This window comes from Vidua macroura, chromosome 7, assembly GCF_024509145.1.
Source record: "Vidua macroura isolate BioBank_ID:100142 chromosome 7, ASM2450914v1, whole genome shotgun sequence".
Classification (NCBI taxonomy): domain Eukaryota; kingdom Metazoa; phylum Chordata; class Aves; order Passeriformes; family Viduidae; genus Vidua; species Vidua macroura.
The window spans coordinates 16,703,681-16,775,769 of NC_071577.1; the positions used below are offsets into that span (position 1 = coordinate 16,703,681).

A 72,089-nucleotide genomic window follows, 5' to 3' on the forward strand; every position below is an offset into this window, starting at 1 on the left:
TTGAAATGTCTTTATTTTAAATTATGGCAAAACCTCAGAAATCTGACTTCCATCAGTTGGATGAAAATTTGGCAGTACTTTTCATTTCTCAGGATATATTAAACACTAGGATTTGCACTGCTGAGATCAAATGTTCTTACAAGCTACAAGATGAAGTACCTCAGATACTCTGGGACATTACCAGCAAGTGACTTCTCTTGGTGGAGTATCAGAAAGTCAGACTGCTATCTCCATGGAAGATGCTGCTGGCAGCTCCTGTTCAACTGCCACCAGCTCCTGAAGTGCTTTCCTCCATCACTCCCTGAGAGCTGCAGCTGTCACCTTTCTTGGAAAGCTGCTTTGAGCAGCTCAAAGGCACAGGACCTATGTAAGTGGTCAAGTGTGCTAATTGATCTGGCTGGGGGACAAGGGGAGCAGGTTGAGTAGGTTTTGGGTTTCTGCATTTGCAAAGGAAGGTTGCGGACACGTGGGTCTGGCTGGCTGATCTCCTGTGGTGTTCTGGAATGGAGCTGCGTGCTTATGCAAGCTGTAAAGCAAGGCAGAAATCTACTGCAACTTACCACCTTGTATGGATTGCCACGTGTCAGAGTTTGTGTTTCAGCTTTTCAACGTGCAGAATAAGGTTTTCAAGAAAACCCTGCCTCTACTTACAGGGATGAACTCTGATGAGAGGTCACCTCATCAACTTCTTGGACCAGCAACAGAAGCCAATAACTTTAAGACAGCGGTTTTAAGTGCTAACACTGCTCTCACATTTCAGGGTCCCTGAGTATCTGAAAGCTTTTTCAAAAGCCAAGTCCCGAGCTTTCCTGCCATTCCCAATTCTGTGTACTGTTTGATCAAATCTATCTTATTTTGCTTAAGAGTAAACCATGCACAATACAAAACACTGACACAAATTATAGGCAAAATAAATATTTTATTGGTTTAATATACACTTTTTTAAAGAAATCAGCCCTTGTGTGTCTTCCTAACACAATTTAAAATTTTATAAACTTTTTCAAATAATATTGTAATATTTGAAACTAGTTTTGATTAAAGACCTTGACATAGTGTGAAGAGTTTTAGTAGATGGAAAAGGCAAAGGAGTAAAGAGAGTTCAAGCACAGCCAAAAGGGATATTACATATCCACTAAATGTCTATTTGACCACATAAAAACTCCAATGACTTCCAATTTTCTCCATTGGAACAATTGGATATTCACCAGGCTGACTGAAAATACACTTTGTGAAGGATGGAGAAGGAAAAGAGATTTTTTCCATTTTCCCCATAATATAAGCAAGGTCATTCATGCATTCCAAGTTGAAAATCCTAATTGCTTTCAGAAGACAGCATTTTTATTGCATTTTGGTTAATATGAAGCAGAACTTCTCTTGGTATGACTGTGAGTAGTCAACACCAAAAAAAAACATCCCAGTGCTTAAATAAGGCACTTTCCTATAAAGGGATAAGCAAACAGCAAGGAAGCAGATAAAATTAGTTAAAAGTTGTCTTCTACACAAAGATAAGGCTTTCAGTGTCAGAACTTTAAGTAGTTTTAAGAGTAACCTCATGTCATTCTAACCACTCTGCTAATAGTAACCGCCTCAAGAATTAACAGCAATTTGTGTAACAGGATTGTTTCTTTTGAAGTGGCACTAAGTAACAGCAGTGGAAACCATTATTGGTCATTTCAAGCTCTTAAAGTGGATCAGTTATTGCACAATAAATACCTCATAGAGGTCAGTGTTTTGGGAGGGGTTGTTGTGGGTTTTTTTCTATTTTTTTTTAAAAAAAAGCTAGGCTGAATGTGTATGTGTTATTTATAAATTGGTTACATCTGGAAATCTTCAAGTTTCATGATGCATCATTGGACAAAGAAATTAGCTACATAAAAATTTACATCAGGGACATACAAATAAATACAAAACCTTTCAGAGTGACATAATTTTGCTGATGCTTTAAGGAAAGTAATGTTAAAGTGTCTAAGTCCTTACAGATGAACTCAAGGAAAGGTCCACATCAGAGAACCAAGCGCCAAACACAGTAGCCCATCTCAGCAGCTTTAACACTTCCTGAAGCAAAACCAACTCGGCATTTTCACCAGTGGGTGCTGCCCAAAGCAGAATCCCATTGCACTTCCGACTACATCCAACCTTAGAGAAAAAAAAAGTAAGATGAAAACCTAAATTAGACTTTTGGAAGTCTGTTTTTTATGTTTAAGTATGTATTTTGATACTATTCATATCTAAGGCAGGCAAACTGCAGAAATCCTCTTGCATGATGCATTCACATCATCACAGAGCACACTGAAACTAAACATCAAGGATGACTCTATGAAAGCTGATAGTAGAATGGGCCAAACTACAAGCCAGCTACTTTCCAAATCTATCCAGGATTATCAGTGTTTTCTGTATTTAATAAACTTCAAATTTGATCACTTATGTTTCAAGGAGAAAATGCAAACAAAGCAAGGAATAAGTTAGCAACGATATTTAACACAATGAAAATAAAAATAAAATCTGGTTCTTGCAGATCCCCAAAGATTACCTGTAGTACCAGTTTCATGGCTGTGTATCTTGTTTTGCAGTTGCAGATCTGCTTTGGGGTGATACAGCTGCTAACAATCCACTTACTATTTCTCTTCTTATTTCACCAACAATAGATTCCTTGATCTGAAAGGGATTAGCCAAAGTTTAAAGGTCAGCAATTTATATAAACAATGGATAAAATGAAATGATATTGCAGATATGTTTGACACTACTAACATACACCACTAAAATTCAACTTTCAAAACTGTGACTGGAAAAAACATTAGAATGAAAAAATAACTGCAAGTAATTCTGAAGTTCTTGCTAATTTTATAAATGAAAACCAAACTAGTTCTGTATTTCCAGATGGTAAATATATTTATGTTTTACACTTAAGATACCTGGTTTTATGCTAAGAAAAGAATACATTTCAACTATGCAAAGTTCTGAAGAAAAACATTTTAGGATGTATATATCAAAAGCCTCCCAAATGCACCATTTTTTGACAAGCTGTTATTCTCTTGAAAAGGAAGGCAGGATTGATCTCCTCCACTAATGTATTACACAGTAGAACAGGTCCAAGTCCATGAACATAAGCTGTGGTTTTCAAATAATTCAAAAGGAGACAAATCTTAATTGCATACTTTCAGCAGGAAAGACAAAGAATTTCAGCAGTTGCTCACATCATCAATGGGCCACTGGGGTTTAATCTATGCCAGTGAAGGCTATTTTTCAGAGGATTGTGACAAAGCATTTACCCATTAAGTTTTATATAAAACACACCTAGGAGTTTCTAGTAGCAGGCATGTGAGTGTGGCTGAGGCTACAACAAAAAAAAGAACAGAGCACTGATTGCTACAGTAAAGAAAATGAAGAAGAAAAGGAGGCAAAACACAGATCTACAAGAGCATATTATGCTGGAAAAGAGCAGGGAATGACAAAGAACAGCAATATGGGCTTCTTGCAAGTACAAGAAATCTTTGGCACCAACTTATTTTTTTGATTGGTCTTCAGGAGGGACAAGTCAGATACAGTTCCAAAGACAGGAGGACAACTGTGAGAAGGTGCAGGGGGGTAAGAGCCAGAGCCTGGCCCAAGGTCACACAGAAGCACTCAGCATCCCAGTTAAGCAATACATTTTTCTTTTTCATGTTAGTCTCCCCTTTCCTGGTGCGTCAAAAGGATTAAGCAACAACGTCAGAAGGGTGGCAGCAGCATTAGCAGCAGGTTATTTATCCCTTGTTCTCTTTGGCAGGCAATTCAATCCCTAAACCATTACTGTGGCAAAGTTCCTCATTTCATTACTACTTTGCATCAAGCAGAAATTCAGAGACTATAATATTATTGGGAAACAGGTTTCCAGTTGGGTTGTTTGCTGATTAACAGACAAAAGAAAAGCCATTGTGTAACAGAGCCTGTTTCACCAACAGCTGAAAGCCCAGAGATGTCTGTGCTGATGCACACACTGATGTACAAAGCTTTAGAACCACTGTCAGCATAGTAAGGGCTTTGGGATTTAGAAATGTAGGCCCAGGGAAACCTGCACACAGCACTCCAACTGTCCAGCAGGCATAAGAGAGCCCCCAGTGCTCTCTCCACCTTTCTTCTTCAGTATCTCATGGGGTGGATCTGTGAGCATGCTATAGAACAGTCATTTTGTACCCTTCTCTCAACAGACGGACAAAAATAAAGTTCACTTTCCAAAAAAAAAGCTCATAAAAGCTTCCCAAATTAGCAAGTAAATGATCTAGTATGACAGACAGTCTTGTAACAAAGTAGAGACTGGAAGCAAAGCAGCTCCTGTTCTATTCTCAGCTCTCCCAACAGCTTCTGGCTTGACCTTGATTATTTGAGCCCTCTGCTTCTCACCTTCCTGTCCGGACGACAACAAGGCCACCCTCCACTGCCTCTTTCCACAGCCTCTGCTTCCTCCCCCTCCAGACTCAGCAAGGTCACTCCTGTGTGGTGAGCACAGCACTGACTCCTGCAGTGACTCAGTACCACGCGTGTGTCGTGACCAATGGCCAATATTTGCCTTTTTCATTATAAATAATTTAGAGCAAAGTGCACCTTCTATTTGCTCTGCAGAGGGCACAGCCCACTGCTAAGGCTTCCTCTGTACAGAAGACAGAAAAGCAGTCAATGAATGTTCTGTCAATTTACTTTTAGCAAGTGAATGAAAAATTATCATTTGAAAAATGAGAGCCACTTATTTATGCTATATTTACTACGTTGATACAACACCAATACTCAATAGTGCATTGAAAACACAGTATCACACTCATTTTTACAACAGTAAACCAACGACCTTTTCTTCCTAGAAAAGAATTACCATTACTGCAATATTATGTTGCTGCTAAATAAAGAACTGATTGAGAGTGAAGTGCACCACTTGTGGCAAATCTGGAGATTGGTGTTCTTTACTGACCAATGAAAAATGGGGACAAGGTTTTTCACAGTGCTTATGCTTCTGATCTTGAAGTAAATTTTCTGTAATTAAAATAATTCCTTCCTACTCTGTTTTTTTCCCGTGCCACTTCTTCGTGGCAGCAGCTGGTGAGATTTTATGCTCAAGATAATAAGATGAGGAACCCAACACCTGCACACATGAGCAACCTACAGACATTTTGAGGGATGTTGAGCTAACATGGATTTGAATGGAAAAGGGATGATTTTCTGCCAGACCATCTCTGTCCCATTAAGACTCATTACAGCCTCTTAAATCAGATGATGACATGAAAATCATACATTTCCTTAAAGTGCAACTTCATTACGTGTCATTTATAATGAAGAACTGTTAACAAAATCAAAACTTCCATTGCTCTTAAGCAGAAAGATCTTTAAACTAGCACACATCTTTTAAACTGGAGCAGAGTGAGAGGGCCTGGTAGCCCTCCTAGTGACCCTGTGACGTACACAAGTCAAGCAGTAAGTACTTCATGTGATAATCCTGTGGAAGCAAGGCTGTATTTCATCAAGAGAGCTACTGTTTGCTATTTTAACACTTCATGTTGCTGAATGTTTTTCCGAGGGAGTTAGTCCATTAATGCCAAAAGTTAACACCATGGGTTTTTTCATGGAACAAATAGTTACAGGTCAAAGTTCACACGCATTACAGCCCACCCAGGCATATCACACCCACTGCCTGGCTTCTCTCTCCCCAGCACAAGGTCACACAGCTACAGAGAATGGGAGGAATAAGCAGGGGTTTAATATTTGTGAGTGCATACATCAAGAATGCATCCTACCAGATTTCTTTCTTTTGACAATGAAACTGGAATTCTTTTGCTAACAACAGGGCTATTTCAGCAAGGCATTATTTCAATTTATGCTCTGTTTTAATTCTTATGAAATAATAAAGATTCTCCTGATATGTGTTTAATAGTAAGTTCTGGGTCTGCAAAATCTACCAAGTGCTTTGAGCCAACGCATCTCCACTCTGACCTGCAAAACTCCTCATGCTGAGAATCTTGAGTTGATCCAAAACCTACTGCCAATGAAGTTAAACTGAGGGACAATCTCTCTGTGTGCTCAAATACTCACAAAGTGACTCAAGCTCAGTTGTTTGCTGACTACTCATCTTTGAATAGTAGCCTCTCAGTTCAGCGTGGATTCTTTCAGCATTACAATGTCCTCAGTGCCACACAAACCAAATAACAATCTCTGTGCAAAGAGTACACATCTTTATTTGCTATCAACTAATGAAGCTGAAGAGGAACTTTCATAGAGGCTAACCTCTGAAAAAATATTGACTGAAATAATTCTGTCCTTTGACTTCAGGTCACTTTTTTTTTTTTGTCTCTGCTGCTTTTGCAGTACTTTTGAATTACAGCTCTCCTTCCTAAGCTTCTCCTTTAGCCACCCTCCACCATGACACCACTGCCCTCACACATGGATTTTTACAGACAGCCTGGACACGAAGGCCACATCCTGGCTTCACTGCAGAATCAGAAGCACAGTGCAAGGTGTGCTAAATATCTCACGTGCCACTCTTCTGATGAGTGGCATGCGTCTCATCCATTTCACAGACAAAGCTAAAGTAAAGCTGGTTCCAATTATCCACAGCCTCAACACATGCAGACCTGGAAGGCACCATGGCATTACAGCCTGGCCTGTTGTACATTTCTAAGTATGACATCTTACCTAGTCTTTAATGGTCTATGGCAGAGCCATACAAAAGCTTCAAGGGATAAACTAAGTGGTCCTTCTCTTGTGAAGAAGAGGGAATAAAATCCACATGTTCTCAATGCCCATTTCTGTATTCAGAGCAAAGTTTGCTCCACTTTTCCACAGGCATTTCTTTTCAGAACAAGTAGTTTCTTTGGCTTCCTTTCCCCATTTATATTACTTGCCAGAGAGCTTTTCTGTCATGCCACTAACAAAACACAGTTTTAGTTGTGTTTCTTAACTTGGCCCACAGGAAAAATAACCAAGCACTTCTCACTTTCATTGACTGTCAATAAAACTAGTCCAATACAATTGGTCCAAAATCAGTCAAACTCTGAAATAACTTCCCACCTGCCTTCAGCTTGTTTCACTTACATTCCTATAGTCCTTAGTGGTTGGGGTAGAGGGACTGGAAAGTATGCTTAGCATTTACTACAGCATTGTTTCAGTAACATTATTTCACCACTCAATGAACTCCAGTTTGGCATTTTAACAAACAAACATGACAGAAATTTTCACTTGGGAATCTGAAATACTGCTGCTTAACCAAGTAGTAGAGACAGCAAGTTCTTTCCCAGCCATACTTAGCTATTAATTTACATGCTAACCACTACCACTGAAAAAAATATCCACTGCTTTGCACATAAATAGAGCTGTGGCTCCAACACCTAGTGACATGTTCTGAGCTTTCAGACACAGCACAGGAACAGTATGGAACCTTGGCTGGAGAGGGAAGAGAAAAACCTCAGTGGGCAGGAGTTACAGCCAGCCTTGTCTTTAGGTTTCAGAAAACTCAGTTCAAACATCCCAGATCTCAGCCCCTCTTTCCTCACCTCCCGTATGACTTGTTGCAGCTCCTCCTGCTCCACTGCTTTGTGGATTTCATCAACTGAAGGCATGAGAGGGATTTTTTCAAGTTTGTGCTCCACCTCTGGCTTGGAGTCTGCAAACTCCTCAGAGCTTTCCACTGGCTGTCCAGTGCCTGCTCTCAGAGGGGGAGTTGGTGTTAAGGCAACAGAGGCTCGGTATAACTTCTTGCTTTGACTCTTAGCTTTTCTACCTGTGTGACCAGAGCACACTGAAGAGGAATCCGAGTTTCCATGGGAGAATACAGACTCTGTTCCCTCTGCTGGGAGAGTTTCCAGTCCAAGCTCTCCCAGTCCTAAACCCAGTTCAGATTTCAGAAATGACTGCTCTCGAATAAGCTCAGAGACCTAAGGATTCAGAAAAGAAACAGTCCCAAATATGCACACAAAAAAGTCACATACAGACATAACTATGTTTTCTTGCTACTTATTTAATCACTTACTCATTCCCTCCATGCAACAAATACAGCTATAAAATAAATATATCTTTTGCCTTTATGACTGCAACAAAGAGGATCATGAAAAGGAATGTGCCTTTTTAAAGCCAACATAAATAAAAATTGTGGCTCTTCGCCAAGCCACCAACTTTTGCAACATGTATACATCTTGCCAGAGCCATTGACAGACACACACGTAAGGGCTTGATTTTCATTTATTTGTTCTTTCCGTTCTGCAGTTTTTGAACTACTTATTTTCAGTAGCAGAAAATGCATAGAAATATAAAAAATAATTTTCCCTAGAAAATTCATGCAGTAGTACCACCATTTGTATCAACTAAATGAAAAAATATCTCACTTCTAAATATTCCTCTTAAAAACTAACAAGACTCTACAGCCACTTACACCTATAGTTAAATCTACTTAAGGAAAATTGAAGCTGTTTTCAACAAAGCTATTTAAGGGAGAAAGTATTTCTAAAATTATCTGTCAAATTAATCTCCTACAACCTATTTTAAAGAAAAGCCTTCCCGGCTCTTTTCATCAGCAAAACACAGAGTAAACAATTACTTACTGGTTCAATGACGTTCAATGGAGAAGGACATGACAGATTATCAGCACTTCTGCTTCCATACATACCCTGAAAAATTAAGTTAATGCACTTAGGACTTTCTTAGAGCTTTCAGAAGCTAGTATATAAACATGCTGCATCTCAGACAACTTTCTGTAAAACCAGAAAGTTGGAAACGGGAAGCGGAGCTGGTTGGAGAAAGTTAATTTCAGTCATTTTTAAAGCTGGCCCTCTTCTATAAAAGGATTTACAAATAAAAAGTTATTTTTATGGTTCAAAGAACGCAAATTTGGCTTGAGATCACAGTAATACCATATTTTCCTGTTCTTGGGTTTCAATTTTTTTCCCCATGACAAAATACTGAAGAGGAAGATGTGGCCTGTGCTGCTTCTACAGAAGAGGGTTGGATAAGAAAGGGAAATGAAACCCAGGAAAAACATATGATATTTTTTGTCTGTGCTTCTTTTGTTTGGCTGATGACAGAACTGCAGCACAAAAAGAGAGGAACAGTCTTTTGCTGAGTGAAAAATAAGAGTAAGTATATTGCCATGCCATCAATAAACACAGACAAATGCCTTTTATCCCCATTCTTGTGCTTTTGGGGAGTGTTTGTGGGAGCAGAGCTTCCCCCACTGTTTGTCAGGGAGCCATGCATTCATCTGAAGGAGCTACAAAAGGCAATGGAGGAAAAACCTCATGACAATGGGATTTTCCCCATTTTTGGTTTGGGTTTTTCTGTGTGGGTTTTTTTGGTGTGGTTTTTTTTGTTTTGGTTGGGGGTTTTTTTGTTGTTGTTGTTGTCGGGGTTTTTTTTGTTTTTGTTCCCACTGACTGGCAGAGCTAGAGAGAAAGCACACTCTGTTTCTTGGGAGAGAAACACTGTGAATGTCTCGGCTCTCTGCCCTCATCTCTCAAGAGAAAACCCATCACCATGCTCCAAGGATTTTAGACATGAACCTCAGCTACCAAAACTGTGAAAATTCAGGGTCATGAAGAGGAAAAAGAAGAAAGCACTGACAGAAGAGGTCTGCCTTTCTCAGCCCTAAAATCCCACGAGGTATGTATTGATATATATTGACCAAGAAAGTCACACACCTTTTCCCCAAGGTGAAATACTGACTGAAAATGAGACAATATGACCCCAATAATACACATGGCATCATTAGATTCCATCCCACTCCAAGAGTTATAACAGTTATTATTTGTCCCTGCTCATTGCAGGAGGGTTGGCTAGATGATCTTTAAAAGGTCCCTTCCAACCCAAACTATTCTACAATTCTGTGATGAGCATTACATTGAGAAAAAACATAATGTTATTGCAAAACTAATACTTACTATGTGTGCCTGAGGTCTGTAAGGTGAAGACATGTGCAGGCTTCTGAGCTGGTCTTCCAAGGCAAGCAGACGTTCTTCCAACTGCATCTCCAACTCCTGTAGCTCCATGCGGACAGACTTCCTCAGGCTCTGCAGCTGATCAGCTTCGAATCTACGGCAAGGCCATCACAAAAAGGACAAAGGCATTCACTGCACTCAGCTCACAGAGGTGACTGAGCAGGACAGTGCCACAAGTAAAGGACTTCATACAAGGGAATTCAAAGCAGAACACAGAAATGTTAGCTGAATGCCTACATGGCACAGAAGTCTTTTTCCATTTATAGAAAATATGTGTCAGTCCATAGAAAAAATAAAACAACATAGTGTACCACAGAACCTTCTCCAAAAATTTTAGCTTTAAATGCAGAAAAAAATCAGTATTTCTACATATATCTAATCAAATGCAATTTAAAACTGATAATAACAAGCAGCACAGAGTAATGCAGTAATCACATGCTACTTCTCCTGCATGGTTATAGATTCCCCAGCACTCACAGCTACGTTTTGGCCAGGAAGCCGCAGTCTAAGGCAGCCAACTGATTTCAAACATGTTTACTTTTAAAGTGATAAGCCAAGAGTTGATTCAACTAAACTAAATATATTATCAGTTTCAAAAATTGTTCCAGATCTGCTGCTACTGCAACTCCTGGCGAGCACAACCACACGGAGCCAGAATATGAATGCCATCTGTAGCCTGCTGAGTAGCCACTGAAAGATGGAAAAGCATCTGAATGCTACAGTGTTCATTCTTTATTTACATCTACAAAGATGGGTGTGATCTAAAATAAAATCTTTAAGATTTTTTTCCCCTGCAATATCCTATGTTCAAGTATCTTATGATAACAATCCTTAAAATCTGCAGCTGTAGAATCACTTTGGAGAAAGGATGCAGAAAAAAAAAATCATTAGTAAGAAATAGGGATTGGAAGAAACAAAGAGTAAAAAACTCTAGAATTAAGATGTATAAAGAAAAGAGTAAATAAGATTTTGGCAAAAAACTCATCTCCAACCCTGCTCAAACTGAAACTAATAGATTTCTTGCTGATTTCAAGGGCAGTAACATTTTCTGATACGCCAGAGTCTTTTCTCTTTTTTTGTTTTTTAAAAAAGGTCATTATACCTTTCCTCCTCTGTCATGTGCTGATAAACTGTGGTCTGTTGACGCAACATAGTCAATTCCAAATCCATCATTTGGGTTCTGAATAAATTTAGATTTCTCCTCACCACTTGTAGCTCCTGGAAAGTATTCTGGGGAAATAAAAATATAATACTGAGTTACATGGGAAAACAAATTAAAGTAAGTTTGGATCCTGTAAGCACATTTGCCCAGATGAGCCCTTTGAGTTAACAGCACCTCAGCAACTTCAGCATATGATGGAAGCTGCATGTTGTGCCATCATGATTACTCAAAAAACAGCGCTTTCAGCTGTATCATACAAGCAAACACATGAAAGAGTATTTAGATTAATTACTTTTTAATTACATTATTTGCAGGAAGCTCTCTCTTGAGAACGAAGACAAGGAACAGCCCAAAGTTAACACAATCTGTGACACATTTAGGATGTTTTCTGTATTTTATTTTGACTGAGCACCACTCCGTAAACAGGGTCACTTACTTCATAGAGAGGTAGAATGGATGATCTCTGAGTAGTGTAACCAGTGGCAGCTGAAAGATCCTGACCCCTCATCACTGGGTACTGGTGGGAAGAAACAAACAATTTGAGATGGGAAATCAAATGCACAGACACTCCAAAAGCAGCCACTGTTTAAACACAACCTTTCTGGCATTGAGATTTCTGCAATCCATGGAAATACTGTGCTGCAAATAGGCAACCTTACAAAATGGCAGCACCACTTCTTAACTGACACATGTGCAACAAAGCTCAGCAACGAAAGTGTGCTGCTGGTGAAAAGCCAAATGAATCCTGTCTAACACACTGAGTAGAAATAAAAACTAACTTTTTCTGCACAAAGCATTTTATGCTTGAAAACTTAGTAGTCTCAATGATAAAAAGAACAATTCCAAAACCGAGTAAATTAAACTGTGTCCCATTTTGAAATCATGATTGTAGTCAAATGTGTCATGGGATTTTCTTCAGTTCTTAGTTTGGGGAATTTTTGTTCATTTTGGTTTTCAATCTCACTATGTTGCCTACACCCAAAGACCCCAGCTTGCTAATGATCTCTCATGAAAACAAGATTGCTGAAGAATTTCTATTTGCATGCTGCAACACACATGGAGCAAATAGATAAAATCCAGGGGTTTGTTACATGTAGAGACACAGCACAACAAAGAACAGTGGAAACAGCAAAAACATTTACCTTCTCAAACATGAAAGACAGCTTGTCCAATATAATTTTGAAAGAATTCAAAGGACTATTGATATGCCATGGAAAATCTGAAGCATGTTCATTCATATAGAGAAGTTTTGCTCCAACATGATCACATCAAGGGGATGGGTTTATCTTTCCTCTGCCAGCTTTCTCTGTTCCCTGTTCTATCAGCAACTTATCTACTCCTCCTTATTCTCTCTTAAAATCAGAATCATATATTTAAACATCTCAACATTTTCTTTAGCCATTGAGTATGCTATGTGCCAAACTCGATCTCTACTGTAGGAAACCAATCTCTGCTGTGAGAAGGACCAAGCCCCCAAAATGAAACTAATTTAGACAAAATATGCTTGAAGAAGAACAAGTGGGCTAAATATTATTATCCCCTCCAATGCCCTTTTTTTTTTTTTTTTTTTTTGACTGAACCAGCTTGAGTACTGGATGTAATACAGAGATTTCTTTTTCAGCAGGTTTAGTTAGCATGGGATGTGTGGTAGAAGTACTGAGCACCTTACACAGATCAAGGCTGCAATTGGTACACTTGGGAGAATTCTCTAGAGAACGTTAAGTTCTGCAAACACTTTCTCCCAGGCACACCATGAACACCACCTTGAGCAATGGGTGACTTAAAACACAGGTGACCACAGCCTCCTGCTGCAGAGCTGGTCACAGTACCAAATCTTGTTCTGAGAAGCAGGGCCAGCTAATAGAACCAAAAGAAGACTGGACTCACCTCTAACTTCTGACAAGTGGCAAAGTCAATAAAATAACAGGGGCCCAAAAAAGCCCACTACAGCCTCCCACCTGCAATATGGTGCAGGCAGGTGCATGTTTGCCCTTGGGTTAAATGCACAGAAATTTTAGGTCTACAACTGATAGCATTCACATATTCACACATAAATGAACAGAGTCTGTAACTGCTTTGCCCACATAGCGTCCTGCAGGAGCTTGCAGGATCCTAAGTTGGATCACTACCTAAGAAAACAGCAGAACCAGGATGGCAGAGGAGGAACAGCTGGCAATTAGGACAGGAGGAGCAGAAGGTGTGGCAGAAATCGGTAAAATTTATGCGCTTGCATTCTCAGGCTTTTCTTCTCTGAGTGATAAGATGGACAAAACTTCACATGCTCTGACAAAATCAATTTTTAATAAAAGACTGATAGTATCAAGAACATGTTGGCTAGCTCTAGAGTTACAAGTGAAAATGACTGGCATGAAACAGCACAGAAATACACAGAGATCAATCACTGACATAATTATTGAAGCTTTGTGACTTGTAAGGAAAAAAAAATACATTTTTAACAGCTGGATGAGAAGTATGTCAAAGAGAAGATAAATAAAAGGATTGACCAGACCATTCTGTGATTCTATAAATATGCATTTTTAAATCTAAAGCTAATGATTCCCATCTTAAAATAAAATAAGAGCTGATAAAGAGTACACTGTTCCTCCCTTCCATCCAAGAATGTTCATAAAAGCTAAAAAATAAAAAATACTGGAAAAAAATCAGTCTGGGTCAACTGCAACTAGAAAATATTAAATGCAAAAAAAAGTGAAGCATTGAAAAGATGATCCTAGAATCACAGAATATGGAAAGGACCCACAAGGGTCATCAAAGTCCAGCTCCTGGCCCTGCACAGGACAGCCCCAAGAGTAACACCATGTGCCTGAGAGCATTGCCCAAATTCTTCTTGAACTCCACCAGGCTTGGTGCTGTGACTTCCATGGGGAGCCTGTTCCAGTGCCCAACCACCCTCTGGGTGAAAAACTTTTTCCTAATATCTAACCTAAAACTCCCATCTTTGAACACTTTAAACTTGCCTGTTTAAACAGAAGCTCCTAAAGCAGTAGCTAATCAGACTTGAGCGAAATATCTTGATTTTTCCTAGGCAGTTGAACTATACAAAGGAATATTCAAGTTATCATCTTAGTTTGGTAAGGATAAAATAAGGAGCCCCTTTGTCCAGGAGCTTCCTCTTACCTGCGAGAGGTTCTGGAGAGAGTTTCTGATGTCATGTAGGACCCTGCGTAGCTGCATCTCCACAGTGGAGGGTGGGTTCATGGCAGGAGGACGATGAGGAACTCCATGCCTTGGAAAGAAGGGACAGCTGAAGGGGGAAAGCATGGCACTGAAGGAAGAGCCAGAGATGCTTGGGACACTGTGGGTGCTGAGCGTCCTCATGTGCTCGCACAGCGGCCTGTCCTGCCACTCGCTGGGGAGGGAATGGAGGGAGCACGTGGAGCGGGACATGGCTGCTGGCGTGTGCAGGGGGCAGCTCTGTACCCTGGTGGGACTGAGATCCTCAGACAGCCTGCTGGGCCCAGCCTGGGGCACCTCTTTCTTGGAGGATGAAGGCGCAATAAACAGTGTGGACTTGCACACAGGATGGCTGGAGGCTGCCTCATCCTCACTTCTGTCATTCTCAGATGTTGCTTCCTTGTCCTCCTCCATTTGTGTGTACTTGTAGGTGAAAGAAGGAGGACTGCAGAGAGTCTCTTTTCCTGGAGTTAACTGAACATTCACAGAGGACACCACTTTCACTGGGTTCAGCAATGCAGTTGGGAGAGACTGAGACCGCCTTAGAGGATAGCCCGATTCAGCAAACCAGAGTCGCTGCTTCCTCAGAAGATCTTTTGACTTAAGCAGAGTGCACCTGGCCTTGGAGTCAGGTGAGTTGATGATCCTCATCTCAGCTCTTTGCAAGGCAACCTGAACTCTGTCCACAGATGATGTGGAGGAGCCATCACCTTCCAGAGACTGCATCGACTTGAGGATATGGTGTGTGTGATACTGAGGAAACTCAAACACACTGCCTTCCTCCAGCAGGTCTGATTCTTTTTGCACACTGGAAATGTCTTCCTCTTTAGAGCTGACCTCTCCTTGGACTGTCTCTGATATATGAGATGATTTGCTTTCTTGTCCTTGATTTTGTTCAGTTTTACAGTCACTAAGTTTTCTGTCTTCACTCCTTCTGCTATCAGAAGATGCCCCTACCTTTCGTCTCTCTACTTGAGAGACAATATCCTCTTCATCATCATCATAATCCTCCTCCTCCTCCTCATCTTCCTCCTCCTCCTCCTCAAACTTATCGAAACAGGGCAGTTCCTTGGCTATCGGTGTCTTCTGTTCCTCACTGTGCGATGTCACAGTTGTTTCACTGTCACAGCTGTCAGCACTGCTTCCCATGCCCTGCAAAGACTCCTGAACCTAGGAAAGACATAAGACAGCAAAGGAGTGAACGTACTGGAGACTCGACTACTGCCTTCTCAGGAGTCAGGCCCAGAGTCCAAGAATACCTTCATTGGGCATTGGGGTGGGGAGCAGAAAGAATAATGCACTTAGTGTGCAAGAAAAATGGTGAAGGAGAACAAAGAAACCATAGTATCAGATACATTAGGAGTACAATGAAGTATGGCACAAAAAGGAGGTTTTTATTTTCCTAAAGAGAAAAGTCTTCACATATTCCTTTGATTTGACAATAAATTCAATATTGCAAGAAGATTAGAAGTGGCAAAAGAGTAAGAGCTAGAAGAATACAATGCTAGTATTTTAGGTAGTGATGACAAACAGATAGCTGGGTCATGGTACAAAGCATTTCCCATTTATGAAAGTTCACAACAGTGAAATGAAGGGTAGAATTAGGAAATGTATACAGAGAAGTGAGGAGAACTGCAGACTGTAGTGAAACTGTGTTACAGGACAACACCAAGAATGGGAAAGCCAATCTGCCCATAAACTAAGCCTGTTTAAATAAAGAATTGTTGAAGACTGAGAATATCACATTAGGATGTAAATCTCAGTTGAAGACCACATCCGGTACTATTAGCCCTTCCTTCTTTTCTCCCGATACTTCCCCTTTTCATTCTAAATCACAGTTTAAACCAGAGCACATAAATGAAGGAGTTGCTAATTTAATAGATAACAAATGGCAGGAAAAGCATCTAAGAGAAAGGAAAAAAGAAGAGATCTATTCATTGTAAAGCATATTCTTGAAGCTGGCCTGACTGACTGCTGTATTTACAAGTGCACAAGACATTTCCCTATGAGTATGTGGTATAAAGTACACTCTTGGAAATTTACCATAGTTGATGCATGAACTAGAAATTTTCCTATCTCTGCTTTCTGCAGTTCTTGCTGTCATTAGGATATTCATTATTAGTTCCTTCTAAAGAGATTACTTATGATGTTTGTCAGGCAATAGTTCCTTCTCCAACCATCTAGAAGATTTCAGCCATGAATGTCACCTTCACAAGTACATACCTAACATGGCACTCACTGACACAGCCACAAATTATTGTGAAAGAATGTGGAGGTCCAGATGATTTTCAAGTTAAAGGTACTAAATGAGCAAAAGATTATAATGTTTAGGTGAAATCATGTGGGCTACATGTGTGTCTATCTGTGCCCTAATCCTCCATCACGTTGTTCAATTATGAGTAAAGCATAAGAACTTGGATTGAGAATTCTGGCTTCTTTGGTAACATGAACTCCCCCTCGCAAAATACCCTATCTCAATGTCAAAATCTCCCTCGGAAATCTTAATTTTGGAAGTCAGAGATGAAAGGCAATATGGTTCAAATTTTGAGTTCTCTCCTGAGCTTCAGAGGAAGCCTATGGATGCTAGAGTCAATAATTTGACAGTAGATGGCACTAAATTACCATACTTTTAAGAAACAACATATACTCCTCTGTATCCCCTTCATCTTTTCACAGGTTCTCTTCTCCAGCTGCCAAGTTCTCATTTCCCCTAGCTGCATCATTCATCCATATTTTCTGAATTCAGCTCAGCACTTGGTCTGAATTAAGGAGTGAAGGTGGCGAGCCTAGCAATGCCATGGCACAAACCTCATGCAGCCTCAATATACCTTTTCAAAACAGCATAACAGAAAGCAGAAAAATATCTTCCCTTTACAGCCAACACAGATAAACTCCAGCAATATTCCAGTGAAAGGGTACTTAGCTGCAACATACTGTTGAGTATGCTCTTAAGTGGGCTCTTAATCAGGTTGCAACCAACATAAAGTTTAGGAGTGACCAATTCTCCTCTAAGTCACCTTCTAACATGCCTGTCAACTTCGGTGCATTCACAGCTCTGCAGAGAGCTAAACAATTATGTCAGATCCTTATGCTCTTTGCAGGGACTCAGGATCATTTTTCCCTTTATTCATTATTACTCCCTTTCTTGCTCTTGGAAAGCATTAAGCTGATGTTTAAGGGAGACAAAGACTAACGCTGCCTTGGCTTTTATTTTGGTACTCAGTTGAAGAACTACTAAATCAGAAAACCCAGAATTCCAGTACCAAAATGAAAAAGCAACACTGATGGATTGAGAGGGTGAAAAAAACTCTTCCTAGTAACTGCCCAACAGCTTTTAAAATGCTTGGTGTGCCACAAGGGAGAAGAAACATATGGTAGCATAAGAAACAGTTCAGTAGATACAAGCAATAGAAATGAAATTGCTGGAGGTACCCAGAATCCCATCTATTCCTTTGGGCTGTGGTCTAGGTCCCAGGAATAGCTGGCCTTGAGAACAGGATCCAACTCAAGGTTTTTCTCTGTCTGAATGACAGGCCAATCAAATCATGGCTATTACTGTGTGAATGTTTTAGGAGAACCAGGAGAACAGCTCTCCAAAATATCAGACACAATGCTGTGCAAGCATGTGTATTGAGCAGACGCCTAAACACCAGGCTGGAACAACAGCTTTCCCTAAGACATGAGGTCTCTGGTCAGCATCATAAAAATTTCTGGGACTAAGATCAAAGAAACTGGAACAAGAAAGACCATGGAAGGTCAAGATCAACTAAAATTAGTCTATCTTCACAGTAAAGCTAGTATCAAATTGTTTCCATTTTCTGTCAGTTGTTAATTAAAAAAAAAAGAAAAAAGAAAAATATGCAGGGGGTGGGGGAGAGCAGAACATGGAAAGTGGGAAGGCAAAAATTAGAAAAAAATGAAACTACCAGCAGAATAGCTATAATCTTTCAAGACCTTAATCTCTACCCACTATTGAGAGGAATTGACAGTGAGAAAAGATATACCAGTAACAGCAAACAGAACATACTCAATTTAGAGCTTATTCCTGTCCCAAGTTTACCATTAACCTACCAGAAAGGCTTTCAAATTTGAACACAGGGACTAGGCATGTCCAGCTCTGAAAATGACGATTTTATAGGATCTAGACTGACAGTCACAGTAGCAGTCAAACACCAACATCCCTCCTACCCTCCCCTGCTGTTTCATACTTATCAGGAGTATTTCAACCACAGGATGAGAACCTTACCTGAAGCTGATTGAATGGAGAACAATCTGTAGAGTCCTCTGCGAAGCCACTGCTGTCAGAGTGCTGACTCGCTGTCCTTAACAGCTGATCTGTTTAAAACAACCAAACCCCAACTGTAATTGCTTTACAAATCACAGCCTTTCAAGACCAATCACATTCAATACAAGCTTTCCCTTTACAGCAAAGTAACATTAAGTGGATAATACAATTGCTTTTCAGATTCCACTTTGAACAAAACAGAGAAACAACTTGTTTGTTTCAAGCAAAATGTCTCTCACCCAAAGCCCTACTTGTGAAACTTCAAGCAGCAGTGGAAGAGAAACCATTTTTTACATTTTTCCTTCCTGTGCTGTAGTAAAAAACCTCTGCAGATATTGCCACTGTTGGAGTTTTCCTTTCACAAAACCGCATCACTGATTAATTCACACACAGGCAGTGGAAGAGTTGCTTTTGTGTTGCAAAGTACAGATTTGACACCTCTCCTGATCATGGGAGATACTGAAGATCACTGGTCTCCTACCAGCCTCCATCATCCCACCGACCCAAAGGGACAGCATCACATGGGCAGACAGGGCCATGTGGAGGACTCTGCCAACTGCTGGAGAGGGTCCTCCACTGGGCTAGCAGAGAAATGCAGAACATCCCTTACACAGGAATGGGCAATCTGCCAAAGCCCATTCCCAGTGCTCATTTTATACACAAGAGATAAGATCCTCCTGCTTGTTCCCTTCTACTCTCATTAGGTAAGCATTAAAATAGCCTAAAAAGGCTCTAAACCCCTAACTGCTTCCCAGGAGTGATTTCCTGTGGTGCAAGCACTGCACTCACTAAGCAGCTTTGCAGGGAGATCTCAGCAAGCTCTGCAGCACACTATTGCATGTATATCGTTCCTGACTGGGCACAGGAAGCACCCACCAAGTGCACCGTTTACCTTATGGCACCAGGAACATTTTACTCAGCTTGAGGTGGGCAACAACCTTACCCCACCTTTAGATCTCAGCAGAAGTATAAAATCTTGGAGATGGGAAGTAACTACAGTGGCCTGTAGCCCCAGACCCCTGCCACCTTCTCCTCTCGAGCCTTAGGCAAGAACTTGCTGCTATCTTCCTGAATGCAGAGTTTTGCCACAGTTAAATGTCATAGAATAATTAATCCCAGCTCATAGCTCAATGCATTGGCATGCATTATGAAAACTGCTGGATATTCACAACTGATTTTTTTTAGTATTAATTTTGATAAACATTTTACTAACACGGAAATAAGTAAAAGCCTGCACGGCCTGTGAACACCAGTAGAGGCAAACTGCCCACTTAGCTTCTATATCAGTGATGTCACACAGCTTTTAGGGAGTGCCTTTCAAATTGTGCTGCTGCTGTGTTATCATGGTAGCCACAATATCCTGCGATGACAAACAACTTTTCTACCTCAAGACAGACATCCCCACCCAACTCCCAGTAAAGACAATGGAAATTACTTCCCTGAGAACTGGATCTTATTAACTGCCCAATTCGATTAGTACAGCTGAAAGACCATGCCATGAACAGCTTGTCACTACAGCTGAAGCTGGGGGAAAGCTGTTACCCTTCTTCAAGGTGAATAGCTACCTAAGTTTGTTGCCAAACACTTTGGCCTCCTCTGTCTCTTTTCTTATCTGGTGAATTTTAATTTAAGAGGAAAAAAACACTACTGGTGAAAGCCTTAGCCTCTCTTAGGGAAGAGATCCCCATTAGTTCATATAAAGCAATTCACCAGTGCATGTGCTGGCATCTGTTTTCACATGCATGAACTTCATTACTGTTCAACAGAATACTGACCTGCCCCTTTTGCTTCCTTCTCAGTCAGTATTTCCTTTTCAGCTACAGAAAGGGAAATTACATCTATATGTTTTCTCAAATCAGTTCTTGGGCTTCTCAAAGACACAGTACTAAAGTTAAAATCAGTCTTTCAGATAATTTTCTATAGCACTGGTTAATTATGAACATGCTTTGACAGCCTTACAGGTCACATACCACCAGGCAAGGGATCAGCCCAGAGCAGTCATTCACACTGGCCTCATTTATCCATGGCAAGTGATGGGCACAGTATGAATAGATTCATACTGCCTTGGTTCAAACTAAGGAGACATCCCCCTTATACAGTTATCCCTTGCCTTCTGTGCTAGAGAGCTGCTAGGATTTTTTTAACATTTTAAAGCAAATCAGAAAACACATTTTCTGAGTAGTCATCTGCTACCACACCTTACCCTTGTCTTTCACAAGTTCTTAGAGTTCTCCACAACACCACTATGATGTAATGCAGTCAAAATTTATAAAGAGCTCTACTGAATCAGTAGTGAAATGACAAGGTTTGGTTCTGTAAAGACTGGAAATACCAACTAGTACACTGGGATATACAGATACATAATGGTATCCACCCTCTTGACAATACTGATCCAGCTACGTAGCCTATTCTAGAGCACCTGGATATCTCTCAGATTCAAGCAAACAAGGGTAAAATAGGAAAACACTTCAAAAAAAGCCACAGAGTTACATTTGACTCTTGACTAAACAGCCTCCTGGCAAAGGAGAATCTTAAGACAAGGAGTTTGCGATGAGATATGGCTCCCCTCTCTTCATCTCAAGTGCAGAAAATTCAGCACCAAAGATTGGTTTATAGGGGCCAGCCTGGGATCATCCCTTCCCTGTGTAACCCCAGCAAGGCAACTGTACCTTCTGCAAAAAGCTACCACTGCACAACACTGACTCTGCCACTCAAAGCTACTGTCAACACTACACAGAGGAAATCCTCTGAACTACTGGGAGGAGGCCAGGGGCAGAATAACAACGAAAGTGTGGAAGAAGGAACCAGTACAACAAACAAAACCAACAGGAACAATCAAACTCCCATCCCAGTTTAACAGAGCACAAATTAAAATGCTTCTTAGATTGTTGTTTTAAACTATATTAAAAAAAAGTCAAAGTATATTTAGGTATGAATATGTGTCCAAAAAAAGTGTGCATTGATAAATTAACTAAATAAACTGAAAATGTTCAAAACAAAGAACACATGATGAAGAAACAAGTCTGTGATTTACAAAACCTGAGACCAGATTCATCAGAGCATCCCTGTCAGGGAAATTATTAGTTCATCTATTGTAACGTAATAATGAGCTACCAGTGTCAGTCTCACCTCTTCTGAGTCATTCAACTGCTCACAAAGAAGAGGAGAAGAAATACGTGGAAACTGTCCATAAAGTTTTAATATTTGTTTCTTGTACCTGCACTGCTGGAAAAGTTCCAATGCACTTTGTATTTTATAAGATAATAATTAAATTAACATTCCCAACTTAACTATGAGGTATTTCATTATGGGATTAAACATCAGCTGTCCCTTCTTTGCATACTGATCACACCATGCACCCCAGCACTAACAAAACCAGCCCAATAGGAAGCCCTGCTGCAAAAACTCTCTGAGTCCCTGGGGATCTCCTTGCATCTGGACAGATAAGCACAGACTCCCACAAATACTAAATCTGTTCCAGATGTTTTCTTCTCACTCCCCCATCTCCAATCTCTTGTGGAGCTGCACCCACAGAAAGCTATAAATACAATAATATATTAAGGACAGGAAGTGCTGATGATGTGCTTTGTTCCCTTTCAAGGATTAAATTTGCAAAACCAATAACCACTTTTGACTATCGGTGTAGGAGCCTTAAAAGAGACAGGTCTGTGGCTAATCAAAATTTCACGCAGCCATGTTGATGCCAACACCAGACATTCATGAATTGCAGTGTCTTGAGAAAACTTTTTCCTCTAGGCATTGTGCCTCTATTTGTCTTGCTTTTGGGGCATTTTTTGGAATGGAAGGTGCTGCTCTATGATATATGTCAGTAAGAATTTTGGTTTTGCACTAACAAACCCTTCTACCAGATAACTTTGCAATACTCTTTGTTATAGTGAATATTTAGCAGCGCTGTATGTTTGCAAACTAGCTGCAGCTTTTCATTCTTGTGTTCCTAAAACAACTGAGATAAGAAACATGCTTTAATTGCAAGTCTAAGCAACAGTAGACTGTGTTGTTCAACAATAACAGTCAACAGTCAGCCAGACTATTTCAGTAGGAAAGAGAATCTCTTTTTTTTTTTTTATTTGAATACCTCACTTCTTATTAAAGGCCCTCTTAACATGCCTTCCAAACCCTTGTAAATTTCAGAGAAAGCATCCACAGCCCTCTGTGTACATGTAAAATGACACTGCAAGGCTTATAATAATCTGTACCAAAGAACACCAACCCTACTAATTGACAAAGAAATACCACCACATAAAAAAAGAAGTACAGAAGTATTCCTTCAGGGCAAGTATTCACCTGGAACAAATCTTTAGTTTATGTGTGCTTATGCACCATAGAGACAAAGCCACTGAAAAAGGGGGTTTGTATAAGGATTGTCAACTGAAATCACATTGCAACAGAGGACCTATGGTTGAATTTCATGCTGATCCCACCTCATGAGAGTGGCATTTCACATTCAGACACAATGGCCAGCATTTTTAATAAGTGACCACTAACTTTGGATGCCTTCTAACTTGGTGAATATCCACTCTCTGAGAAAGCAGGCCTCTATGTTTTCTCGTGTTGGACACCTTGCAAAAACAAAAGTTGGTTACAGTTTTTTTACATTTTGGGTAAGTTCTCCATCAAATGTTCTCCCTCTTGGCAACTTAACTGAAATCCACACAGAACAAAATCCTAAATTTTTCGCATCTTCCAGGTGAAATAAAATGCTGGTCTCAGACTAACTTTTAGCAAATGTGCAGGCATTGATACCCTTGTCAGATAAGTCATAGAAACTCTAGGCAATGCCTGCCTGATAATAAAGTGTCACCACTAATCTGTGCAAAGTGTATTCAGAAATAGGTGGGACACAGTGCCTGGGAAACAGGACCCAGCAGGGCCTGCTTCTGTCAGACTGAAGTTCCATTGTAACTGTTGGTACCTTTCAGCAAGTACACACAGAACCATCTCACTTTTCTTTGTTGTGTGATGGAAGAAGAGGATAAAATAACTACCAGGAGCAGAAAAGATTAAAAAATTATTTTTTCTCCTCCCTTACTGCAGCTCCTGGCTCCTTAACTTGGTTTTCTCTGAAAAGCTCTCCCTGAAGCTGGAGAGGCCAGGCAAACAGGAGACCTGCCCTATGAAGACTGCACCTCTTATCATGCAGTCATGTAAAGCAGGTGAAGGAAGGAGGAAGCGTGTAAGGAGGAAGTAGTGGGAACAGTTAGAGATTCAGTTTCTGGCAATCCTTAGTGGCCTGTGTTTGTAGCAGAGGAAGCTTAGTGAGCACCAGGCTGTGTAGTGCAGAACACTGATGAACAAGCAGCACAAGCTATCACCAATAACCAGGCATTGCCCTCCAACACTTAGTCCAGGGCGCGCTCAACCATGTCAATGCAATTCAGCTGACAGTTCACACGACTGTCAATTCATTTGTGCAAATAAGAGGATTTCTATTTCTTTAGACAGGTTTTTCTGCCTCTCAAGTATCTAGAGATGCTATTCATTTCACCAAGAAACTGCATGCATCTAAGCACCTCCCTAAGTGCAACAAGCTCTAGTTCCTCTTTAATTAAATGTATCAGCTAGAGAATGGACTTCACTTGTTCACACTGGGCAAAGTAACAATCCCAAAATAATCTTAAAAATCAGCTTTATCCCCCTCCCAAGCCATAAAACACATAAATAAGAATTTGAGATGAAAGCACAAACTAAGTGAACCACAACAGCCAGTGCACAGCGTTCTCCATGTGAGGGACTACAGTTTCCACGTGGGTGTAGAGACACTAGTTTTCTGTGCAGGCAGCCTGCAGACAGAGCAGTAGTGCATAGGAAAAAGCTGCATGTATCATGCAATTTAGGTTTAAAACAATGTAATTTCAGTTTAAATGGGTATCTTAAATTACAGGATCTACTAAGGCAAAAAAAATCCCACACAATCTGAATTAACATTTCAGGCCATCTGAACTATCATCAATTATACAAAAGTGAAAACAGCCAGTGAGGTTATAGGGCTGTTGTCTTGCCTGCAATTTGGTTGCCACTTTGTAGCAATGTTCTGTGATTTAGCTAAAAAAGAAACCCACTTCTTTTTTATTTCTAGAGGAAAAAAAAAAAACTTTAGAAGCTTAAAATATCTGAATCAGCCTTTCAGAGATGGAAGGACACTCAGCAGTCTGCTGTCCTCACAGAAGTTGCAGTCTACTCACCTTTCCTTGACTTGGTCACTGCTAGCTGATGTGTCGCTGAAACGTGAGGTAGATCCCCCTCTGTACTCTGGATCTGTCAGGAAGAGGACATTAATATTTTGTCAGGCCAACTGGAATATATTCCTGTGCTTAAGAATACCTAAGCTATACACACTGCACATGCAGGAGGAGGTTCTGGTGGTTTTTTCCTCCAATTGAACAGCCTGTACTGGTTGAAGGAACAAACTGTGATCTCCTTGAACCAACTTTCACCAGGCATTCAGCAATGCTCCTGGAGAAGAACCGTGACCCTTGGGCAGCACCTCCCACGCAGAGCACAGACCTCCCCTCCGGTTACCCACTGCACGCAAAAGACCTGGAAATCACATCCTGTGACAACACAGAGCTCTCAGTTCCTCTTTGACAAAACACTAAAATTACTGTGTAAAAACACCTCTGACCACCTTTACACTACTGTCTTTTTCCAGTCAGAACCCTTGGCCCTTCATTTGAATATAAAGAACAAGTACAATACATTTAGAAAAATGTATCGGGAGGTCAGCACACATGGACTGTCATCTGCTGTCCTACCAACTATTTCCTACAAGCCACCAGTCCTCCAGCAGAAGGATCCAGACCCAGCCAGAACCTACTCCAGACTTGACCATGCCGCTACTTGTAGAAATAATTCTTGTATCTTCCAGTAGAGAAAAGGAAGATAATGTATTCAGATCCATGCACGTTTCAACTGGGAAATTTAAAACTACATAAAAATGAATCCTTTCACTCAATAACTTTGTGAAACACAGTCTTATTAAGAAAGCAGTTCTCAGGCAAATGTTCAAACAATGAAAAGAATATGTCTAAAAGCTCAACAGGGAGACCTTTGTTTGGTTCAAAACCTAGAAAAAGTTCTCTCTTTTTGCATGTGATCCCAAAAAAATCCTAATGGATCACACGCAAGTCTACATGCACAACTCCCCTGTCCAATTATCCCCAACCCTTCCCTCTAATGAGCTGCCAGCCCACTTTCAAAATTATCATGCAAATGAATTTATTTCAATTTTTTATCAACTTAAAAATGTAAAAATCAATATACTGATGTTGATAAGCCAAAATAAGTATTTGGCTAAAGAAGAGGTTATATTTGCATTGATCTCATGTGTATAGCAGCCACAAGGATTCATTTTCTTAGTTACAAAGGTTTTCAGGAGTACTTGGCCTGAACTTTTTACCATTAGTAAGCGAGCAGCATTACTTTTGCATGATAAACAAAGCGGCTTCTGTTCTTTTAGGAGATGAAGGCTGTACCAAAGGGGTAAATCCTTATTTCATCCAAGTGCAGGGGAGCATAGAAGGCGCTCACCATTTAAGATTAGGAAAAATTTAGTTTGCGGTTTTTTTAACAAGGAACAGCAAGTAATCTTACAGATGCTTTAATAAAACTAGCCTTCCAGGAAATGTGTCTTGATTCTCTCAAACCTCCCAGTTTCTGATGGCTAAATTTGCAGCCCTCCAAAAGCTAATCTTCTTCTCATTTAAATACCATCCACCTCCTGTCCTTGGCTGGGAGACAGCATTCCAACTGTGTCCACAGCACGGTGCAGCTCCTCAAGCACACAGAAGTTCTTTCCCCATCCCTCCAGCCAATATTCATGCTGGTAAGTGACCTTCAGGACTGTCATTGGCCACCTCAGGAGTGGGTGTTTGGGGGAAATCCTGCCCTGACTCACTCCCCCACACTAGCTATCTTCACAGCTACAGACTTCCGAAGGGCACGCAAACCTCCAAGGCATTTGCAAGCCTTGGAAAGAACTTCCTTGATATATCTGTCATCTTTCTTATGCATAAGAATGCACTCCAAGCCAAGCTAGGAAAACAGGGGGAGGAGTTACTGTCACTGTTTCTAGTACAGTTTATTGTTCATTACACCCTGCTTAGAGACTCACAAAAATAAAATCACACTGCCAGGAATTGTTCTAAAATGTCTTCAGCAAAACTGAATCCCTCCCTCCCAGGGATCTGTAGGCAGTTGATAAGTATATAGTATATTGCATAACCAAAAATTCACCACAATTCTATCCCACATCATATGCTGTCTTGCCAAAACAGCTGTGTTTATGCCTGGCATCACTGCACAAAGTGTGCAACCAAAACTTCGCAAATGCATCGTACTTGCCCAGAATTCAGCGAGTCTTTACAGCCAACTTACTCTGAAGGAAAAATCCACACCTCTTTTTAATATACAGACATGTATATAAATGTATATAAAATACATTAATTGTTTCAGTTTTGCCCAAGGGTACCAAAAATGGATTTCTCCTCTGAAATATATGGCAAAATGCATTGCTGCTCAGTCCCATCCAATTGTGCCAATGCAAACATTTTTGTAGCTACACATCAAGCTGTACCAAGAAAATTATCTGGCTGAAAACTAAGCCAGGAAAAAGAAATAAATCAAAATACACTGAGTTTCTTTTTCCCCTCTTAACTGGACTAGTCCTTTGTTCTGGTTCAGTAGATGGCCACACAACATGTGGGTAGGACACACTGGAATGAACAAGTGCTAGGAACCACAAGAGGCTTGATTACCTTTTTTTTGCTTAATGACTGCCTTCAGCTACAACATTAGTTGATCTAGAAGAGCTTGTCATGACAATATGACACCAGACACAATATCTTCTAAATCATCACTTCATCATTCACTGTAAAATTCTGGGGCATTTCTATTCACTTGCTTTCTTAATTTCACCAATGAAAACACAGTATCCTTCATTTTATGTATCTATTTCACATAGACGAAAAACTTAACTACTTTTAACAGTCATGTTGAAATGTGCCACAAAAGCATCTACTCATTTAAGAATATTGAGACAGTTCTTACAATTTGAGCTGCAAGTCTATACAAAAATTGCATTCTTGAATCTGTAGGCTAGATGTTTACTAGCCTAATAAACAAATCACTTACAGGAACCTGGGAATTAAAATTCCTCTGGGACAATTATCAATATGAAAATGGATATCTGCATATATGAAGATGTTAAAAGACATCTAGCACAGACTTTGTAATTAAGCCATTGCCAAAAGTCATGTCACAGAGACCTTCAGTGTGTTAATTTCCAGAGAACAAATAAGTCAACTTAGAGTAGATCGTTATCAAAACCGAAAGTTGCACAAGATGAGAACTTCACCCTTCATGAAAGCCCCTCCTCTGTTTCACTGCAACAAAACTCCTGTTTTATTCACAAATGTAGCTTTAATAAACATCAATTAATACACTGAATTTACTTCTAGGCAACAAAAGTTATGATTTCTACTTAACAATTTAAGTAAAGTAAAAACTAAACACCCAAGGTTTTGCTGCATACAAAGCCTAACCTAGATTTACTTACACAGGGAAAACTTCCCAGGAGTTACACCAGTGATAGCAATTCTTTCTGAATTTGATTTAAAAAAAAACAGAATGAGAACTTTCCCACTGACTTAGGAACAACAGCAGCAGCAGCACTAAGTTACTTTATTAAGAGGATCAATTAGAGCAGCCTGCAACTGCTGAGAAAGCGCAACACTTAGAGAATTTAAAGTATTCCTGGAGAAAACACTGTCAACTGCACAGGAGGGAACATTCCTGTGCTGGCAGACAGGGAGTTATGTAAACTGTAAGCACAAAGAAAGTCATGTATCTTCACCCACCTCTTCCATCTCAAAGGAGTCCTTCTGCTGCAGCATTAGGTTCATTATGGACGGGTTTGCGAGGGGAGCGCAGGGGTCTCTACCTGGCGATGCCGCGGACAGTCTCTGTGTCAGGACACTGCTGTCGGAGGTGCTGGAACTGCTGCTGAGCCCTGGCGAGTCCAAAAGACCAGGTTCTTCGCACGGTCTATCCTGGGCACCGGCCAACCTGCCACCCTGCCCGTCTGCTGGAGGCACAGAACCCTCTTGCGCAGCAGGGAGGTGCACAGGTCTCTCTGCGTTTGCAGCCTTTGTCTGACTGCCAGCTATCTCCTCCTTTACAGTGGCCAAAAAAGAGGGACAGTCTTTCTTTTTAGGATATTTTGGCAATTTAGATTCATTTTTAACATCATTTTCCTCACTCCCTACTTCAGCTGGACTTTTCCCTTTTTCAACAGGCGAAGGACTTGTGGAGCTGCTGCCATCAGCTTGCTGTGTGCTGCACAGATTGAGTTTTGACAAGGTCTTCATTAACCGACTGGCTGTGTTGCTGCGATTCAGAGGGGGAGGGCTGGACGCCTCTTTGCTGGAAGACACTGAATTCATACTACCAATTTTCTGCAAAGGAGTCCCAGAGACTTGAGAATACAAAGAAGAAAAAGCATTGGCCACAGTAGTAAGCACTTCAATCTGACGAAAACGACCTGCACAGGAACGAAACACAAGGCATATCTGAAGAGGGAATTTTGATCATAACCTCTGCCCAACCCCAAAAACCTCCTCCTACTTTTATCAGGGGCCTCTAAGGCTGAATGAACACTTCCTAGGCCTGTAACATGAAAGTGATACCCTACTATGGAAAAAAAGAATCTTTGCTAAAGGCACAGGAACAGCATGCAAAGTTCTCCTGAATTAAATCAGTGGCGTATGTGTGTGAATGCAAGTTTATTTACAAAATGCTAGAAAGGAAGTGCTACTCACATTGCTCTCTCCAGCTACAACTAGACAAGGACAGCTATGCTCTCATTTAAGCAGCACTCATTACTGATCCAACAAAGCTCTTGTCCAAGTCCATGGAAATACTGCCCCAGATTTCAACAATGACAAAAACAGGTCACTGCCACCCAGAAAAAAAATCCCACCCAGGGACTGAAGAACACCAGAAACAGAGGGATATTGCTATTTTTTTCAGTGCTCTAAAGCTGCAACGGAAGAAAAGATGAGCATGATACAAACCAGAAGGCAGCATACCTTACAGGATGCCTTTTATTTCCCTCCCCCACTACAAACCCTTCCACGCATCCCAAGGAGTACCACCCTGGTGGTCATCTCTTGCCTATTTAAGACCAAGCAAGAGTTTTATTATGAATTCTGAATGGAATGTTGCCTTTAGGCTTTAACAGAGTTTTGCCAGAATATTAGATACACACCTCTTTTGGGGTTGTTTACATAGTTAATAAACTCATAAATAAACTGTGCTTCAAAAAACATACTTACTTGTTAAAGCAAAACTTGGATTTTCCACTTCCATGCGCTGTATTTGGGCATTCAAAAACACTTTGATATCTATCCCTCTGGCAAATGATGATGAATTAAAAAATCTTGCTGGAATTTTTGAAGCAATATCTGGTTCATCTCTTCCAAACCCAAGGTTATAGAGCACTTCTTCAGGATCTTCCTCATAAAGCTCCAGTAATTCAGAAACACTAGACAAATGAAAGATGTTAACCATCTACATGTCTCCTTCTAAGATCCAGTCCCTTCTATCAAACTGCCAACTCAGCCCAGTAACCACTTTGGTTTATTGAACTTTTGACTCCGACAACTCAGACTAGTTTTGGAAATAATTGTGGAGATCTCTGCATCTAAAGTTTTCATTCCCATCATGAGAGCCATTGGCCCAGACACATCACAGATCCAAACCCGTAATTTCTACAAGTCCTATTCTGCAGAGCTCAGATTTTAAAATGCCATTAAAAGTTCAGGTATTTTTAATATTTAGGTCCATTTGTTAGCATTTACTGAAAACCACAACAAAAGACAAACAGAAGTTTTCCAAGCAACCAAATGAAAATTCCCTTCTCAGCTACTAAATGCAGCAATGCACATAAAACAAGCCAAGTCCATTTAACTGAGAAACAGACCTTTTAAGCATAGTTTTACCTTGAAACAGTCGCGCTGCTTTTTCCCGAGCCGGTAGAGTTCATACTTCTCCCCTTCTGATGGAACTGCAGCCTCCTGTCCTTTGCCAGTACACCATTGCTGTCAACACAAACAGAGAGGACCCCTGCGATAAACCTCTTTTGTTCAGGGACTTGATTCTCTGTCTCACTGGAGAGCTAACCTGCCAGCACTGCTGAATTTCTCTTTTCCCCTTCACTGTTATCTGGTTTATATTATCCATGTCATTTATTGAAATACAGAAACAAAAGCAAACCCTGGGCCACCTCAGTAATAATGTACAGACGGTATGACTTCGAACGCAAATGCGAGCTGAGAAAACAACCCCTGATCTGCCCTTGCTGCCCCACCCTCCTTGTTCCCACCCTCCTCCAGTAAGGAAGCCCAGCCTCGGGTGAGCTGTCCTTGCCCTGCCTTTTCCTGCCTCCCCTGGGCCACTGCCTCCTCCAGCAGGACCACCCTCTCCACGCCTCGGGTACCCTGCTCACCCCAGCTGCCACCTGTCCGGACCTGGCTGGGGGAGCTGAAGAGGCTCCAGGCATGGGGAAATGAAGCAAGAGGAGCTCCAGCCCACACTGCTGGCCAGTCTCTTTCCCAATCCCAAACTATTTCTTCCCTGCATCTGGAGAAACTGCCTGAGCATTAGGTGGTATCCTGGGTTCAAACATACTTTTCCTGTTAATCTCTCTCAGGAACAAACTGTTCCCCCCCCGAACAGCCACGAAGAAACCAAAGGTGGCAGAGGATTCACCTAAGAGTGTATATTTATTTATGGAGCCCAACTCAGGAGTAATAGAGAAGATGCTTTCCACAGGGCTGTGCAGTATTCACTGAAGTCTCAGTGGGGTTTTAGTTTCAGCACATTTTATTTAGAAGCTCTAACCATCTTTCCTACCTCAAAATCATTTTTCCCCACTCCCAAAAGACATCTGCTGTGACAGGCAAAACTAATTTTCCCTTGAAATTTCTGAAACAGTGAGCAATCAGTGAGGCAAAGAAGGTTAATCATGCTACATTGCTAAGATTTGTCATTTCTCTGTTTTCCTCCTGCTACTCCAAAATCTATGTCAGGTCTGCTGAAAGAATATAAAATCTTATTTTTTTTTTCTGCACCTCCTAACGACTCTGTGTTATCTGGATCACTTCCTTCACTCTCATGTAAACAGACATGAGCAGAAGAGCTTTAGCTCTGTGGAAGCCCCTATGACTTATACTACTCATTCTCCCCCCTGCCCTTCAGTATCAATATTCCTCTGAAGTAAACAAACACAAAAAAAAGATGCTTACCATGTTTCTGCTTGGGTATCACTCCGTAGATGATTAGCTGCAGAGAAAGAAGAAGTAGTTATATCCAAACCTCTTCAGAACTACACTTTTCACAATCAGTATGAAGAAGCAGACAGTGAGCATGTTTACCAACAGTCCTGCATAAACCAGATTTTACTTCTTTCATATAAATGTGACTGTCAAGGGTTTCTAGTATACGGCTGATATAAAAATGATCTGGTTTATTAAAGCTCTGTTTAAAATTAAGTTTCATATGGGCACATGTTTACATACTGTCATTAATCTTATTACATGAAATTTAAATTGTGATAAGCTGGTAATTGTTATATAAACCATTTATTGCTTTGCAACTGAAGACAAGATTACCAGCTGCAGGGCTGTTCCTGGGTGGGAAGGGGAGGAGGACAAGCAGGCATGCAAATATTACTCCAGTTGAGAAAGTAAAGAATATAAGAAAGGCAGCTGGCCCCATGGCCAAGTGCTGAGACTATTTATTCATCTTTTCATCAGCAAAGTGGGGCAGGGCCCTGGCTGCCTGAGCTGTGCAATACATGGACCAGAGCTCAGTGAAGCCCTTGGTGCTGATGGGGCCAGCAGACGTTGATAGGGCAGGAGGGATAGTTGATAGGGCTCAGAGTTGATAGCCTCAGAAGGGAGGCTGTCTGCCAGGTACCAAACACCTGGTCACCAGGCTGACAGGGAAGTCAGCACTTTCCACAGCTGGATCACATGGGAATGTTACAGGCAGCATTATTTTTTTCAGAACTGAACTTCAGACTTAAATTATGGGCTCCCCAAAGAGGCAACTCAGCATTAACAACTTGTCCCAGGAGACAAGCAAGGAGCATGTATCTGTTATAGCAGCCCTCAGAATCAGCTATGAAAAGGGTGATGTCACAAACTGCCAGGAAAACCCTGCATCTTGACCCACTGTGGCAGGAGGCTAAAGTCAGCAACTGTGAGTAAAATGTGGAAACCTCTCAACCTCTCTCTTGGTTTCAGAGGCATCACAAAGAAATGTATGCAAAGGAATGTATGCAAAACACAGATCCCACATCTCTTTTTTTTTAATATTCTCGCCTATAACATGAAGGTAAGCCTATCTGTAAGGATTATCCAGTGACTAAGCTGAACAGCTGAACCATGGGTTTTACCAGCTCAGCAGTGGGCTGGGGTTACAGGTCCCTGCCCCATGCCCTCTGCACCATTCACACAGGGCTCTGGCTTGCATCTGGACTCAGGCAGTCACGGCTGCACAAGGGCAGGCCATTCATCCCAGCCTCAAAGGGGCTGTCTGTCTGGCAGGGCACGCAGCCCTGCTCCAAGCAGCTCTGTTGTCCCCTTGTTCTAGGATGGGAAGCAAAGCCCAGCAGAAACACCCGCATCAATACCCAGAAAAATCAACCAGCAATTCTAGTACTGGGGTCTTTTCATCTGAACAAGCTAAATCATGCTAAAGACCCATGAAATCCAGAAGTCCTTGGAAACTATAAGGAGAAAAACTGAAAAGAAAAAAGTGACATGATGTACTAAAATCCACTAATTCTTGTGTTCTTGGTCATATGCTCAGACCCTTGGATTATCATTACACAGAAATTTTTTCCTATGAAATCTTTGTACTGCAGGCAATCTAACAAGTGGAAAAGACTGTCAATAGGAAAATTTAATCCTATTTCATCTACTGCAATAGGAGACTCATTTACTACTTTTCCATCAATATCAGATCAAGATCATTACCAGATAAACTTTTCTCCTTAGAAGTCTTAAATCTTTAAAAATTAAAGATATTTCCTTCCTCCAGGTCTTATCCCACTCTGACACTACTGGCAAAACTAATGTGGAAGAAAAGGGCTTTCTATTACACCAGTTCTGGCACTTAGCAAAAGATGTAATTCAAAAATATTAAAAGCTAAACTGGGAGTTTTGCCTTTTTTTTTTTTTTTAAACACTGAAAGCAGATAATGACTTACATCCCCTGTCCTACAGATAACCCCAGGATTTTACAAGATGCTGCTGTTAGAACAGAATCCACTGTGCTTTTGCTAGCTCGTTTATGGACACCTCTGATCTATGATCAGCATCAAGGCTAGAAGTCTTTTTCGCAAAGTCCACAGGGAGCAGCCACATCTCCTTCCCCTTAAAAAAGGGAAGAGAAAGAAAAGGCAAGCAGCTAGCAACAGAAGAGTCTATATTGTGGTTGATCAAAATACTCAGCTTTGGTGCTTTTCACTTTTAAAAGCACTTAAGAGATTTGCCTCTTGGCTGACAGAATTTCATTCCTCCTTTCAGAAGCTCACACATGCCACTCCCAAGGGATTCAGTGGAAGTGGGGCATGCCTGGCTGCCAAGAGTAACCCATGGACAAGAAGAGCAAGTAGGAGAAATCATTTTCTCACAGCCTTGGTAAGTGCTCCAGACTGTCCTGTCATCATGGGTATTAAAATGAGAGGGCAGAAGCAAATTCAGGGCTGCCTCTGACCTTTGGGTCAGAGACCCAGAGTGTTTAACTCTAGCAATAATCTAAATAACTTCAAAAAGCAAATCTTCCTGCATTTTTTGTGTGCTTCATCCTGATTTTCTAGCCAATGCTGTCCTTCAAAATAAAAATCAGATGACTGAGTATAACTTTTTTGGCTAGAAAAAGAGTCATAATCTGCCACACCCACCTTCGGCTCCCAGGGATAAGTCATCTTCAAAACTTCCTCCATTTCTCACCAGCATGCCTGAAAACATACAGTTACCAGCTCAACAACTATAATGCTCCAATGTTTTCCTTCCAGCTGCTTATCTAAAGATATTAGCAAGACACTTCATTTGATACAAGAAATAACTAGACTTTATTTACAATCCCTGCATTACTCATGCAGTTAAAATGTATTAAGAAGCAAGAAGTTACATTTCAGAACACAGCAAAATGATTTTGAAACAGAACAACTACAACACTGCTTTGGTTTTGCACTCAGAAACACCTCCAAGTCAACATGTGAGCAAATTAACTTCAAGAGGGAACCTGGAGGTACCACTCAGCATAACTGTGCCTTCGGCTGCTGTGTTATCTATCCTCCAGACATCTTACCAGGAGAATCCAGAGTTTGAGTCCAGCTGGGACATTCCCCTCTCACCTTCCTGTACCAGATTAGGAGCTAAAGTGAAGACTTCAGGCACAGCAAGTAATTCTTCTTCACCCTGTCACTACCTGCACATTCCCACTGTACTTTGAACTTTAGTATTCAGACCTGCTCGGATAGTAAAATTTTCAGGTGTGGCAACCACAGTTATTAGAGGCAGAGACTGCCTAATGCTCTCCAGTTTGCAGACAAAATCACCTCCCTGTTTTGCACATCTGGAAGTTTTTTTTTAGAGCTTACTAAGATCTCCAGAAAGACTTATTCAGGTTCTTTCCCCCCTTCAGTTTCTCAGGCACAATTGCTCCACTGTGAGAATAACTTTGCAACACCAACCCGGCTTTGGTTTGCTACTAAAGACACCAGGTCTCACATGAATGTCCTTGAAAACACAGTTTCCAGCAAAAGAGATTTCAATAGGTAAAGTCTTTCCTTACCCTTCAACAGAGGATTGCTTTGCTCATCCAGGGAGGCTCCCAGAGGCGTTCTGAAACCACAGAAGAGATTAACACTACTTAAAAAACTTGCTGCTTCATGTCCTTCCTTACAGCATGTAACAAGCTTGTGATAGCAGCAGTTGTCCCTCCCTCCCTCCTTCCCTCCCTCCGCCCCCACAAAGCACAAACATCTGACGACTGGCAATAACTTCCTAAACAATCCCCAGCCCTCTAAATAAATACACCTTGCAGAGAAAAACAACAAAACATAATAACTGCAAAGCTCAAACACCTTCAGGGGCAGCAGCCCCTGCTGAGGAATATCAGGGACTACTCAGCAAAACACCCAGAAAAAACAAGCATAAATTTTTGAATGGATTAATTCAAGCTCATTTATGCAGCAAAAACTGTTGCCATTTTTCTACACATTTAAAACTTCTTGGAGAGAGGGGTGAAAAGTTGTATTTGATGATCAGGAAGAACCAAGATGAAAAAGTCTTGACAGCTATGTTAGCTGTCACTTGCCAGTTCTGATGCTTTACAGGCTGTTCACACTAGTTCTTTTTTGGATGATCCCTCCCATAGCTGTTGCCTGAAGGGCAGGGGATTTGCTGAACCTCATGGTGCTTTAAAGGAGCAACAGAAGCCTCACAAATGACAGGTCCAATCCCACTCTGGGTTCACACTGTATTTGTTGACACTAACTAGATGCTTCCACATCTTGTCTCTCAGACATGTTTAACCAAAGTCTTGTCACTTCTAAGTAGCACAGCATTAACTTTCAAAGCTCAAAACAAATTCAAAAATATAATACTCATAAAGAAGGGAAAAGCAGATGATTTATGCACCTAAATTATGTATGTTTCATTTGGATTTTTAATTAGACAAACACATAAACCTGCCTGAAGACCTGAAAGAAACAGTGCTCTGATACAGTATTTATTTTGGTGCCATAGCCAAATTAAGCAAGGAAAGTTTGCATCTGCTTTCTAACAGACCTTACACTTCACAACCTTATTTTTCTTTCCCCTCTGAACAGAGCTCACTCTCTCCAGATGCAGCCTGCTGATACGGAGCAAGCTCACTTCAACACGATTTCTGCAAAGCAAAGCCCTGCCGTGGTGGGACTCCAAGGCAAACAGCCAGAGCATAATCCAGGTGCATTAGCATATTCCAGGTGACAGGACACACTCTGCCGAGGCTCACATCTCCTGCATTTCTCGATGTCTGTCCAGTCAGACTGTAAAAAACTTATTGTCTAAACCTGTCAGGCTACAAGAAGCCTTATGTTCTCAGGTAATAACTGTGCTGGATTTTTACTCCCTGGCTCTGATGGGTGTGCTCCCAGCCTTCTCCCTCTCCTTCCCTGGTGGCTGCTCCCATGGCTCTATGTTTTCTATGTAGAAACTTGCTGGCATTGACTTTGACAGCCAAGGTCAGTGCTGCATGCAGTGGCTGGCAGTAAGCAGTAAAACCATCCAGCAAAGCTGGCATTTTCCTTTCGAAATTAAGTCTGTCACCATTACAGTACATTAGCAGCTACCAGAACAGCATCCTTGTCAACCACCTGCCCTACCTACATGGGTGCACATAGCTGCCACACACCCCCTGCCTTTGAAAGACTTGCTCTTAAGAACTAGACAAAACATGAGTTTAAACAATGGGGAAGTACACACAAAAATCCTTGCGGACAACAGCACGGATCGCTCTGCCTTTCTGCACCAGGCTGTTTTCCACCAGCCAGGCCCATGGTTCTGTCTCACAGCAGCCCTGTGCACTTAGGAATGTTAGGGCTGGGGGACCCTTCCCCTTGCTGTGCCCTCAGGATGGGGTGTCCCTGCCTCACACAGCCTCAAGGCTTCCTCTCATCCCAGAGCTCTGTTTGTTCAGCCACCAGTTGTGGTCGGGTGGTCTCTCAGAACAAGACAAGGATTTTGCACTCTGCTGTGGAAGTGTTTAAACCTCAGCTTTTAAAACCGTATCTGGGCAGAAGCCATGTTTATTTTAAACTTGAAGCAAAAAATCTCTTCTTTCTGAGGCATTTCAAGAACTCACTTCCTGCATATCTACAGGAGATGGCTCCTAGATACCTCACACATCCCCTGTATTACTGGCAGAGTTTAAATATATTCAATCAAAATAGTACATGTCATCATAATAGTTGACAAAAAATTTTCTTTTTATCTATCGCTATAATGCAAACACTTGCTTCAACTTTTATGAGCTTTCTCATTACTTCAAAATGCCTTTTCAAAGTACTGGGGAGAGAGAAAGAGAGGCCTTTTTCAAAGGTATGCGATTCCCAAAACGTGAATGAACCAGAGACTTTGAGTAACATCTGACAATTTTTATGCCTCCATAATTCTTAACACAGTATGATAAATACTTGCTCTTTTGCTTTTGGGGTTTGCTGCTAGTTATTTCTTTACAAAAAGCCCAAAACAACAAAATGGGTATCTGTCCAGGTAAATAACATGGGAAATTAGGAACCCTCCTCTCAAGCAGATGTGAAACAGAGATGCCAAGTAATAAAAGCCCCAAACCACTAACATAAATATCAAAGGATAGCTAGTAATTCTTTTTTATCCATATTAGAACACAATTGATGCCTTTAGAAACAAACAAAGGAATACAACTTATAAGTAGATCTATTTATGCAGTGGGTTGATATTAAGGTTTTTTGTGCTGCTGCCAACTCAAACCAGAAAATGAGATTTTAAAAGTGCCAATTTTCTTCTGATTTCACAAACACATACAGAAACTCAGAAAATGCGAAGGACTACTTTTAGAAAACATGTAACAGAGAAAATATTGTACGCAGTAACTGAATCTTCATTTGTAGCAATAGCTACATGGTAACTTGTTATGGAGCTAACTTGTAAGAATAAGGTTGGGCCATGAACCAGAAATAGAAGCTCTGTTTGTGTATGCCCACACTTTTTAGCAATCAAAGCTTGACAGCAAAACTAGTGTTATTAAACAAGTAAGAAATTTCAGAGCGAACGACTTACAAATTGTAAATTTCACAATTGTTATTTTTAAACAAAGCATTGTAGTATCTGCAGGGCTATTCTGTCCTCTGTTAATGCTGTCCTCTTTTCCTATGTACATTGTTACCAAGGATTCTATATATACAATCACTTATAATACTGCCACTTGAATTATCACTTTACTGCACATGCTAGCAACTGTTTGCATATACATTAGGCACAAAAAATTAAACTATTCTGCAGTTTAAAACATAAGGAACTGTGCAGCCCTTCACAGGCAGCTGGGATTGCATCTTCCGGGCATGAACCACACACGCTGGCACCCTGCACGCCATAGAGCAGAGGCTAACGCCTGTCTGAATAGCATTGATTGGGAAATCTGGTTTTAAAAGTCCTTCTGAGGAGAACACAAGACTCCTGTGAAAAGACTTACAACAGTAAATAGCTGTACTTTAAAAGGCTACTGTGGAAGGAGAGCAACAGGTTTCACAAACACAAATTACCTAAATTTGTGTTTCTGTATTAGCAAAAGAGTTAACTTGTGCTTCATTTGTTATTTGTAAAACAAGATTCCCATATTTTGGGAACCAACCGCCAGAGATGCAAACACATTCCACAGAATGTGTGGTGCCAGTTTTAACAACAGATAGTTACCAAAGCACGGGTATGAAACTGCAAGCTTTTGTTATCACCCAAGATTTTTGGCCATCAATTAGATGTTCATGTTGTCAGTTTGCAGCTTTACGCTATTCCTTAAATTCTGTATGGAATTGTTAACGACTACAGGGCCAGGGAAGGTTCTAGACAGAAATCCTGCAGATTTAGACATAGTGGCAGTGCAGCATTAGGAAGAGTATCACCCCCAATGGCCTCTTTCCCCTCCAGTTCTTACATTTTTTGCCCTTCCCACTCAAAAAATACTTCTAAGAAAGCACTGAATTCATAATACCGATTTTAAGAAAACTGTTTAGTAAACCAACAGGATACCAGATCTGAGGTAAAGTCAGAAAATTTGTCTCCCTTTCTAGCATTTTAGAAGATGGTCTCTCAGGTCTGAACATTATATTTCAGTACGATTTCAAGCCTGTAGCTGCCAACACCCTATCCAAGGCACAGCCTATAAAGAAGAAAACTATATGGAGGATCCTGTAGCTATAAAACAGCCCACACTTCAGTTACAGAGTAAGATCAGTCAGCTGCTTACCGGATCAAGAGATCACAAAGGCATAACTAATCTCAGTGGTAAATTCTTGCCTTAACGTAGCTGTTCTTAAAAGGAGACAGAAACCAGAAATATCAAAGAGCAGAGGTCTTGAAATGTCATTGTAAGCTACTGGAAAGCTAATTGTTAGCTTCTCCCCATCAACTCTGCCTCCAAGGGCTGTTAGGACTGAATGGAGAAAAAGGACAAAAGCAGCTGCTTCTGATGTAGCATTTGTGCGTTTATGTGACTGAGGATAAAGAAAAAGTAATTCCACCAATACCTGTTCTAAACACCAATGATTATTTTGCAACAGTAATAGAAACGCAGACTACATATACCATGCCTCAAGTTAAGGATAGAAGACATTAAGAGACACAGATAAATCAAGTTAGTCTAAACTGTGGCATCACTCCTGAAGGCCCATAAGCACAGGAGCCATGCCGCGGAAGCACCGTTTCTTGAAATCTGCACCAAAAACCAGGCAAGGAAACAGTGGAAGCTTTAAACTGGAGCCCCTCGGTGAGAACCACTGCAGCTTCTAAAGTAACGCTGCCTTCCTGACGCTCTGCTGAGTTCCTCCCCCGGCGGCTGAAAGCCGTCAGACTCAATAATGAGACGCCAAGCAGCGACGCGGTGCCGAACGCCAGCTCCCCTGTGGCCATGCGGGCTCGCGGCGCTGCTCCCGGCGCAGCCCGGCCGGAGAAGCGGCCGTGCGAGCGCTGGTGCCCGCTCCGCTCCGCGGCCATGCGCGCCGGGGCCGCCTCCCTCCCTCCCTCCCTCCGCGCCGCGGGCGCTGCCCGGGCCCGCCGCCGCAGCGACCCGCCGGCGGGAGCACCCACCTGCAGTCCTTCAGCCATATCGCGATCTTCTCGTTGGGAACGCTGTGACAGCCTTAGGGGCAGAGCAGGAGAGAGAAGCCGACAGTCAGTAACAGCGAGACCGCCCCGCGGGGGTCCCGGTAGCCCGCGGGCTGCTGCCCCCGGCACTGACCTGCTCCTGCGGCCAGCGGCAGCTCGCCGCCGCCGACATCCTCCTCCTCCTCTTCCTCCTCTTCTTCCTCCTCCTCCTCCTCCTCGCCGCGGGCCAGCGCTGCTGCCGAGAAATCCTCCGCTTCCGACGCCTGCCAGGAGTCGCGGCTCTTGGCCCAGGCCTTCCTCTTCTGGGTCGCCCCTTGCCACTCCTCCGCCGCCGGGGGCTGCTCCATCGGGGCGGTGGCGCCGGCGGGGGCTTCACACCGGGAGGCGAGTGCCGGAGAGAGCCAGCCTGCCGGGCGAGCGGAGATGTGCCGTCCGTCCGCCCGTCCGGGGGCCGCGGGGCTGCCGGGGGGCGCGGGGCCGCCGTCCGCACAGCCCCCGGGAGCGCGGCCGCCCCTCCCCGCGCTCACACGCCGGCCCGCCCCCAGACCCGGTCACCGCCGCCCCCCGGCGCCCCCGGACGGGCGCTCCCGGCCGCTCCCGGCCCCGCAGGTGTCAGCCCCGGCCCGCCGGCGTCCGGGGACAGCGGGCGGGCCGAGCTCGGGCGGGCCGGCTGCCCGCGGTACTCACATGTCGCGCCGCGGCGAGGCGGCGGCGGAGGCTGCGCCCGCCCGGGCTGCGGGCGGCGGCGGCGGCGGCTCTGACTTCCTCATACCGCTGCGGGACGAGAAAACTCGGCGGCCACGTGACGGCGGCGGGGCCGGCGGCAGAGCGCGGCCTCCCGCCGGGGCCGGGCCGCCGTCTCGGGGCCGGGATGCCGGGCAGGGATGCGGGGCCGCTGCGGCAGCGCGGCCCCTCGCGGCCCCTGCCCGGCCTGGGCAGGCTCGGAAGGGCCGCCCGTGGCCTGGGCCCGTAAAGGACGTTTCCAAACTAAAAAAGATACAGAGCAGCGAAGAGGGACTTTGCAGGGTTTTATCCTGGGGGAACGGGAGTGGGGAGGGGAGAGAAGGCACAAGGAAAAGATATAGGATGTGTACTGGGTACACACAGCCTTCTACCTCGCCTCCAGGGATGTGAAATTAGATCACCCTCTGCTCAGGCACAGGCTGGGGGCTGCAGGGACACCAGAAGCATCAAACCTGGCCTCTTAAAAATCTTAGGTGCGTTTGAAGCCTTTATCATCTCCTTCAGGATGTACATAAGCCATAACCAACTGAAAACCCAGCAAAAGATGAACGAGTCCCCATAGTAGGAAGGAGGTGCCGACAAAAGGCTGTTTTCACTGTGGGGGCCGAGTGCCATTTCTTAAGCACTGTTTCCTGCTCGAGGAGGAGACAGCAGCCTGCCAGCAGCCCTGGCTGGGTCAGTCACTGAGGGCATAATGGGCCAGCTGGTGCCCACCCTGCATGGGGAGCAGGGCTCTGCCGTCCTGCGTGGGGCAGCTTCACATCCCAGACACTGCTGGAGGAGCCCTGCACGCCCAGAGAGCTCACCTGCAGCCACGGAGCCTGGGAGAAATAAGCTTTTGAAAAAGGTCTTTTACAACATTTTCACAAAAAGATGCTGAATTAGTAAGCACAAGCAGCAAAATTAACCTGTGTTCTCTGGAGTTCTAAAACTGGTGTTGGCAGCCAGGCACATGATGTACTTCATGTTTAAAGGCTAATCTGTCTTTGGAAGAAAAAGGTTAATGGTACCCAATCAATATTCTTTCATTATCTAGCTTTATAGTTAAAACCTTTCAAGGAATTTCTGTGAAAATTTCCCCTATAAAATAAAAAACTGACTTGATAAGAAAAAAACTTGTTTTTCCTAAACCCCTCTAGCCCACTCACTACTTTACCCATATACAGCCTTACTAAGATAAATTTCCCCTTACCACAAGTCATTTTCATAATCACACACTAATTTTCTGAATGGTTTGTATTGAACTAAAACAGAAGAACAGTAGCACAAAGGACAAACAAAGTGTATTTGTATTTAATTTAATCCGGAGAGTACACATCATTTCTGTGCATGTTTTGAGATGGTATTTTTGAATTTTGTTAAAAAAAGAGCAAACTACATTTGAATCTTTCTTGTTGATCCTCAGAATAATCAAATAATTTTCTCAGCAGGGCATGTTTCACACAGAATTTGCATGAGCTAATATGGAGCATGTCCTGAGCCACAGGTGTTCCCAGTGGTGAGTCAGAGGGTCAGCACAGGTCCTGTGCCCTCCACAACAGCGCTGGGGCTTGGACTTTGGCTGAGGTTCCTCACAGGTGTATTTATAGTACTGGAATCTTAAAATCTGATTTTTTCTGGCTTTATTTGGCAAGTGCCTAGGACAGCATTTCTTCAACATAATGGCCTGTATTTCCATTTTATGTGTATTCATAAATAGATGTACCTATTAAAAAGTGGCCCTTTGAGGTTGAGCAGCCTGGATGAGAGCTGTAAGAGCCACAGGGAGGGCCTAGAGAAGTTTAACCCCTGCCATTGTTTGCTGTGTAACAGGGAGCACAATTTCTTAGTGAAAGTTACAGTTTCACTGGCACAGCTAAGGGTGAACAGTTGCAAGCTAGAAGCTACTGTCTGGCCATGCCAATACATCCTTAAGGAGTTCTTAATCCACAAATTACTGACATTATTGTCTATAATTGCTTGTCTGTTGTGACAACACTTACTCAGAGAATGTCAGAAATGTAAACAGCAGCCAATAGCTTTCTGCAGTGAAGTCCTGCCAGTACAGCACTGGGCTCTCTCTTGCACCTTCATACCATCCCAGCAAGATCCCTTTTGTCTCTATATGAGTAAGGATTGCACAATCAAATCCTATATTAAGCAGAACATTTTTCAAGGAAAATATGTGGCTTGTTATTTCTTTTAATACTTGTAATCAAAAAGTCAGTTTGTTCTGTAATAAAAGTTTCTCTTGCTTCAGAATGTAATTTGTTAGTTGTACTTCAAAGCACTAATTGATTGGGAAAAAAATCCTGTCACTCTGTTCACTTAAATTAGACCAACTTTTTTCCCCCCAATTTATTTTGAAACCATTCAAATTAAACATTGTGTAGGCATTAATAGATCTGGGATAAATTGTGCTTTACATTATGTTATAAAATCCTAAAGGAAGATTTATAACCACAGTGCCATTAGCAGTTCTACTAAGTACTACCAAATAAAAAACACACACACATATTTTAAGAATAAAAATAATTCTCATATTTGTCATCTGGGTGCTGGCCCTGAGCATATGAATGTGTGTAAATACACAAACAGAGAAATACAATTTAGCCCAGAATTACACTAAGTCACTGTCTTTTTTTCTTAAAAGAACAAAAACCTTTGAAGTGGACTTAATTCAATTTTTGCCTGCAGAGAATTCTTTCAGATGCAGTATTGTGTGAAAAAATTCAATCCTACATAACTCAAATATATAAATGAGGTGCTTCCACCAATTCCCATGGGCACTTGTTCCCATGTCTGAGTGCACTGTAAGGAGCATTTTCCTGGGCTAGGCTTCCCCATGCTTTTGAGCACATCGTGTCCCTGCTAGTTCTGTGCATCAGGAGAGCCTCCAGTGTTCAGGAAGGATTACACAATCTATCTATATCCCTCCATACAGTATGGGGAGATAGGGATAAGCCTCTGGAAACCAAAGAAATATTTCCAGGCTGCAAAGCTAGGCCCTTGGTAGCATGGTCAAAGCCTATGCTTTGTCCTCTGCTGCCTTCCCAGGAACTGCAGGCATCCAGTGCTGGAGGAGGATTGGAGGAAATGGGATCAAAACATGCTGGTGAGATTTGGACTAGTCAGATTTGGAATCTGTTTCCTCTGTTTTCCAGCTCAGCTGAGGGCTAAGCCCACCCTCTCAGGATGACCATCTACAGGAGGACCAACCATCAAAGCCCCATTGGCAGATCTTGCCACAGAGAAGACGCTGTGACAAATGGGTAACACACAGAAGCTACAGGACAGAGTAATTAGGAATAGGTTTAAAGAGAAAAATAGAAGGAAAATAAAATATATTTAAAAAAAATTTAAAACCCGAACAAACCAAAACAAACAAGTAAAAAATACACCCTCCCCCACTAAAGAAAAAAACAAAAAGAAAAAAAAAAAAAAAAAAAAACAAAAAAACACCAAACCCCTCCCAAAACTCTCTCTGTGCCTTGTGTCTTCCTTTGACTGGAGTAATGGGAGTTATTTCATAGGTGTGCATTCAGAGATGTAGTGCAATATGACAAAAACCTTCTGTTGGTCTTTCACATGGCAGTAGAACCGGTTCTTGACAGGAGGAGAAACTCCATGCTGCTGCCTAATGTGGTTTGATCCTGGGACTTGCAGCTCCAAGTCAGCAATGTTTCATGACCACAATTGGATTTCCATATTATTGGCAGACAGAAGAGAGAAGAAGCTAACAAATAGTTCACCTTTGCAAGCATTGTAACAAAAAAAATATTCCTACATAGTAACAAAACTATGATAAATACTGTGCAGTTATTTGCCTTGGCAGGGTCTGTGTTTGAGAGCTGGAGAATGCATGAAGAAACACACAACCCACTGTCATGCACATCTTTAAAGTTTCCACAGCTCCATTTTAGTAAATGCGCTTTGTTAAATTAAGCAATTTCTTTTTAAGCCAAGATTATTAAAAAAAAAAAAAATTTAAAAAGTTTACTGAGGCCTCTGCTATGCTGTAAATGAGAAAGACAATCTGTCCAGACATGGCTAGTGTCTATTCCATGTCAAGAGAAAGGGCCCACCAGTGCCTTTTGCAATCTTCTGTTCAGATGGCCCACCACAGGCATGGGCACTTGTGTCTCCTGGCTTTTCCATCCTGCATCTGCAAAGGACAGCAAAAGGCTGGAGCTCAGTCCTTGCAGAGCTCCTCTGGGGTGTGGGAAGCTGGGAAGGTGCCACTGCCTTTCTTCAAGTCGATTGGCAACTTCCCAGCTTCTCCATGTATATCTTATCTCCCTGGTCCTTCTAGGTAGGAGACCAACCAGCACCTCTGTCTTCTGCAGAGCATCTGTAATCTTCTCTCTACCAGTTGAAATTCCTCTTTTTTTTTTTTTTTTTTTCTTTTTTTTTTGCCTTTTAAGCCACTGTCTATTATTTTAGGCCTTTTGAAGGCCTTGTCTCTCTCACAGTGCTGACACCAAGCACACCCATAATATTTGCCATTTCAGACCTTCAGGGATTTTCTTAACATACTTAAAAATGGGAACCTCACTTGTTTTCATATCATCCTGTCTTGCCAGAACCAAACTGAGTAACCAGAGTACTATGTTACTAAGGCAGAATGGACTGTCTCCTTTTATCCTATAAAATATATATAACATAAGATGATAAATAATCAAAATTGTGCCATGAAACAATAATAATATGCATGCCATATTTTTTCCTAAATTTTCATTTTTAAAATTACATATTTAAAGGGAACTGCTGCAAGTGAAAGGTAATTACATCTAGAGTATCGTTCAGCCATCTTTCTCTGTGAAGAAAAGTAATCATATACTTGACTTGGAACCATTACTGTTGCCAGACAGATGTTCTCTCTCAAATATGTAGAGTAGAAAGGATGGAAAGTAACCTGGCAGTTTTGCTCTAATAAATTAAAGTGTTAGGACAGTGTCTACAGCTTCTACAGCTTTGCCAGTCATTTTGTTTAAACATGAATGATATGCATGATGTTTCTATAAGGTAAGGAAAAAATGCATTCAAGATAATGCAAACTACATCTCTTCAGGCTCTTTTCAAACCAAACGTTGTCTGGTTTATTAAGCCACTTGTACTTCTGGGACCTCTTGCAGGAGTAGGAAGGAGGAAAAAGCCACTTCCGCCAGGGCGTTTACAAGAGCTATAGCATAGCAAGAGGAAGTTTCTAAAGGAAGAGCCGGATATCTGTACTGAAGTGGATTACAGCTGCACCACCAAGTCAGATGGAGAGAGCTGAGGCCAAGTACACATAAATGTGTGAAAACAAGCATCATGGGGAAGAGCGAAAAGCAGTTTTAAATCTCTCAAGAAGTAAATGCACTTCATGTCACTGAATTATGTCAGTGGGTAGCTGTAATTTTTACCAAGAGATCAGGCAAAGGAAATAAATCCACAGGTTCAGGAAATTAAGGCTTTTGTTAATTTTAAAGCCAATTCTGTGCATTTTCTTATTCAGTGCTGTCTTTCTTTAAATTTAGTGACTGTGTTCATTCCCTTTCTGAGCACTGCCCATCCAAGACTATGGCACTGGGGCCATGTCCATTTATGCATCTGTCTCCTATACTGTAGGATTCTGTTCTCTGCTTTTACAGTTGAAGTACATTAAGATGGTAATTTTAAATACTGTTACTGCTCATATGTTTTAAATCTTATGTGTTCCAAAAGGCTGATAAAGGAACTACACATAAAAAATGAAGGGGAGAGAGATTTATCTGCACTTAAAAGATCTTTCTTTATCTTATCTTTCGAAAGCACTCAGCTGATATTTTGTCCTGTTTCTGCTCTCATTGGGATCCCTGATAAAGCTGTGTGTTTAGGGTAATTAAGCTTTCTAACATGCATTGAGGTAAGGAGTAGGCATTACACTGTCCATACTCACAGCAAACTGCAGGAATACAAAACAGCATATCCAGATCTGACCAACTTACTGTACATTTCCTTCCAAATGCATTTAGAAAACTCACTGAATTAATTTGGGGTTTTGCAATGAATCAGTGAAATAAAATTTCATCAGCTCCAGAATGAATACAGTCATATTTTCTATGGATTTGGATTGGATACTTTTGCTTCCATTAAGTCTTTCATCATTGGACCATTCATAATCTATATATAGATCTATACATTCTAATTCTATATATTGCCTATTGTCAGGTAACGAGCAACTTCATGGTGCAACCTTTGCATCCCAGTTCTCCACCTACCTATATCATGAAGTATAATGAATACTTAGCATCATTGAGTCCTCTTCCCTCTCTAGATCTGGGCTGAAATTGGCCAGTGAGATAATAATTCCATCAGGAATTATGACAGGAGGAGAAGAAAAGAATCCATTTAATACCTGTTTTCATAGCAAATGAGATTAACAAACAAATGCAGAAAGCTGGCACAAAGGCTGTCCATTAGCAAGCCCAGAGGACATGTCCCTTTCTTGTCATCTGCTTGTGAACAGCTCAGGGTGCGTGACTAGTTACTTTTAAAAATGTGCTGTCAGATATTTACCCAATGTGCTAATTCATTTCTGGGCTTGACTCAACTCTAAAATTAATGCATTTCCTTTCCCTGGGCAGTACAAGGAGTTCCAGAGTGATAATAGTATTGACTTTAAGGCGTTGACCCAGTTATCCTATAGCTCTGACAAGCAGTAGAATAAAAAGCATCAGAAGAAAATTCTAAACAGAAACTAGTAAGAGCTCCCAAGCAAAACCACAGCTAAGATGGGCTAGACAGTCTTAAGAAATTCACATTATTTGCTATAAATCTCATTCACTCAGTGCTGAGACATCAGTTTAAATGATTGAGCTCAGAAGGGCATGATCCATGGCAGCAGTAGCATGGGAAGGAGGGAGGGAGGGGATCCAGGTGTTACAGCTCCTTTGTGATAACCTTTGGCCAGCAACAGGACTGTCAATTAAAAGCAATTGTAGAAAGCAACAGAAGGAATTTGTTTCTGCATTTAAAAGGCCCATTTATAGTCCCATTAAAATGAAGCTGGAATAAAAGGAAGAAAATAGTGGTTTTCTCCTGCAGTATGCATTAACATAACTACGCTGAATTTGTGGGTAGTCAGAGAATTGTGTAAAGGCCAAATTTCCTGCATGAAGCTGCCTAAAGACAAAGAAGCACGTTTGACTTCACAAGCTCTTCCACACCAATCAATAAATTCTAAAGAAAGATTAATTTACACAATTCAATAACTCCTTGATGAGAAATTTCAACTCTTCAGACATTTAATAGTCAGATGGTATCATGCTAAAGAGGATTTTCCAGTCTAACAACTCTATTTCACTGTGTGTATTTTTAAATGTTTTTAAACTGATAGTCCAGTGTTTGAAGTACAGGATATTTCTTTAGCTGACTGGTCAGAAGCTGGTCTGATCCAGTAACAGCCAACAGCCATTCCTGGCCTGCAATTCTTTGGTGACTTATATGAATTCATTTGATGTGCTCAGCAGAAGTAGCTGCCACTGGGCAGGAGGCCGAGTAGTGAAAGCGTCACATTTTGCACTAATCAGGTGTCGCAGTTATGGCTGGCCAACTTTTTGTGCAAGAAGTCCCATTAACTTTAAACTTAGCTCCTTAAAGGGCATAGCAGGGGCTGGTAGTGGTAAACCTGACACCAAAAATAAATGGGAGCAAAATTTGTCCTGCCTAGAGAAATTATTCTGTTACAAGTTCAAGCCTTCTGGTGTTAAATTATCAGAGGGCTTTATCTGTTCAGCTCCCTTTAGAGGATTAATTAATTCAAACTCGCATAGTTCCAGTCCCTGAATTCTGCCATCAATTGTCCATATCCATTTGATAGATTAAAATATTAACTGCAATTCCAAGTGCAGTGTCCAAAAATATAAATGCATCTCTTTAAAATTAGCTGTCAGCCAGAGGAAAACCTTCCTTCCTTGCTGTGCACTGGGAAGAGTCAATGACTGCATGTTCCCCAGGAAGCTGCTTAAACCCATAGAGCTCTTGCTGCAGTTTCCCACTTCCCTGCAGTCAGGCAGCACTCCCACACTTTGGTACCTGGGCCTCACTCCAAGTACACAGTCATTTACTATGGGAATGGTTCAATTATCACAGGTAGAAAATTCAGGCTGGTGATATGGGAGGGTGAGAGTAAAACCTGTCTAGCTAAAGATGAGGACTCCACCTTTTGTGTAAATAAGTTAGGAGCTAGTTTGAGTAGGGGAGATGCTACAGAACACATTAGCTGAAGGATAAGAACATGACATACTTTTCCCAAGGCTCCTCTGTTCTGCTATAACAGGACACACCACTGTGGTGGTGTGTTTGGTGCACATCCCTCTTTTCAACAAATTCATAATCTCACTATGGGAAGGAATGGATCAGTGCATCTTGAATTTGGGCTTCCTGACAGGAACAAGAATTTGGTTTTAAAACACTGTTCACATATCAGTTAGGCTTCCCTAACCCTGGAAAACAGAAAATTAATTTTAAAAAATGAATTTAAAAGTCATTATTAATGTTGAAGATTATTTTGATCCCTCCATGAATGGAGGCAGCTGTTTTTTTACTTCAGAACATGCCATTTGTGGTCCTCCCTTCCTCTGTACCGTACTCTGTAGAGATGGGAGGTGTTGAACAATTATGTCTAACACGAATTGGGTGTCACTGCTCTCATGATGCCTATTGATCCTGTCCTGACAATGCAGACCTTTCAGAGTAGGGTCTTCCTCCCAGAAGCGGGAGGAGGTGGCTCTGAAGCCTGCCATGGCACTCTGCAGCTTCAAGGAAAGGCTGAAGTTTTCAATGGACAGGAACTGCTCCCAAAGTGGTCAGATGAAGGTAAGAAAGGCTGATGGGGATGAGAGAGAACCCCTTCCTCTACCTTGCATCCTCTGAAGGAAGTTCCCCAAGACCATCCTGGTGGTTTGGTGACGCCATGGTGCTACGTAACATTGCAATAGATTTTTCTTTGTGGCAACAGTTTTTTGAGAAATGTTGGAATGGCATCACCAAAATATGCCTAAAGTAACCAAAGGTGCAGAAAAATGACAGAAAAATGCCTGACATTTGAAGCCATATCAGTACCCTTTTAGGAACTAATATGCAAAAATCTGGACATTTTTCCCCTTGGTTGTTAGAATAAGCATGTTAACAGTGCACTGCCACAGCTGAACCCACATGTTAAAGCTGAGATCTCCAAAACTGTATCTTGGGATCTCATGGATACAGAATTTCACAAGGTGGATTTGATCAGAGGGGCCAAGGCTTACCATGTAGGAACAGTCAGGATTTTAATCACCATTACTGAATATATTGAAATCTACACTTCACACAAAACAGTGGCATCTCTGATGAGAATGCTCCAGCACCTCAGTTTCACTGCTAGCTTTATCATCCATTCTTCCTCATGCATTTTTTTAGTGGCTGTGTGCCCTTGTGCTCACAGGAGAAGATCACATTCACACAGAAAGACCTATCTGTGAAGTGCTGAGGTCATTAATCGCATGAAGCCAGCAATGAAGCCAGCAGAGCATCACAGGAAACATGTCTCCTTGCTGTAAGATGGTCTTCTTTTTGTGCAGACAGTAAAGAAAAGAAAAAAAAAAAAAAAACTGTCCCAGCATTTTCTGATATGTAGTTCTTTGTTTTAAAGATTACATGTGAAGGAATAAATATCCTGGCACTGGTAAGCACACCATAGGCTAGGAGGTTTTTATTTGCTAGTTATTGTTTGTCTTATAAATGCTAAAGTGAAATGACGCAAGTGCCCTTTTTGTTGTCATATTGTTTGTTTTAGCTTTCATTGGATGCAATCCAATGGTACCTTACGTAGGCTCCTGTATAATTAAGATAGTGTGCACATTCTCTGAAAGGAAATCATTAAGAGCCTCTCACAGAGAATGCCCTGATTTCCCTGTCTGTGCCTTTTAAGTGGGTATTGCTCACACTCCATCAATTAACTTCTTGATAGTCCAGGCATACTTCAAAAATTAATCCCATGTTAAGCTTCCAAAGCAGCTTTCAGCTGAAAACATTCAAGCTGTTTTGCAGCTTGCTACACTTGCTACAAACATGAATTTTTTTGTTTTTCCTAATTATAAGATGTCCATAGGAAAAAAAAAAAAAAAAACAAAACCAAACCAAACCAAAACAACAAAACTTTTTTTCCCCTCAGAAACACTTTAGAATCGGGGGGGGGGGGGGGGTGGTTTGAGTTTTTTGTTTGTTTGTTTTTAAAGTAAACAAAACAAAAAAGCAGCTGTATAAATCCTCAGATTATTTGATAGGTGCCTTGGTTATAGATTTTCAATCACAAAATCAAGAGAAACAGGTATGATTCTTGGGAAAGGAACATGGGGATTTAACAACTGAACAAAGAGGATAAAGTACAATTTCACTGTATATTTGCTCAACTGAAACTGCAAACACAAGGCATAAACTTTCCCATTGCCTATAAATAACAACCTTCCATTGCTAAAACTCTCTGTAGCCTGTGTGTGTGTTCTCCCAATAGGTGAGGTGTGCCCTGATACCAGGCTGTCACTGCTGAGAATCTGCCAGGCTGCTGTGCATCTTAGAATCTGCTCAGCAGTGAGCTCCCCTTGGGTGCTTCTGCTCTCAAACTGCCCTGTCCTCACTATACCTCACAATGGAAGATATTCCTCCTCTAGATCTAAGGGGAAAGTCAGTAAAACCCTGTAAAACTAAACCATGCTTGAGATACTAGAGAGGGAAAAGCTCTGCTACTGCTATGTTCACCTGTCTTAACTGGGAGCTCAAGCTGAGGATTGAATTTTCTCATCTTTGAAGCCTACCCAAAACTTTAGTAGACTTCAGGGGAGATTTGATATCTAAAACTGGTTTCCTAATTTAAAAAAAATATAAACACAATGTACAGTTACCACAGGCATATTTGTAGACGATCAGTGTGCAACGGTAAAAAATGATTATTGAATTGGTATTTGGTAAATTCTGAAACCTGCAACTGAAGTCAAAATAGTGTGTGCATTAAACCAGGAACTGCTTGACTGAACATGCTTCAGCTAAAATTGTATCAAAGTAGTTACAAAACCTGATTAAACAGGGCTTCATTCCCACATGCAACTCCACCTTGCTGCCTTGGCAGAGTTATAAACTGGCAACACCCTTTTGCTGGGTTTCACAAAGCTCATTAGCAGTTAATAATAGCAGAGGAAAGGAGTTCAGTTTGTTTCCATCACACTGATGGTGTTTAGGGAATCGATGCCCTCTGACAAAGGGTGATGGTTCAAAAAACTCACTTTGCATCAGCTCCTGTTTTCTGTCTAACTCCAAAGGCAGCAGAGTCAGTCAGCACTGAGGATCTGTGCTGCCTGCAGTGACAGAATTCAAACCACCTTTCTCATCCACTTCTGCCAGGGGAAAGCTGATTTGCTTCAATAAAAGGTCCCAGGGCACTCAGCAATAAAGATTGATAAAGCATCCCCACTTCAGAAGTCAGTCAGAAGAGGAAATAAATTGTTCAAAATACAGATCACTATTTTTTGCAGCATCCAAACTGTAGACACTTACAAGTCTTTTGTGCATTAATGTGTATCCCAATATGTCACTTCTGAAAAACTAATGCTGTGACAGCACTTGCATTGTGAATATATACATCAGCTGAGCTTACTGCTTGCTGGAAAGTTAGATACTCAGCTTTCAACAGTGGGGCCTTCCAGCCAAGCTCATATTCACCTCTAAATACAGTGTATAAGGTCTCAAAAACTGTGATCAAGACAATTAAAATAAAGTCGTGAAAAACTCCATCCAAACAAGCTTCATCTCTACATCAATGACATGCAAAAAATGTAATTGTATTTCAACCTCTCGCCCACTTTTGGAGAACAGAAAACATCTCTTCCACCCCCATTCTTTGCAAAATTTCCATTCTGCTTCTATTTAAATGGAGAAAAAAGAATGTGCAACATTTTTCAGACTAGTCACAGTATTCCAGCCTTAGGAATTTGTCTTCATAAAAATCACCACAGTTGCAGTGCAGAACCCAAGTATTTTTTACCCTTTGCTAGCACATACAAATGTATTAGAGAAGGGAGGTGAAAACAGATCTCCCTCCTAAACATCACAAAAATAAAAGACTGTCAAATAATCTTTGCAAAAGTATATTAAACACTGCTAGGTTCTTGACTGTCCTGCTCTTCCTTGACTGCACCAGTTTGCTGTGTAAATGGGATTTTAAGTAGTTTAGCCTTTCCAAACTATTTGCCCTGGAGAGAGCATTCTGTACTATTCCAAGCACTGCAGGGACTGTCCCCACCAGTTTCCAAGGCACATTATGCATGCTGACACTCCAGAAGGACTTTGGGAAGGAGCTCTTTTCCTTGAGCGCAGCCAAACTTTACTCTTAGAAGGAGTGGGAACAAAAAGACACCTCAGAGCTCTGGGATGATAAGGCAGCTTCAGAGGAAAAACACTAAACTTGTTCAGATTGCTCCATTATCCAGAGCTTACAAAAACCACCATGGAGTTGTGGTGTGTTTAATAAGTGAATATGTAGGTACTATCTCCCAACAACCAATAGCAAAAAATTTATTACAAGTCCAAACATCTTAAAACCTGTGAACTGCTATGGGAGAGGCAGTGCTGCTCCTGACTGGAAGTGGCAAGCTGCTGTTTGCGGTTCCCCCCTGCTGGGGGTGGTTTTAGCAGATGTAAAATGTACCTGGTAACTTGACTTCTCTTATTGCTTTCCTCTAAGAAATATAAGAATTAAAGTAATGAAAAATGGGATGTAAGTATTTTCTTCCAAATCTTCTAAATAAATAATGTAATAATCAATAAATAAATGGAATCTGCTAAATTCCTGCAGGTAGGTTTTCTCTCCAGAGAGAATGGTATGTGTGCTTGCTTCTTCCGAATTTTAAACTACCTGATAAGCACTAACAAACCTGTCAGTTATATAGATTTACAATCTATTTTCCCATAAAGCATTAATCCAAAAGGAAGGAGGAAAAAAAGCAAAGTTCCTTTAAGATTGGTGCAGCATTCACCGCCTCGGGCACTGGATACGGGCAGACATCTGGCAAATCTCCCTGGGCTGGTCAGAAGACCAGATCTGCTGACCCTTGGGCCGAGAGCTGCTGCCAGTGCCCCCATCTAGATTGGCACACAGTGTCTCAGGCAGGCGTGTGGGCTCTGGCAGCAGCTCTGGTACCAGGTGTCAGCAAATCTGGTCTTCGGACCACAAACACTCAAGGCTTTGAGACAAGAAAGCAACTGGTTTTATATACCTGAAAAATTGTGCCAGAAGAAAAAGAGAATGATGCTAAAAAGTCACCGATTTTTTTCCTTTTATCGTAAGCCAAAACATTGCCATAAACATGCATTATTTGAGAAAAAAACATTAACTTTGTTTGTCTGATTAGCTACTTCCATTGACAAAAATTTTCATTGGTAAATCTTCAGTAATAAATTGTTGAAATCTGAAGTCAGATGCACACTTAGCAAAGGTGTTTAACTTAGCTTATTATCTCATGTTAGTAAAAATACAGAAAATAACCTCTTAATTCAAAAGTATTGCCCATGTAAGCTCTAGTCGTGCAGTTTACAATATTAAGTAGACATCAACTGATTATCATTTTCCTAGTAACTTTGGAGAATCAATTTACATAATCTACTGACACAACCATTTTCTTCCCAGGTGGAAGATGCTTTGTGACTCATGGACGGGCAGCACAGCTGCTTTTTGTCTTTTCTGTGACCTGCCTGGGATATAAAGTAGTTGTTGGAGCAACAAGCACAGCTGCACTACATCTGAATGCTCCCACTGTGAACTCCAAAGCTGTCTGACAGTTATGCAGTAGAAAAAACACAGAACATGAAAATCTTTGGCACCGGGCAAGTCCAGCAGCCCACATGCCAGAGAGCAGGTTGGACACCACTCCTGACAGTGTGTGAAAGCGTCTGCAAACAGAAATTCCTGAGTCTCCAAATTCTCCTACTCTTTGGACATTTTAAAATAAACTCTTTTTAGTTTGGCATTTTTAGGACGAAGGCAAGCAGTTGATATTGTGGGGTCTTTGTGAAGATTAGCTGGTGGTCACATCAAACTGTCAGTAAATTGCAGCTCTGCCATGAGTAAACCTGTACAGCTGTACCTACATCTGTGGGGAGAAGCTGCCCTTCCAAGTGAGAATTGCACTTATTTTCTTTCACATTTTTGGTAACGCAGTATAAACCTTTTCTTCTAGTTTGGTGATAGGACACCAAAGACCTATCTCCATATTTCCTATACCTATCTCCATACCTTCTCCACTGAAGAAGAACACTGCAATATTCTACATTTTATCCTTGCCTTCTTTTCCTAGCGGAACTTTTTATGGGCAGGAAATCCCAACAAACAAGCTTGAAGTACAATAATTTTGGAAGTTCAGGTTTCTGAGTATTTATAGCTAGTTCCTGCGTTTGTACTGGTGATAGCTCCTTTATGGGCTCAATATAGGGGATGCTCCATCCAGTGCTCATGAGATCACAGCATCCTGCCAGGCAGGCAGACAAAAACCTTGTGTTGTATAACTGAGGAGGTGAAATGTCCCAAGAACATGAAACCAGGTTTCTGAGCTTAATCTTGCTTTCATGGCTACTCATACCTTCAACCTGTGAAAGTCCCTCCAACATGGACAAATCCAAAAATACTTCATGCTGAGCACAGCAGCTGCTGGGCACAAGGACAGCATCTCTGTGGCTGCCCAAACCAAGATAAAAACATCATCAAAATGTGCAGCTAGGAGAAAAGGAGCAGAGGACATTTTCCACTGCTATTCTGCAAACAGTGTCTTAGGGCTGCCAGTGCTATTAGTGCTCCATCAATCACTGGTATCACTGTGGGCTCATTTTAGTAAAAAAAAAAAAATCTTAGAGAAAAATTGAAACTTTCTTCATTTTGCGAGTTTACCCAGATGAAATATTGCATAATAAAATATTAAGAATGCTGTGGTAGTAAGGACAGGACCACATACTCAGGAAAATATGATATGGTGTTGAAAGAAAACCTCCAAGCCTTTCTTGCATCCTGAAGGAAAGAGTGATAAAAGTGGATTTTAATTATTAACTTGGATTAGCTATCACAATACCTGAGAAATTGCCATATGGAACATATTCCAGTATAGCTTTTACTCTTAATGGCCTCGAGCCTTCCAAGAAACAAAATCTGTGTTACATAAACTGGTATCAAAGTGGCCTTGCTTTTCCTTCCCCTAGAGCTACACATACATCAGCTATGCAAGAGCCATTAATGTGCAGTTAATGTGTCCAGTAAAAATTTTAGTGAAACATACTGTGGTTGCTTGAAATAAGTGTTTGGGTGGAATAAGATTATAGTAGTATGAGACTTGAAGCAGAAATTCCAGCTATGTTACCCTTTCACTTTTATTTGTTCTCAACAAAGTTCCTGCTGTGATTATGGCTGTGCTTTAGACCAGAGTGTGAAGGATGTGAGGCATGAAGAACTGTGCTATTCAGCCCTTTAATTATTCAACTCAGCCATCCCTAAAATATCAACTAGTAATATCCATGAAAAGATGACACATCCTTTGTATTTTGCACAGATAGAAGAAATAAGAATCAGAACCAATGAAAGGGACATGAACAACAGTGGCATTGCCTTACAGTCTGTACAAGGCAGTATCAAGTTTCCATCACTATTTTTCAGATTAATGTTTTGTACTGGAGACACAATTTTTGGTGCTTGTAAACATATTTTTCCTTCCGCAAAGTTGTTAAAAATAATAGCGCATATTTATATGAAAGCACCAGGATTAAAATAGCACAAGCTGATTTCCTGTTTCTTCAAAAAGCAGTGTGTATGGGCAAACCAAGGCAGGGCTTCCAAAAGTGCTTGTGAAAGGTTAAAGGTCAGTCCTCTGATTTTGAGAGAGAGATAGGTTTGAGGAGAAGACAGAAAGGAGAGCTCAAGTGAAATTATTCTTCAGGTTGTGGCCTAGCTGCAGGAGATCTACTTTCAACTTTCTTCCATATTCCTTCAGTAAAACAAGCAAGGACCCACCACAGGCACAGAGAGGACAGGTATACAGTCACACATGCAATTTTGGTTAGTAGAAGTGGATAGTGGATGAAGTGGATCCAAACTCCAGCTGCTGAGCTCTGGGCTAGTGAATGTGCAGAGCTATAGGGACCAGTGTGGCTCTGTGCCTTTGCAGTCAGTCGTAGCACTAACAAATGCAAGTGCTCACTCTTTCTTCAACCTCTTTTTGCTTACAAAAGGACAACGTTCCTTGCTCTTTTTCTTTTCAAAGCAAGTAAAGGCATTTCAGAAAAAAACCCAAACTTAAATAGATGTTGCAAAATATGTAAATGTCATGATGAGATTGACTCTAAGAAAGGCACATTGTATACCAAATGCATGCTGAGTGAGGCCAATGTTTGCCTTTGAATGATGGCATACAGTGAATTCATTGGCAGGCTCAGCAGCCCACACTTCTTTCTGAATAATCACAACCTGAGAAAAAACTAAGATAGAGCACAGCAGTAATCCTCAAAGGTTCACACACTTGCACATGTGTACAAGGAGACACAATGGCAAACAAATGTCAAACAGAATAGCCTGGCTTTTATTTTTTTCACAGAGCTCTTACCTCTTCATAACCCAGACACTTCTCAGTGTTCTCTACCTCCTCTTCCTAAGAAAGCATCTGAATCAGTTCAACCTAGAGTGGAAGAGGGGAGAAATAAGGGAAAAAAAAACATGTAATTTTGGCATTTGAATAAATATGAACATTGTTTCTGCTGTTTAATTTCTATCAGATTTGGCTTCTCTGTTTGTTGGGTGGTTTTAAGGGCTGTTTATTTGCACACAGTTGTGCAAGATTTTTTACAGCTTGTTAAGTTAGACTTGAGACGACAGCATGTGGTTCCCTTCAGACATAACTAACTTAAAATAACAAAGCCCACAAATTCCTTCTTAAGAAGCTCAAGGCCATTTGTTTAAAGTTTGAAAAGAATTAGGAACCTGTAATTTCAGGCTTTGTTATGAAACTGGTGGAAAGTTTCCTTTGTATTACCTGGCTGGATGCACTCTGCAGCTGTATCCCACTGCAGAACTACCAAAAAAGTCATCTTTCTCTGTGTATGCTGGTTGCAGAGAAAATTCTGGCTACAAACATATTACAGTTGCATATAATACACCTTAGAGGAGGGGTGACTACATGAAAAATAGGAGCTGAAACATGATGGCTTTAAGAAAAAGACAAACCAACCAGCAAACAAGTGAACAACAGAATATTTATCATAGCCCCCCATTCTCACAGTTTAAGGAAGTGTCAAAACTGGAAGAAAATGCAATTTTACTTATCTTGAGCACAGTAAAGAGAGAATTGCCACGGAGATGACAGCAATAAAAACAAACATTTTCTCAGAAGATCAAAATGCAGCCCCTGAAGGGCTTCACTGTAGCTGAAGGTTGAGAACAACTGTATACACCATGCACAGGGGTCAGCAACGAACTGTTATAGCCAAGTGCCAGCCAGAAAAACAATTGAAACAAGAGAGATACCTGCAGGAGTGATAAGAAGTTTTTGCTGTAACACAGGGCAGCTTTGTTCTGTGTAGCTGATAGAACAATATTGGCCTTGGAGATGCTTTGATTTAAAAACAGTTCTTTGCCAGGCAAAGATAAGTTTTTGGCTACTCAAGTGTGGGCAGGCACTAAGAGTAAGAGGCACAGGGATGCATTAAGTACTGCTCCCTGGCCTGAGAGAATAAGTCAGCTTGAAGGTAGCAGAGTAAGAACAAACACTTCTGAGAAGTCTGACAAGCAAAAGATCAAAAGGCTTCTGCTTCAACTTACTGTTTCCCTTTAATGGCTGTAGGCTGAATGTTTGATTCCAAATCAGTCTCTCATTTTAACCCCATGTATGGGCATTACATCTCTTCTCTTCAATCCAGACCTTTGGAGTTTTTCCCAGCACTGTGAAGGAACAGAGTATATTACATTTTTTACGGTTAGCTACTGTAGGTTCAAATCAAAACATCTAATTCTTCATAATGGATACCTTGAACCCCCAAGCAAGCTGCTGAAAAATTACTTTGCTTACAAAGGGCATATTTGTGTCCACCTGTTCTGACTAACAGATTGTTGGAGGAACACAAAACATGAGAATTTAATCCTGTAGCTTGGACAGAATATTAAAAATATTTGCTTTTTGAAGAGTGAACTTGTGGTTTGATAATGCAAGGAAGGGAATTTCAGCTGAGTCATCCAATAGCTTCTAATTGAAAGAAGAGATACTGCTTATAGACAGCTCCAATTACAATGAAGTATTGATAAAAAGGAGCTGTAATATTATTTTCAGGCACAAATTCATCTCTCAGGAATGCCAAGTTGCAATGTTTATAAAATGCCAAGTATGGTCTTCCATTTTATAGCAAGTAACTACATTATCTTGCACATCACATCTCTTAGGGCCTACTGTATTACAGCCTTAACCCATCCCACAATTTATTTGAGCATTATGATGACAGCCCCAGTTATATTGTGCTGAGGCCTGTGGGATGGCTGCTCCATTTGATGGTACAGGGGGTGTTCAGCTGCAGGAATGGAATTTGCAAACCTGAGTTGAGTCCTCACATCCTCTGTGCAGTGAAAGGCATTGACTCCTGTGGTTGCCATGTACATGTTCTTCCACATGCAAGAACACCTGAAAAGCTTCTCCAAGTGTTAGCACCATCCAAATGCCAGATTATAGACCAAATCTGCTTTGAAGTGAAATGCCTATATCATTCTTCAGGGGACAAGCTTACCCCACAATACAACACAGGACTCAAGACAGGGACTCTTGAGTCTGCTCTTCTACAAATGCCTTTGCTTTCCTAGCATCCACACAAAATATAGCAGCAGCTTCTGTCTGAGCGACCAGAAACAAAACTTTTATGTGCCCTAAAGGTAAATCTTTCTTATGGTGAGACCACAGTGCCAGGCCCTCCTGGCCTCATGCATATCTTACTGGAACACCATGGCTTCATGGTCTTCATAGAAAAGGGTGAAAGGGTCCCTTTAGCAGAAGAGCTGCAGAGTTTAATGGTTTCCTGTCCAGCAAAAATGTGAACTGCAGTTCCTTCTGTCTGCAAATGGTGCTAAGCTCATTTCTCACAACCTAGCAAGGGCCTCCAGGTTGTTCAATAGCAATGCTCCCTGCTGCAACCTACTGTAATTTCCGATGACAGTAGGGATGCAAGTTCTGTGCTTTTTGCTGACCTCCTTTTAATCACTGAATCTTACTAATCCTCACATGACATTTCACAAATCAGCCCCACAGGCAGTCTCTGCATGAGATCCCAGGTGGCAGAGAGGCTTATCTACAAATGCAGTGGCTCTGACCAGGCTGAGTGCAGCTCCCAGAGCCTACACAGCTTGTCTGGCAAAAATATGGATACCCATGGATGTCTGTGTGTGTGTAACTACTGGAGCTCTTGGAGGCTCATCTTAGATGCAGGTGAATACATTTGGCCTTAAGTTTCATTTTAGCTCTTTAGACCCCTTTTTTTTGAAAATCTGGCCTGGTGTTCTCTAACATCTCTGTTGAACTAATTCTCCAGATTATCCAGGATAATGTTTGCTGAAAGTTAAGTCATCTTGTTCTAAGGGTAATTGCTACAGAGCACTGTACATTACAAAAAGACAGATACTGTTCAGTCAGGAAGCCTAAACCCTCCAAAAGGCATTACGACACAGAAAGGTGAAGGTCAGCATGTTTCTCACTATGCCAAACAAAAGACATTGCTGAAGCAGATTGTAAAACTTTTCAAACTAAATGCTTCCATTGGAAACTCGTGTTGCTGTCAGTGCTGAAAATGCCGGTAGCAGCAGAGCCCAGAGACATGCCACAAGCCAGCGGGCAAGGTGAGCCTCTCCTGCTCTCCCAGGGGCTCCCTCTGGAGCAGTGACATGGCTGCAGAGCCCCTGCCACTGCACTGAGACAGGGAGCAGGGCAGCCTGGTGACAGCCACCAGCCCAGGCCATCAGGCATCCCCAGCAGGATGAGGCAGGGCAGGGCTGAGTACAAGGAGAGGGAAGAGGTTGCTTGCTGAGCACACGCAGGCAGACCTCACATTCCTTAGCACCAAGACTGCTGGGTGAGCAGGGGCTCCACCCTGAGCTGAGAGCTGAGCACCTCGAGAAGCTACAACCCTGTTCAGCTCCTGGGGTGAGGTAGAGAATTACAGAGCACAGGTACCTTTAAGCAGCTTAAGCAGCAAGCTGGTAGACTGGAAGTAGGAAGGTGAGACAATTGAGATGGAAGCAAACAGCTGGAAATACAAGAAGGCATGGATGACTGACAAAAGTGATGACTGCCATTTAATAAACAAATACCTCAATTACAAAGTGGAAAATACCATTAAAAGCATGCCACATCAGAAAAGGTTATCAAGCATCCATCGTCCATTCAATTAAACATTCATAGCTCAAAGTTAATCATAATTCTTGGCTTGTTAGTCTTATGAGTTAAAGATTCCGGATTTCCTGGCCCATTTTATGTCAGAAAAAGGGCAACAAGACATCACAGTCACTGGCATCAGGAGGCAAACTCACAAAGTGTAACTACAGCACTCAGACAGCATGAACAGAATTTTTCACACTACCTGGCAGCCAGGCTGGAATAGATTTATTGTTAGTCTATTAAAACTTTCTGACAGCAATCTTCACTTAAATATGTATCTTCTCTTCTTTTCATCATGAAAATCTAATTCCTTTCCTGAAGGTATAAAGTCATTGGCAGAACTGCAGTATTCTCTTTAAATGTTCAACATGTTTGAACATCAGCTGTTGTCTGCTGGTATTCTCTATCCATTAGTGCAGCTGAGCTGTCATTCCACTCATGTCAGGGGTAGCTTGGTTACCAGAATATCGACTTCCCAAATCCTGCAGGAGAACAGGAGGAAGCTGAGGCTGTGAGCACAACACTGCATTCTCAAAGAAAGCTGTCTGTTTCTTGGCAACTGGAAAAACAATCTCTCAATTAATATAGTCTAGTCCACATCTGCTGTTAAAACATTGGAAGAAATATTTGAGCCCTTTCAAATTGTTGATAATGAAATTACACAGACAAGAGATTAGATTGTTCATCTGGAAACGGGTTTAATTAATAGCCTGGACATTTTATTTGTACCCTTTCTAAAGTTCATGATTCAAGTTTCACTTCCTTCCCCTTCTGTAGCATCTCTTGCTGCAAAGTTATGAAAAAGAAAGGAGGAAAAAACTTGTTGGTTTGTTTTTTGTTTTTTTTTTTTCCAAGTAATTCAAGGTAGAGTATTAGAACTTCTGTTAAAACACACCTGCTTGCTTTATGGTTCAGTAAAAATCACATGCAACAGTAGGGTTTGGAAGGTCATTTGACAGTCTTGTGTCCAAGGCTCGTTCTGACCAAGGCATTGTGTCTCATCTTCAGTGGCTATATTTTTACACATATATATTTATTCTTTTTCACGTGTTCTTTGTGCTTTCTCTCCCTCACACTTGTGAAACACTTGTCAGACTCCTGCCTTACAGTTCATAGGCAGCTCTCTCCATTTTAAGGCTTAAATAAAGGTGGTGGGAGCTTTGACTTTTAGGCAAAGTTGAAAAGTTGGCAAATATCCCTTACAAGCTTGTAAACACATTTCTGTGACTAGAAGGAACTGTCAGACATTTCTAGCCATGAGAGGAATGCACTCCCCTCAGTCCACTTAATAACTTTTATGTTCTAAAACTCTTTTGCCTGCTATGATTTTCATGAACTACTTCAATTTTTAAACTCTTACAGCACAAAGCAGTCACTGCTTAAGACAAAGTAAATATAATTCACAAGGTCATTACTTACCTAGAAAACAATATTAAGTAAATATCATTAAAAATACATACCTTGGGCACAGGAGCTCCAGACTTCTACAAGGAAATAAACCTTCATCAGGAGTATCATGAAGGGGCTCCTCATAGAGCATTACAGACATTATTACTGATCTGCTCTATCCATGAACCTCCTGATATTTTTATTATGTCATCAAGTAAGAAAATAATTCCTATCTTAAAAATAACTATTGCTTCCTACACTGCCTCTTTTGGAGTGAAAGCTAGAGAAAACTTTGATTACAAAGGCATAGCTTTTTCTGAGACACTGTTTAATGAAGCCACTTTTGTTTCCTATTGAACAGCCTTTCACACTTACATTTTATTGAATGACAAACAATAGCCATGGGGAAATTAAACACTGAAATCTGCAGACACTCTGGAACAATATTTGTTTAACAGCTGCCGAACTCTGGAAGTAACAGCAAAGAGTATTATGTAAGAAAATCCTGTAATCCAAACAGATAATATTCTGGTTAACATCACTTTGAGGCTCTACTTGCTTCAAACACCAGTTGTTACAAGAAAACAATGTTCTGCCGAGGATCCATGGTGCAGAACTATTTGTTCAGTCCAGAAATGTAACAACCTAGAAATGCTCAATCAATCAAATTCAGGTAATTATATAATTGCTATTGCTTTAAAAGGAAACAAATATATAATACAACAGATGACTTGGTCTTGCTTCGTCTTTGAAAAAAATATTACTGGAATCTATCAAGATTGTACACTAGATTGTTCCAGTCTTCAGAGCTAAAACTGAATCCATAAAAATAGATCTGGAACCATCTAGAGCTGTAAATGCAGGCCTGGACGAAGAGTTGACAGAAATAAATGAACTAATTTGACCTATATTTCTTAGCAGAATGTACGAGATTTCATGCCATGATTGTTTTATGATAGTAAATGGAAAACAAACTGCTATTGTTTAATCTTGGTAAATAAAACATATTTTTATGAGCATTGACCCAGAAAAAAGTTGACAGTTTGCCAAATAGGTATATTTTTCCAGTGCTACCAGACATTTTTAACTAAAATCTGATGTTGGCCAGTAAATTAACATAGTTTTAAGTGACATCATAAATTGTATGTTTGTTTGGCTGTTACCACAGATACTTCAAAAGTAACAGTGAAGAATTACCATTTCAAGAGAGGCCATACAACCTTTATCAAATTAGTAATGCTACTTATTCATTCCAGATACATGAGATTTCAAATAATTATCCAAACTACAAATAATTCAATTAAGTCAGCGCAACACTTCAAATCTGGTTATCAAGTTTTACTCAAATTGCTTCAGAGGGCTTTTAGACAACTTTGTAGGAAATCAATTAGGTGGCAGAACACTTGGTAAAAGTATACAGTTTTTTTAATAAATCAGTATAATCATAATCTGTAACAGTTAAAAAATCCTATTAAAAAGCTGGGGGAGCTCCCTTATCTAGTTTTATGGAGTTTCACTTAAGTACAACCAACTGTAAAGTTTGAATTCAAGAGACTTGATCATAAATATGCAACTAATGAAGACAAATTCTGGAGAACTCTTTGTCTTCTGCTTAAAAAGAGTACAAAATAGTACCAGTGGGGAAAACTGAGTTTATTCCATTAAACCAGGAGTCACTTTTCCATCAGCTTTGTCAGAGTTATTGCATATGACAATATCATCATCTTAGCTCACCCATTAGTTGATTTTACTGGGATTAAACATGTCAGTTTTATGCTGTTCTAGGATGGATGTTGTAAAAAGAAAATCAAAGATCTTTTCCTGACACGTTTGTCTTTCCAGCAGAAACTTAGCTAAGGATAACTTTTTATTTAAACTTTGTATGACTGTCAACATTCATGTCACTCCAGCTCCTTGAAACTTTTTGGCCAAAGCAAAAAATGCCCATTTTTGTCCTTTTTGCCGTCCTGAGGGTACTTCTTCCATCAGGACATGGTCTACATCCCCCACATCACATCGTCTGCGCGTGGTCATGGGTACAGGCTGAGTTAGCAGACATGGGGCCAGAGAAACACAAGGTCCTGAGCCAGGCTTTGCCACATCAAATCCCTGTCACAAGTGGACAATGTAGGGACTCATTCAGCCCAGGGCAGAGTCAGATGGGACAGGCAGAGAGAAAGGAGACCCTTCAGCAGTTTCTCCTGACTTAATACCTGAGCACTCTTTCAGAAACACCAATGCTCTGACCTGGACAAGATTTTTATGGGTTGTTTTTTTTTTTTTTTTTTATGTCTGTTTAGCAACAGGTAGGTTTCCTTTAGCTACAGACCTCAGTGCACTTCCTGTCCTTAGACAGGAAGTATAGAGCTGACCATTCATGAAGGGCAAAGCCAAAGATCAAGATAAAATATGTACATATGTATATGCAGTTCCAGCTGCCAACATGGAGTAAAAAACCCCTCTAAACAGAGGGATAAAGAATGTATCTTTTACTGACCTTAAAGGTCTCTTGAGTTGTCTCTGCATTGTAGCATAGGAAATAAGGTCTGGACTGGGACTGCTAATTTCCCATTTACTTTTAAGCTTCAAGAATATGACAACAAGTCTCATGCTCAAAACACCAAACCGGCAAGAAAGGTGAGCCAACACTAGAGGAAAGACAGGCAAAAGGACTAACCAAAATCATCTCCCCCACTCCTTGTTTTCTTAAAAATCTGTTAATAGAGGTGTCTTTTTAATGCAGTCTCTTCATCTGACTGATTAGGTATTTCTATCCTTACAGTTCTGTTAACATCTCAGTAATAGAATTTGGCCAGACAACATTTAAAGGCTGCACTGCCTTTTTTTCAATTTTTAGCATCTCTTCAAAGGCTGTCCTTCTCATAGTACCAATAGGGTCACTTGGAAGGATCTTTGTCTATCCAGAAGCCCAGCAACACAGGAGCCAGTTTTCTGCAGCCACTTATGGACTGTCCTCACAAATCTCACAGGAAGTCAAACGCCCAGACTCTATCTATGGCTCTGCCACTTTTGAAATGGATACCACAGATTTGATGGGATTGTCAGACCTTTGCTTCCTTGAGACTACAGTGCTCTGCTCACTCACCACAGCTGAGGACCAGCTACCACAACTGGGCCCCAGCACAGGGGATCTGGTACCGGGCCCACAGGCAGCTCCCGTTGGAGGAGCTCCTGCTCTCCACTTCCCTCGTGGTTTTCCTCCTCTGTGATTCACTGCTTAGACACAGCTGCAAAGGGCATTAGTGGGAGAGATCCAGATGAACTTCACTTTGTTTTTGTGACACTGCAGTTTCCAGTTAAGTTTATTTAGGGTAATAACATGGCCTCTGGTGAAGGCAACGTCTCAGTCACTGCCATGACAGTGCTAGAGATGCAGAGAAAAGCTAACTCTTACACTCAGTGTGTTATAAAAGATAATTTGAATTTCTGATGCATTCTGCCACAACCACTGTGCACCAGCTAATGCTTTTACACAGACACCTCCAGACAGGGGATAATTTTACACTGCCTTTGTTATTTAGGTGGCCCACCACGATCCATGAGATTGTTGATGCAAACTGGCTTGCAATTGCATTTCATGTGGGTCCTGGTTTCTGATGCACATTATCCTACTGTCCATGCTTGCAAGCAGAGCAGAAAGACTCACTCCCTGCCCACACAGAAGTCTGGTTAGCTTACTTCAGAGCATATCTTGGGTGTAAACCAACATATATGCAGTGCAAATAATTCATAGGGACTTGAATCCCTTCATGAGAGAGGGAACTTGGCAAGGCAATTAAATAAATGTACTTGATTTTCTTTAGATCCTTCTGCTTAATGTTATAGCTTGGACAGCAGTTTCACAGGTAGTGCCTCAGGAATAATTCAGTCCAAGAACTGATTACAATAAATTTTTAACCCTGGCTAATTTTTTGGTGAATGCAGATTGCCTTTCTGAACAGTGAAAAATCTTGCTAAGCTCAGACCGTGACAAAAACAGCAATAGCTCTGTAAAAAGACAGCTATAGGTACAGTTTTGTATGGCTGTTTGCAACATTCTCCAACCTGGGCAAATTGACTTTGTGTATCTTGCATGCTCGTATCCTATACCTCAATTAAATTTCTCACACCAGCCTAACAAGCTCCCAATTCCACTGAAATATTTTAATGGACCACATTCAGCACCAATTTATACTAGAGATCCCACCTACCTACACAGGATGAAATGCCCCCCTTTTGTAGCTTACCACACCACACTTGGCAAAGTCCATACAAGGTTGCTTGTGTTGCCAGTGCAAATTGAAGGTCTCCCCAGCCCATGCTGTGCAGCATTCCCATCCCTGCTAAGTATTTTTAGCAGCATGCCAATCTAACTTCAGGTACTGAAGTGTTTGCTTGTCACATGTTCCTCTGTTTCTTCTACTTCTTAAGATATAAAAATGAGGCACTTAAAAGTTCTTAAATAATTATAAACTCCCATGTTATTACAGGCCATTCTCCATTACAGGCAAAACCTAGTATTCTCTAGAATCCTAGAATGGTTTGGGTTGGAAGGGACCTTAAACGTCATCTAGGCCAATTCTTCTGCAATGAGAGGGGCAACTTCAACTAGAACAGGTTCCTCAGAGCCCTGCCCAACCTGACCTTGAATGTTTCCAGGGTTGGGGGCATCTCCCAGCTCTCTGGTAAGCTTGTTCCATTGTTTCACCACCCTCACTGTAAAAATGTCCCCCTCATATCTAGTCTAATTCAGTTACTAGTTCAGAGGGTACTCTTTCAGTTTAAAACCTTTGCCCCTATTCCTAACTCAGTCCCAACTGGAGAGAACTAATTTGTTCATCTCACTCTGTATGCCAGGGACCTCAAGGTCACATCACACAGAGCAGTGCACAGCACAGCAGTGGCCCTGCTATTCCAGGCTCCTCTCCCAGAAACAGCACATGCAGCAGCTCCTTTTACAACAGCTCTCAGCTAACACAGCATTTCTGTACAATATAAGTTTTTACTCTTGCATGCCCAAAAATTTCAGTAGCAGCACAAAATGAATGCAGAACAATAGTGCTTTAATGCTTCAAACCTATGGAGAGAGATTGCCTCCCCTTTCAAGGGGAATGGATCCATGCATTCCCACAGTCCTGTGCTGATGAGGGGGTTCACCAGGAGGAGAGGGCACCCCCCAAGCAGCCCATCCCCAGCCGCCTGCCCCGGCAGGGGAGGGCAGAGCTCCGGGTTTCAGCGTTACTTGGTTACTTTCAATGAAAGGAGCTGGGCTTTGCTCAATAGCCATTGAGTACATTCCTCAGATTCTTTTCTTCTGTGCTTTGTAAATCGGGGTTGGAAGTTATTGCTGAAAGCACAGGAAGTTAAAAATCACCTTTTTCAGCCTCCTGTCACCTCAGGGTATTTTTGTGACAAACTGACCCGGGCTTGAAGGATGAAACTCCTTTTATAGCCCCAGTAACAAAACAATTTACAGAATAATGAATGACTGACCTTACCATACTCTCAGCTGGCACTCTTAGGTTGGTAAGTAGCCATGCCCATGAGCAGAAGCACAAGTTGTGCCCCTGGTAATAAGAGTCCAGCTGTCACAGGGGCCAAGGGCTCCTTTGTACCCTGTTGAATGTGGCATTTTAAAAACCAGCATGGTACAGCTTATCCACTGAAATTAAACAAAAGTTTTCCATGATTAAGAACTGCATTTTCAATGCTCACCTCCCTACTAAGAACAACACTAATTAAAGCTCCCAGGGGAATTTAAAATTGAAATCTGGACAACCAGGACACAACTGTGTCCTGCAGGGATCCAGTAGAAAATCCAGATGATTAAGGCAATTGTGATCCACAAGAAAAGCATTTAAAAATAGTCACTTTATGCTAAATAGTTAACCATAAGCAAAATGAGGAATAGGTCAAGTGTTTACTATAATTCTCTTCCAGAATTTTCTATTTAGGGACAGAACCACAGTCTAAGGGGCAACACACTGATCACTGCTATGATTCAATCCCTGCTGCCCAAAGGGTTGAGTTCAAGCAGCACCTTGGCAACATCTGAAGGCACAGGAACAAGCCACCCTCCACTGCTTGCTGACAGGCAGCTCCTGTCTGTACAGCTTCAAACTTCCCACTTCCATGGCAGAAGGACAGAAGCCCCTGGCAGAGGCAGGTGACCCTGAGTGCTAACTGAGAAAAGCCAACCCCCAAAGAACTGGGCACCAACCTCCGCGTCAGAGGAGCGGCTGCAGACTGAGCTCCACAAGAAGTCAATGCTAGGTCAGGCCAGGAAGCAGAAATCAGGATTCCTCCTGCCTCTCCTTGAATCAGACATCATCCTCCCAGAGCTTTCCAAGCTGAGATAAATATTTCAATTTATGGTTTGCAATATATATTTTTTCTCCTCAATTTTTGCTTCCGACTGCGTATTTTATAGGACTTCTTCCCTTACTTATTCGAATACTGGCTTTAATTATCCCAGAAAATATTTGCTCTTGAGTTTCTTGTAGATACTTAGGAAACTGAATCTATAAAGGAACAAAAACCCAGAAAACTTTATTTTCACATTCATTTAAGGGTTTTCAGTTCAAATTTGGAGATAAAGGAAGAAGGTTTTACCCAAGCAAGTTTTTAATCAGAAAGCTACTATAAATTATGAGAGGATTGCTAAAGGTCAGCATGCTATAACCAAATTCCAGCCAGTTAAGTTACTGCTATACTGCGCTTCCAAGAAAATCTGTATTCAACATCTGTTTTCTTTACAGGGGATCATTAGGAACAGGCAGCCGGAGTCATAGCCTCATTCTGCACTTACCTCAGGTTTTGAAAGGATGATCTGTCCCTCTCTAGACACAAAACAAGATTAAAACCTGGCCTTGTTGGACTTGATCACTACTGTGATGTTTTAGAGTTGCTTTGGAGTCAGACATTACCCAAAAATCAGTATTAATGAAGAAAACAGGAAGGGGAGCTGGAGACCAGCCAGCTCTGTTTCTCATCATTTACACTTGCTGCTGTTCAGACTAATTTTTTATCAAGTCAGAGCAGATTTGTCTTTATGACATAGCTGACGATAAACTTCCTGGAAAAAAAAAAAATCTGTGGCTGATAGTCAAATTAGGAATCAGTGTGGATCCCAACATCCTGCTACTTCTGAAGAGGTCAGTACTCTAAAAAAACCCAAACCCAAACACATGCACATCTCAAAGAGCTCGGCAATTACTTAAAATTATGGAAAGCAACTGTTGCTGCCTGGCACGTGCTAAAACAATTGTTTCCCAACACTCTCCATTTGTTTTTCCAAGACCAGCACATGAAGTATGGAGACATCTGGATATTTCAAGGTCAGTATGGTTATGGATACCAATTCAACAGCAAAACCACGTTCTGCTCTGCAAAAGGACAGACCTCTCTGGGCACAACCTGAAGCAACCAGACCAGAAGCATTGCACATTTCTCCCACTCCTGCTGTCATTCCTACCCTCTTCCCATCCCTTCCTTACCTCCTTTTTGGTCCCTCTTTCTAACTCTGACACAAACACAAGGCAAAGAATAAAAGTAAAGCAGATGCTTCTGGAGGTGGTGAAAATTTTGAAAATGCTCAACCTCTGTCAATGTTGTCATTATGTAAGTATTTGTAAGTATTTATGTAAGATGTCACATGCAGAGAAGAGTTTTCACAAGTAGAAATACCAAGACACAGAGAAAAAAAAAAAAAAAAAAAACACAAATAAAACTGATGGGCATGAGTGTGTCTGGAACAACAAAGTGCCTAACATTTTGGAGCAGTGCCCTCTCTGGGGCTTACTGTACCTCAGCAACTTTTTCATCCCAAACCTGAAGTTGTAGCATCCATCACAGGAGACTGGTCACAGGGTTGTGGGGACTTTAACTCAAATATATTAACTACCTGTTTTAAAGACTGGTCGAGTTACACAGAGCAATAGAGATAAAAACTGCAGAGGAACATCCAAACAGATTATCATGACTATCCAAGGTGACACACTGATTTTTCATACAAGTTTTCAAATTATCGCATTTCTTGTTTCCTTTATTCTTTCTACATGAACATTGTGTTGCTACAATGCAGACAATTTTAAAATGAGAGTTAAATCTGGGTCTAATATAAGGAGAAGTTTAGCTTACCATGGAATCTTTTTCATTGCTTGTTTTGTCTTTGAATTATTTATGATATTTTTAAAAAAGTCTATTCCTCCATTTTCCCATAAGCAGCATATTTACTTACCCTCTAAATGGCTATGGAGCTTATTATACCTAAGAATGTTATCATAGTAAGTTTTGAGCTGTGCAGGACTATTGAAATTTTGAATCCACATTTCAGATCCTCAAGCCTTTTCAAGAAGAAATGCTAAGGAATAGTTTAGGTAGAATAGAGAGTGAACAGGTGGACTATTAAAATTTGGTAGGGCTTCATTAGAGACATGAAGGAGAAGATATAGAGTAAAACTAAGGAAAGAGCAGGGAAGAAGAAAAATTCATTATTTAGTGCTTTAAAGACCAGTGATATGAAGGGGTACCCACAGCTGCACATGCCCACCAGGATGGGGCTTGGTTTATTTTTCAGTGACAAGGGTTATCTGAAATTAGCAGACCAAAGAATCTACTGCTACTCAGCTGTAGCACAGCTACAACTGCCCTATTTATGAAGTAGCTGCTGAATTAGAGCTTGTTCTACCCAAGGGTGACCATGGTTTCCACACACTGCACTGGATGTAAAGCAGTCTTCCAAGCAGCCCCAAACTTCCTTTTAAATTTGCATTGTTTTGTACAATCCTTTCTTTGTTTCTCCCTACAATGGAAAAGAGAGTTGAACAACCTCCTCCTTCATAAAGCTAACATTTTTAATAAGCTAAATGCAAAAAAAAAAAAAAAAAAAAAAAATCACACCTACCAAAAAACCAAAAAACCACATCCCCTTTCACTGCTTCTTCCAATCATAAAGACAGGTGAGACGTTACCTGGATTTAAATAAAAGTACCACTGTGATTTCCCCCCATAGCTCATCTTTAT

General features: G+C 41.3%; 1 protein-coding gene across 1 annotated transcript; it reads right to left on the reverse strand.

Annotated features, from left to right (window-relative positions):
* Positions 1-899: 899 nt before the first annotated feature.
* ITPRID2 (ITPR interacting domain containing 2) lies at positions 900-41,273 on the reverse strand. Its single transcript, XM_053982274.1, has 19 exons — positions 41,206-41,273; positions 40,652-40,924; positions 40,501-40,552; positions 35,468-35,517; positions 34,572-34,628; positions 31,906-31,942; positions 30,601-30,699; positions 29,935-30,143; positions 28,459-29,141; positions 24,787-24,859; positions 18,545-18,633; positions 14,242-15,468; positions 11,543-11,623; positions 11,047-11,174; positions 9,888-10,038; positions 8,556-8,621; positions 7,512-7,892; positions 2,531-2,655; positions 900-2,136 (listed from the first exon to the last, which is right to left on the reverse strand). Exons 2-18 carry the CDS (start codon positions 40,863-40,865, stop codon positions 2,545-2,547), a joined length of 3,708 nt encoding a protein of 1,235 aa, XP_053838249.1. The 5' UTR covers positions 40,866-40,924; positions 41,206-41,273; the 3' UTR covers positions 900-2,136; positions 2,531-2,544.
* Between the last annotated feature and the right edge of the window lie 30,816 nt (positions 41,274-72,089).

Excerpts from the sequence above, each read along its gene's own strand:
- ITPRID2 (XM_053982274.1), bottom strand. The coding sequence starts at position 40,865 with ATGGAGCAGCCCCCGGCGGCGGAGGAGTGGCAAGGGGCGACCCAGAAG. Across the intron at positions 30,700-31,905 it reads GATACCCAAGCAGAAACATG|CAATGGTGTACTGGCAAAGG; the intron begins GTAAGCATCTTT and ends TTGTGTTGACAG. Across the intron at positions 30,144-30,600 it reads AGCAGCGCGACTGTTTCAAG|TGTTTCTGAATTACTGGAGC; the intron begins GTAAAACTATGC and ends TCATTTGTCTAG.